The sequence below is a fragment of the Pezoporus occidentalis genome, unplaced genomic scaffold, assembly GCF_034315485.1.
Source record: "Pezoporus occidentalis ecotype Australia unplaced genomic scaffold, CSIRO_AGI_Poc_V1 ctg103, whole genome shotgun sequence".
NCBI lineage: Eukaryota > Metazoa > Chordata > Aves > Psittaciformes > Psittacidae > Pezoporus > Pezoporus occidentalis.
The window spans coordinates 417,399-489,487 of NW_026912812.1; the positions used below are offsets into that span (position 1 = coordinate 417,399).

The 72,089-nt window shown below is 37.0% G+C and overlaps 1 protein-coding gene across 3 annotated transcripts; it reads right to left on the reverse strand.

The window, feature by feature from the left end:
* Positions 1-4,638: 4,638 nt before the first annotated feature.
* On the reverse strand, positions 4,639-50,157 carry SNX13 (sorting nexin 13). 3 transcript variants are annotated; one of them, XM_062616518.1, is made up of 26 exons: positions 50,026-50,138; positions 45,140-45,242; positions 41,443-41,532; positions 40,939-41,060; positions 38,527-38,648; positions 38,278-38,373; positions 37,488-37,576; positions 37,010-37,107; positions 34,923-35,019; positions 34,482-34,620; positions 33,974-34,062; positions 32,679-32,778; positions 30,833-31,026; positions 29,222-29,326; positions 28,541-28,673; positions 27,793-27,830; positions 24,630-24,699; positions 21,496-21,668; positions 17,145-17,252; positions 16,190-16,300; positions 14,763-14,924; positions 13,492-13,563; positions 11,814-11,959; positions 10,023-10,091; positions 8,669-8,781; positions 4,639-8,187 (listed from the first exon to the last, which is right to left on the reverse strand). In XM_062616518.1, the coding sequence occupies exons 3-26, from the start codon at positions 41,518-41,520 to the stop codon at positions 7,940-7,942; spliced, it is 2,772 nt and encodes a 923-aa protein (XP_062472502.1). In that variant the 5' UTR covers positions 41,521-41,532; positions 45,140-45,242; positions 50,026-50,138; the 3' UTR covers positions 4,639-7,939. The 3 variants fall into 3 exon arrangements, with proteins under 3 accessions (XP_062472502.1, XP_062472523.1, XP_062472512.1); XM_062616539.1 differs by lacking the exon at positions 34,923-35,019 and having other exon boundaries at positions 37,024-37,107; positions 38,278-38,379; positions 50,026-50,157; XM_062616528.1 differs by lacking the exon at positions 34,923-35,019 and having other exon boundaries at positions 21,496-21,635; positions 37,024-37,107; positions 38,278-38,379.
* Between the last annotated feature and the right edge of the window lie 21,932 nt (positions 50,158-72,089).

Genomic DNA, 72,089 nt, shown 5'->3' on the forward strand with positions numbered 1-72,089 from the left:
ATTAGTTCCATTCAGGACTCCCTGAAAGAGAAGTGAGGGCACAGGAGATCACCCCAATACCACTACACCTAAACATTCCTCCGTCGGAGCTATATCTGGTACAACCACATGGTGGGAAATTTACCCTTCTTCCACTGCCTGGGCAGCCTCTCCTCTTGGAGCCACTCTTGGCTTGAGGGCTCACTGGAGGTTTCTCAAGGCTTCTTCCACTAGTGCCCGCTCTGCACAGCCAGGTCCTACTCCGAGCCTCTCCCCTAGCAGGGAAACTACTGTAGATTGCCAACAAATTGACCTCCAAACACATTGGTCATTTCTCTCAATCTGATTCAGATGCCAAGGAGGTCCCTGACTCAAAAGAATCTTCTGGTGTGGTAACATGAAGTAGAATATGTGCCAGGTCTACCTGCTAAATCCAGGACAACCTTCTCATACACCCCCAGCCCTGGCAATTTCAGAAGTGTCACCCCTGAAACAAAATGGTTGTTAGGTGTGTTATATAGTGTCTGTGGCCACAGAGCAACTTTCCAAGCAGCCATCTCCCTCTTTCCCAAATGCATCAGAATCATCAGAACAGAGGATTTTGGTGGTATTTACCCGTGGCTCCATATGGATATGCCCACCCTGCAGCATGCTTGGCTGCAGCTAATACTCAGCCCCATCCTGTGGGGCACCAAAACACACTTACTCCTGCCCCCTCAAACCTGTGAAGCATGAACTACCCCCAGACATGCTACAATGTGCAGATCCCAAGTGCTTTGGGAGAAAATACTCCAGCTACACCTTCTGCTCATTTTTAAGGTCACTGACTTCCATGTGCTGACATGAAGTTTTGGGACTGTTAAACACAGCAGCATTGAATTAACATTTTTTCCTCAAAACTCTCCACAACCGAACAGATGATGGCAAGCGCGTACCGTAAGACCACTTGATGAAAATATCAGGGGCCTTACAAATAGTTTGCATTCTCTGGCCTTCAGTTTCATGATCATTATCATAGTAAAATGTTTTTTGCTTATTCCTTGCACACCTGCTGTGTGTCAGTTTTCCCCCTTGCAGCTTCCTTACTGCATGCACTGTTCATACTGACATATACAATCACTTTTTTCATACCAAGCAGATCTTGTGCAATTGGCCCATCACATACTGATAAAAAACACAGCACATGAAACGCTTTGTAAAGGGAGAGGAATGCAGACTGGGAATGTGTTTCAGGGTTAGATTAAATGAGAGGTCTGGAACTTGCTGTCATGAAGTTTGGGATCAAAATGCATAAATATTTCCAAAGTATTTGTTTTCATCTCATACAACAAACTGTTCTTATGAAATGTCAGCAGCAAATCAAGCCAAGGGACCAGCTCCTTGAAGCCATGAAGCATAACCAAAACACTCTGCAGGGAGCAGGAAGGATGGATAGATGGGTGAAAATCCAAGTTCTGCTTCACCACCTCACCTGCTTTTTAACCTCTACAATTCAAGGGTGGCTATATTTGGAGTTTCAGCTCCTTTACCCCACTTCTTCCTCGCTGCTCCCAGTAACTTCATGCCAGTCCAAGATTACCCTCATTCAGCCCTCTACACGTGCACTATTCCTCCAAAATTAATTTGCTTTTAGAAGCATGTCATCCTGGCTGTGCAAACTGGTCTTAGGGATAAAAACTGGTTAAATATTGACATAAAATTGAAACAGAACACATTTTAAATAGTGTTTTATCTGGTTTAAATGCATTTGGAAGTATCTTTTTTTCTGTAAGTTGAGTTAGTTTAACAAAAGCCAGTCTCTCATACATACTCCAACCCTGAGCAAACAATAGCTGCTGCAGCCAAAGCTGCTAAGAACAAACAAGCCTAGAAACATCTGGTTTACTTCAAAGACACTAAAAAAGAAGGAAAACAACAAAAAAACAAACAAAAGCAGGTTTTTGTTGGTTTGTTTTTTTTAAACTTGACAAGTTACACTAAGCATATGTGGAAAATCGCAGGTAGTTATCCATGCAATATTTTCTTCCTGGGACTTGTGAACTGAAATGACCCAGAAGATGCAGCAGCTATTACTATTAAGCAATACAATTTGTCGTTGTTAATAGTAAAGAGAAGATGTATTTAAATAAAATTATTCCAAGCCCATAGAGACAGGCCCAGAAATAGAAGTCCTAATGGGGTGTTTTTCTCAGTTCCCTTAAGGAACTGCCACCATGTAAAAGGCAAAAGCATATATGGTTAAAAAAAAAAAAAAAAAAGAAGGATGTTTATACTGAATATGCGTATTTTAGACTTCCTTGTTTTAGGTTTCCTTGGAAGAAGGAAAATGGGATTTGCTGATTGGTAAAAAAAAAAAATCAAAAGCAAAAACAAAATCAGAGAACAAGCACATATTACCTCTGGCCGTTCCTAGTAGTGGCACTCCATCCTTTTTGCCTTTAAACAGCAAGATAAATATTTTCTAGCTAAGCTGACTAGGCAATGAAGATTTAACTGACTCCTGATGTGGTTAAAAAAAAGCAGTTTGCAAAGACTATGCAGTTTATTTGCAGTGATCCTACCCCTCTACTCCGCTCTCGTGAGACCTCACTTGGAGTATTATGTGCAGTTCTGGTGTCTTCAACATAAAAAGGACATGGAACTGTTGGAACAAGTCCAGAAGAGGGCCATGAGGATGATCAGGGGACTGGAGCACCTCCCAAATGAAGATAGGTTGAGAAAGTTGGGGCTGTTCAGCCTGGAGAAGAGAAGGCTGCGTGGAGACCTCATAGCAGCCTTCCAGTATCTGAAGGGGGCCTATGAGGATGCTGGGGAGGGACTCTTTGCTAGGGACTGTAGTGATAGGACAAGGGGTAATGGGTTCAAACTTAAGCAAGGGAAGTTTAGATCGGATATAAGGAAAAAGTTCTTTTCTCCCTGAAATACCTTTTGTGTTTTTACACTGGGTATAAGCAGACCTCATTTGTTTGCAAAAACGATGTTAGGGATTACTGGGAAACTAGGGATTTAAATCAACACAGGCAATATAAAATTGATCAGGTAAGACATGACACCATTTAAACAGACTACAAGGAATGTTAAGAAAAAGGCAAATATTGCCTTTGATGATCAAATTCTAACAACCTTCACACTGAAAAGTAAGAAACCTGTTGCTTGGTAACATGAAATGTCTTCTGCAAATGAAGTTTTGTATGTACCGTAGTGCAAGCCAGCTATTTTAAGAAAAAGAATAGACAAGTAGAAGTTTCTTTCAAGTTCTGGCTATTCTGTGTATTGAATAACCAGGTAACTCACAAAACCATCTTCCACATATTCTAAATTAAGAATGGTGTTCCCAATTCTAAAATTTTTATGAGAATCTCTTGCCTAAACCTCCAGTAAGTTGCTAACTGAAAATTCCATCAGTATCTCTCAATTCAGAATTACCATGTTTCTTTACCTCATGATGAGAAAATTCAGCACAAAGGCTGAAACAACTACTTTTAAAGCTGTTATAGTAAGAAAGAGCAAGTCTGTTTTTAAAAGCTACATTCCTTACACCAAAATAGTAGCTGTTGATTACCAGTAAATTCAATATGGCATTCTTTATTAAAGCCCAACCTCAGAATTCATTTATGTACTATTCAATTCTAAAATGTCAAATTGAGAGTTCTAGTTGGCCTTTGCTCAACCAGATACCAAGTAATTTAACTGACCCATGCAGATTATCCCAACCCCAATATGCCATAGTAATTCAGAGACATAGCATGGCAAACAGTTATTTCAGATATTTGAATATGAAAGTATTCAAACATATTTCTCTGTGTATGTGGGGGAAACTGCAGTGGCAGTGAAAACAAAGGTAATTTATTTCCAAATACATAAAAATTTATTATATGCTTTCAATATATAATTTCCTTCTAAAAGATGAATCATGAAATCTTTAGTTAAATAAGTCAATGCAGAGTGATGCTGATTACTGAACTTCACAAAAAAACTTCAGCAATCCTCACACATTCATTAGACAACAAAACCAAAATAAACTGGATGTGATAAATAGATTGGAGATTTAAGCAATACATGAAAACATATTACCCCCACTAAGCAAATGGCAGATAAAGACTTTTAGAAGAAGTTCATATGGTGTGGATTTCTTGCCATGAAGTTATCCTAGCTTCACCAAGACCTTGCAATCAGCGAGTGAAATTTCTGAGATGGGTCAATATCCTGTAGCAAGAGTAAGTTAGTGGAAGTGGTACACACTTTACCCCAGGGTCAAAGAACTAACATCTCCATAGCTCAGGACGTCTTTTTGATGAATGTGAAACAGCTGAAATAAATATATCAAGGGTAACAATTGCGCTCCCATGGTAGATCCAGCTGCTGCAAAAATAAACCTGGGGGAAAAAAGCCATAGAGTAAAAAAATGCAATATATAAAAAAACCCCTCCTACACCAAACAATCCCACCACTTCCAGATAAATCCTTTTAAAATACAGGACTCTTTGAAAAAGCTGGTTGAAGATGAATGTAGAGATTAACTGGTTAAAAGCAAAACCTTCCAAACACAGAAGGATTGCTTTAAAAGCAGTATTTTTATCTTCTTCAGTGATTTTTTTCCAGACTTGAGGAACATTCGTACCTGTTAGTAAGTTATTTTAAAAACAAACAGACTGGTCATAATCCTGTTAATACTTTATTAGTGTAATTTTTTAGCTTTCTATTGGACAGAACATAAATGCAAACTCAAAAAAAAAAAAAAAATTCAGAGTCTTTTGCTACTCAGTAGAAATGACCATGGCAGCCTGGTTCATGTTCATTCTTTGTTACAGAAACAAGAGGAAGGGAAAGGGAGGGAAAAAGCATCAATAGAACAATTAGGCACACAGCTGACACTTACTGTACAATGATATGCACAAGTAATTCATAACAGCTATATTCATGAGATGTGCTCTTCAGATTTTTCCCTTGTAATATATGAGCTTTGCTCAGATGAGCAAAGATCACTGAGAACAAGGGTAAAATTAACAAAGGAGTAACAAATAAGACTTTTAAAACAAGTCCTTAAATAAACTAACGCGACAACAGAATGCAAAATTGTTCAGCTGAGAAGATATTTTTAACCTAGACTTCAAAACATTAAAAATTCATTTATTTTACAGTTATTCAAATACACATGCAGTAAATGAAAATATTGCACAAAATTAAAATTTAGATTGTAGAATTCATATATTTTTATTTTGGTACGCATTCTGGTAGCACTTAAAATTTACTGTATAGTTCTAACAAACACCAGCAGCACAAGCTTGAGGATGAACCAAATGGAAAATTCAATTGCTTGTTTTCTCTTAAAAATAATTAAGGCTAAAACAAGTGCATTTGTTGACAATGGCACAATTTTCAGCAGCCAGTCACAGCACCCAAAGGCCAGAAGATACACCCAGACAATTAGGTGCTGTATATTAACATTCAGTTTTGGAAACTTTCTGGGATAAGAGGCTGCTTGGGTTGACAGGGTAGGTATTTCAAGCTGTCAACAGGAAAAACATTTAACTAGAGATACACACAAACTCTTTTTAACAAAAAGGTTCATTTCTGATTATTCTTGTCAGCCAACAGGCACCACTGAATTAGAAGCCACATTCTGTAATTAAGTACAGAAGACAAAACTTCAATACATATATACATATGCACACATAGGTATACAAGTGTGTGTATAGGTATATATAGGTAATAAATTCATTAAGTAAAACTAATAAACATGGTGTATTATGTTCACTTCACATTCCTAGAGATATTATTTTATTTTTGTACAGAAATGTACCAGATAATAATAAAAAAAAAAAATCCCAAATTCGCACATTATCACTATTCTCTTGAATTTTTTCATGGTACCTACAGATACATAAAAAGTTCCACAGATCTGACAAAACAGTATTTGAATTTCCCGCTTTCATACTGCATAACAAATTCAGTGATTTAAAAGTCATAAATTAGATTTGGTAGGCTCAAGGATGTATTTGCTATATCGCCAAGAACAATTGCTGAATGATGTTTCATCAGTCAGATATCAGGAATGCTTGAGCATCCTGACATTAGAGGAAGATACAGGCTTGTAAACAACAGGAGCTGGCTACACTGATTACTTAACACAGAACTCAATAAACTTGTTAAATTCAACACACTTCTACAGAACCTGCAGAGAGGAAGGGGGACGGGTTCTTACATATTTAAGCAACTCGTCTTCCTAGGGACTATAAAAGAAAAGGATTTAATTTACAGTATTTAGTTCTGCAATAAAGAAAAAAAAACAACGAAGTGCACTTGAGTCCATGCATACTGTATGAGAATGTTAACAGTACAATATGATCATCGTTAAGTAGTATGATAAAAGGCTACATTGCATTAGAGTCCATGAGAAAAAATTATCTATATAGAGGCTTCAGTCAATTTAACTAGGTCCTTTGAGAGCCTTCTTGTCTACTCTTAGAACGCTTTCATAAAAGGTCTATGCTCCTCCCTCATGTAAAAGGATCGTTTGTTCCCATTACGACACAAATTGCTATAAGGATCCTTGATCAATTGCTGTATCTTACCCTGCGCTTAGCGTTCAGAAAAGTACTGGACTCTGTAGGATTACTTCCTATTTATATCCAGATAGCCATGCTCAAACAGTAGGGGACTAAGGAAAACACAAACTGAGATACGCTGTGGCCAAACAGGATTATTTGGTTGTTACTTTATTTTTAATTGGACAGAAATTCTTCACTGAAACTAAACAGATGGATGTGGGGCCTTGATGTCAAATTTTTATTAAAATTTTACATCAAAAAAATAAAAAAAATATTTAAAAAAATATTCCAGTTTTATCTCATTTTTATTTTCATATATACACTGAGATGCATTCAGGATTTTCCAAGTGTTTGCATATGACTAATGAAATCTTTTACCTGTGAGGAACCAACTAATTTAACATTTTCCATTCGAGGCTTACACACTAAAAGGTAAGGAATCTTTCACTTATGTAGGACAGTCTTTCACATCCAAAAAAAGTTTCAGAATTTAGTGGGGAGTTGTGTGTAAACTGTGTCTTAGTGCAATTTCCTCATCTTCTAACATGTCTATCCTCTTTTTAACATGTACCCCCTTCCTTCTACAAATATTAACTTGACATATGTTCAAATATGTCAACCAAACATAAATATGATGCCACTTCTCCACTGAAGTTACACGCAATATCTATGCCAGGTGCTGTAAGAGCAGAATATGGCCCTTAAGCTACAGAATAATCAAAACAAAAGGTTTGTTTCTACTGCACCTCTGCCTTTACTAAACCCCCCATTAGATCTGATGTTATTCTTTAAAACATGAAAGGTGTTGTAAATGAGGCATAAAAGCCACATTGCCTCTATTTTTCTTTAATAAATGTACTTTTATGATGGGGCTATAACTATTTCTCCCCTCTCCTACGAACCTGCTATTCCGGAGACTGTTTTTCCTGTTAGCTCAGCCTTTACAGGAATGTTAAAAGAGAGCCCTACAGAGCCTCAACAGTCATAATAATGTTGAACAATTCCACCCGATTCTCACACATTGCACTATCTCCCAGTGCCAAAACATCCTTTCCTTCTATTGTGTCACCATAGTTGTGCTTTACTTGAGCAGTCTGGCACTTTTCATTGCTGGCAAAACATCGACTCAGGAAAGGAAGGAATTAGCATTCTTATATATTGGGCCAGTATTCCTCTCAATGTTGCATGAAGACGCACCAAATCATTTAAAACACACAAACCCTTCTGGTAGTGGTTGAATTACAAGTGAAGATGAGAAGATCCACAGGTCTTACAGATGCATTAATAATCTAATATGTGACACTAGAAGACTGGTGCAGAAATAACAGCATGTGAGTTTGAAGCCCCAGAGAATCTGCCCAAGTAATTAATCCTGGACAAACATACACCAGCTTTGCAGGTTTGAAGTGTCACCTTTTCTGTAAGGAAGGCGCTTGAGTAGAAAGTAGTCTCTGCTTATACCTCTGCATCTGCTTTGACCGTGAATGCAGTTTACTGAAGAGCTCAGGGAACTTATTTTGTGGAAATAAGGTTTCTAGGAATCTCTCCAGAAACACGTACACCATTCTCTTGTTCAGCTGAGAGTGCTGGAACATTTCAAAGACCCGAAGAATGCCTTTCCGTGTAGTCTCGGCACCGATGATATGCTTCAATTCGTCTACAAAAACAAAGGTTACACACAAGTTTAATCTCAATTCTGCTTCTGTGTTAACAAACTGAATACTAAGTCTTTCAACTTATGTAGCCTGGAATCTGTAGTAACAGTGCCTCTATTATACACAACAGAACTAAACTGAAAGTTCTCTTACAGCAGAAAGGATTTCTGAAAATTACTTCACTTTTACACTATATGTGTAACCATGTTATTTTACATGTAATCATGGTGCATTGGAACACAGGTATTTCATCTGCTAGACTAAGTGAAGCTGAATACTAGGTGGTTCTAAGAGAATTACAGTTGCAAAGTCATCATACACATGAAAATATGCAGTGCTTTAATAATAAAAAACCTTTTTATTTAAATACAGGTCATATGTCAAAATTTCTTGTCAACATTTTAACTATCAGTAAGAATACTGACTAATTCCAGCAACAATATATGGTAAAGATTATTAGCCTTCAATTCCAGACTCACTTACCTGGCATTACCTCCAGTAATTTGGTCTTCCCTGCCACTCTTGTTCTCATTCTAATAGCTTTGTCCCTCCGCGGAACTGTCTCTGCTAAAATGCCATTGGGCCAGAAAGCATCTCTGTAACAAAAGCAAATCTGTCAAAATACATAAAAGTTTTATCAAGTGAAAGGCTCTTTTTAATCCCTCAAAGCTATCTCATGAAATAAATACAAGAAAGTAATTTGCACACCACCTAACACAGACTTCAAATATTAGAAAAGGAAAAAGGCAAAAAAGAAATCAAAGGCAAGAAGTGCAATACACTCAGTGTATTAGTAACTACCCTGTACTTTTTTAGCACAATAATCTGATGCAGAAAATTGTAAGAAAACATTACACACCAAAAAGCATTCAAATACCACATAGTTGTTACACAAAACGTACTTCAGATTTGCTTCTACCAACCAGTGTCTATCACCACTAACAGACTCTAGGCGTAGGCCTATTAAATGCTTCATTAGATCTCTGACAGTATTTAGCCTATGAACAAGCTAAAGCTGAGATGTTTCAGGATAGCTTAAAGACCAGTGCAAAAGACATGACTGCCTAAAAAGCTATTTGCCTCAGTGAATAACATCCTCTTTCTTAATAAGAAGCAGAGATTCTTAGTCGGTTTTATTGAAGAATAACAGAATACCTATAAAGCATGTATTCTAATGGCTAATGTTACCCTACTTTATTTGTATTTTACCTAATATGTTATCCTGTGTTATTTCCTTTACTCCATCAAAATAAAACTAACAACAAAAAAAACAAACAGAAAACAACAAACAAACAAAACCAACAAAAAACACCCACCCCCCAAAAAAAAAAAAAAAAAAAAAAACAAAAAACAAGAGGCAAGCTCAACAGTGCTGCAGAAGCCATTAAGACTTCCAGGAAAAGGAACAACAAAGCCTTTGATACAAGGGAACTGAAGCCTGAATTTGAAAGTATGTGCCCACATATGAAACATATTGGCCTAGAGCTAGGGGACTTTTTTTAGGAATAATTGTTTGCCTTTTTAAGGTAGGTCATGCAACTGCCTTCACCAAGGCAAACAAGACACTTGATCAGTAATGTGATGAAATTTGTAAGTATACAGCTCTTTTCGACTGGTTAACAAAGAACTTCTGAAGAAAGAGGACAGAACTCAAAAACATTCTTCTTCATGTGAAATTTACTTTCCCCAACTTAACCTATGTAAAAAGCAGTGTATGCTCCAGCTGGAATTCTGTACACAAACAATTTCCTCACATAAAAAGAACAGGAGGGATACAGAGATACCAGACACCAACTGGCAAGTAGTTCATATGCAACAGCTATGACAAAAGACATACCTGAAGCGTTTCACCGCATCTGCTACTTGCTCAGGAGATGTCATCCAATCAACATGATCAACTATTTTTCTAAAATCAAAGCAAACAAGTCTCTCATTAATTTTTAGAACAGGGACAGAAGTACAGCATTTTAAAGAGCACTCTAGGGCAAAGTACAACTTCAGCTTTCTCCAACTCCTTAAGTAGGTTTCATAAACTACACACTAGGAAGGCAAGTGCCGATTCTAAAGATAAAAATCTGAGGTCACTGATCACTCCTAAAGCTAACACATTTTTCTTTTTAAGTAAATATATGATGACTAAGCAGGCTGCAAATTCAATCCTGCATCTCCCATCAGCATTATACAATTGTTCTGCCTGTAAAGGGCTCCTCTTCATGGAGGACTCTTCAAGTTCCGCTTTTGCAAGCAAAAAGACAACTTCATCTCAAATTACATACTTATCTATGCGCTTACTTCAGAATCTTTAACAGGAAATACAGACTGATCATAAACTTTGACCTTCATTCATCAACACACACAGAGATCAATATCCAAATCTAGGATATTTACAAAAATTATATACACGTCTATCACCACTATCCTAGGATTATTTCCTGGGAAATAATTAAACATAATTTAAATTTAGTTTTCTAAGAAATATGACAATAATACAAAAAAGTAAGAAAAACAAACAAACAAAAAAGAGCACAATTTGTTTTTAAACCCCAAAAACCTGACAGGACAAGCTACAACTGATGAACCAGAAGAAGTCATGAGTATCTGGAACAGCTCTAAAGGTAGAAGCAGAATATTTCTGCAGTGAGTAAGCAGCAGCCTGTTATATATTATGGTCTGAAAACAGCAACAACTATTGTTCAAAAGGCCAGCATACTTTTTGAAGCACAGGTCTCAAAATAATTACCTGAAAAAGACCCAGTGCTGCTATTACTATATGGTTGCATCACTACAGGTACCAGAAGAACTGTCTGTATGTTTAAGAGTGATAAAAACATTACAAATATACTTGTGAGGGGTAATAAGTATGGTGAGGAATGTCCTGAAAAAGCAGTAAGAAACTACTTCCCACCTGCCAGAAATTAATCTTTTGATCCATGGCACTAATCCAAAATGGCAATTTAGTGACAATTCTGTTTCTACAAATTTGGGTTTTATTTATATTTTTATTTACATTTCATAAGCAACCTATTAGAAGGAAAAGCATGAAAACAGATTTCTAAGCTGAGGGTAAGAAACATTACTTATTTAGCACCACAAATTTGCTTTGCATTTGCATGAATAAGCACACATGAATTACAGAGAACACAGGGGGAGAGAAGAAGGAAGGAGAACAGACCCCATAATAGTCTTTTCCCTTCCTCCCCTCAATCTTTTAAACTGTGAGAGAAAAAAACACAGCAACTCAGTACAATTCACATAATTTGACAGTGCCAGTGTATCATTTGTGTCATTGAAGAGATGTAAACAGAAATAGCACAGAAATTAATAAATAGTATGAAAGTATAGTGTAAAACACAAGGCAAGAAGCACAGGCACCATCAATATTAAGTTACATTCACGCTGATACATTAAAACTCTTTGGAAGTTCTCTGGCATGTAACAGTTACTGCACTCTGTCTTTCAGTAATACCTTATCTCCATTTTACACTACATTTGTACTTGGTTTATTGATCCTCTTCAAAGGCAAATGAAAGCAGATCTAAACCACAGTAATTCAGTAATATCAAAAACGATTTATAGACACAGACCACAGTCTCACGCACATAATCACTCTATATAAGAAAAGCAGTACCTATTAATTGTGTCACCATATGTTGCTCTAATAAGTTGCTGAAGCAGATTTTTTATATTTCTTCTTAACCACTGATTTCTTTCCTTTAAATCAAAGACTTCATCCATAAGGAGGAGCATCACTCTCAGTGGAATATTGTCATCCACCTAACCACCAAGTAAAAGTATAATTACTAAACATTTATTTCAGTTCAAGACAGCTACAGTATTAGTAGTTACTTCACAGGTCAAACATTTCAGTATAAGTAGAACAATGACAGAAACACTTTGCTCTATATTTTACTGTAATAGGAAATCTTCCCTAAATCTCCTGTAACATCACTAACAGCAAAGAAAGCTTGAAAATTAAAGATGAACTAGGCTTAAAGCCATTGACTTTTTAAAGTAAGACAGAAATAGTTATTTCACCAAAGCTGAACAGAGTTAGGAGTGAACATGTCCTAAAGGGAGAGTTTGTCCCTGAACTCTCCCTTTGTTAGCTATTCTAATTGCCTAATATGAAAAGTCTAGAAGGAGCGTTCTTTGGCATGTTTTTCTTATGGATGCACTGTGCCAAATTCAGAACAATTCCAAAGAACAATGACACTTCATTGCAATGAACTGCCTTTTATTTAGACATCATTCAATTCTGCATGGATATAAGTGATTTTACGCTTTAGATGAAAAGCATCATCATTTTACTATTTAATAGATGATGTGACACAGATCAGCTTACAAAAAACAGCTACGGAAATACTAAAACAGAGGATTCAGTAGCTATGTAGAAGTTTTAAATGATGGATGGCATATATTTGTAGAAACTGTCAATATTTTTTCTTTTTCAAATATTAAAATTTCAGGGAGAATTTACTAAATTCTGTAGTATGAAAGTATTAGATTTTCATCTTAGTTGTTATTAATGCTTTTATTATAGAAGCCACCATAGCAGTTATGCACAGGAAGACAAACTGGAATGCTTTGATGTGACCAAAAACCCAAAAAGTGAAGGGCAGAACAGGTGCAGATTTATGACCATAGCAAATTGCATATAATCACTGGTAATCTCAGGGCCTTTCTGTCCTCCTTAGAGATAAAAGGTTTTTACCAATTGTTTTCACATATAAGATCAATGTTTCAATCAAAACAATAGCAAAATACCATAGCTTATGATAGCATCAAAAGCTTAAACTTCACTTTCAAGTTTCTAATATTACTACTTTATACAATTTAGGTATCCACATACTAAGTTTATTATTTAGGAAAACGTTCTGAAGATGTTTTCCACAACATATCAAACACTACTCCTGATCAATTAAATAAATGCTTTGTAATAGGTCACATCAGAAATCAGAATCTGTAAAATGCCAACTGAAATGATGCTAAGTCTGGTACCATACTAACTTTGAACATACAGATACTGGAGAGAGGAGTGGAAAAAAGAAAAATTCAAAAACCAAAACCCCACCCACAAAACACAGAAGTTGTAGCATGAGCAATCTAAGTTCTCACTGCTGTGCAAACCATTTTAGTACTAAGAAAGACGATAATTTTAGAAGGAAGCATTTTTTTAAACAGTTTGGAACTGTTTGTAAGTGCCTAGTATATTATCAGAAAACAATAAATATGTAGCTTAATACAGAATAAGAACACAATTTTTTGGTTTTAAAGGAGTCAACTGAAAGGAAGAATGTCAGACTCACATTGTCATCAATTGGTGCTGCAACACGGCAATGGTCAGGATCTGAATAGGTTTTCTGGATCAAAGGAGGCACCTACAATGAAAAAATGTAATGCTTATAAAGGAAATAATATTTCATAATACCAATAAATCAGACCAATTTTTTGCAACCTGCCAAAAGTCAGTTGCATACTACTGCAGATAACCACACAGTAGTCCTTTCATCCTCTGCAAATCAAGCCTGTAGGTATTCTCCTACAGTTATCCAAGTTACCAACACCTTTAAGACTATCCCCATGCATTCTCTCAAATGCCTAACGCTTCAACTGGAAAATATCTAGACATTCGTATATGTGTCTGATATTTCTTCTCATATTTCCCCTTTATCTGAAGTCCTGCCTAGCCAGATACTTCCCAGTGAGTATAATTGCAGATATATTGTTAGTCACACACCAGAAACGTTACCAGGAAAGAGAAAGTCCAGAGCCACTCATTTTTTATTGTACAAGCAATTAAGAAAAACCCTAACTCCTCTCCCCCTGCCCCAACCAAACAAAAACAATCAAAAAACTCCAAATCCAGAAACCCTCCCCAACACCACCATGGATTAACTATTCCCTTTCATGGTTTAAGGGTTCTCATTTTGGTTGCTGTCCTACATCTGCCACATGTAACTGCTTTGGAAACACAAAATAGAACAATCCCTGACCACCGACCTTACAGCTACACATAGAAAGTGAAGGAAAGGAAGGTAAGATGGACATGTTAGGATTATTATTACTTTCATAGGACTTATAAATAGGATGCCATTCTACCATTCCCCACCTGTAAGCTATTATATTTTTAGGAAGATGAGAGAAAAATGGCAGGAAAGACAGAAAGAAAATTTAATTAAAAAACAGAATTCAGCAAGGAACAAGCAGAAAAGAGGCTATCTTATTATAAGTTTCAAAATATACTTGTTGGGTTTTTTTTTCTAAAGAAAGCAGCAGATGCAGCAAGCTAGCTTTATGAGAATGGTTGCTAAAAAAAAAAATTTCATCAAGAGGCTGCACTGAATTAAGTAAAAAAGTATTGCTCTAACAGTCTGCAGATGCTATCTTAATATATGTTACTTAATAGCAATGAGAACTCCGTGTTTGTAGTATAACTGCTGAACCTTATTGAAAGGGTATAAGTATAAACCAAACTTCTAATGACTTGACTCATTATGGTATATGTAAGTTTCAGTGAGTCAGTAGCTAATCTCCTATTAATTTACTACTATGTATTAACTACCAAATATTTTCTTACCTTGAAAAATGATTGCTTTATGTCTTGTCCCAGTCTCTCTGACATTTTACCCATGTTGTCTGACATTTTAGTCATTCCCTCTGCCAGGCTGTCAGGGAGAGACTTGACTGCATTTGATACATTTCTCATAGAGTTACGCAGTGGGTTTACAAATGTGTCCATCTGAAGAGGAAGATGTTTAACCAGAATTGTATAATCTATGAGGACACCAGTGTATTAATACACTATGAGAAGTATCACACTGTTCCAGAGAACGATAATATAAAGAACAACTCAAACTGCATAACTTCATTACAGAAGGTAGAATAAACCTTTTGCTTCACTTTCATTTATATTTCTCACTCCTTATAACCTACTGTAGCTATTTACATCTTTCAACACTACTATTCTCTGAGTCCCATTTCCAATCCCTCAGCTTTTCTTAGCTTGAATTTATTTTCCTTTTCTTCTCCATTCAATGCCATTTCTCCCTTCCAAGCTTCCTACTTCCAGATGTTTCACTTCCGCTTTCAACTCTTCATCTCTGACACATGCCTCTTTCAAACAGCACTGGAGTAATATTCTTTAATATCATGGCAAGTATAATTAAAAACAAAGTAGTTTCATAGGAGCTGTTACAATTTTTTTTTTCAGTATATACTCTAAATTCAGTTCAAACAGAGGCACAAATACTAGTGTGATGCCTTTAAAAAGTTATGAAGAACCTGATACACTGGAAATCAAATCTTAATCAGTCATTACATAAACCTTAATAACTGTTTCACGCTTAAGCAGTTAAGGCATATAGGTAGAACAACTTCAAGTGACAACGGAATTGCAGATGCTTTTTGTATCAAAACCACTAGAAGTTTAGAAATAGCTATATTTGCAAAGCAGATGCCCACACAAACTGGTCAACTGAACAAGGAATCACTTGTCTGCTGAGAGTTCTAGTGGCTTAACAAAAAAGATGCACAGCTCAGAGCTCCAAATTCAATCAATGACTTTGAATGGTTACAACAACTAAATACATAACGTGCTTTTGAAGGGAAATGCATTTCATCTTTTGTGCTGAAGAGTGGAGAGCATGGTAACAGCAGCAAATACAGAGTAAAGAACTGGAAAAAAGAAATCAGAGAGAACGAGACTATGGAAAATAAAACAGAACACAGATGTCTGACAAAGTAACTTTTAAAGTAGTTTTGGTGCAATACACTGTCCAATTTGAAAATTTTATTTCCTTGTCATACAAATAAATTTACATGCTATAAAACTGGCAAATATTTGGTTCCACAGGTCCTCAGATACTTTGCCACTCAAGGTATTAAAGCAACTCACTTGCAAGTTGTTTTGAAAAACACTATACAGTTGTTCAATCCCAGTTCTCATCTCTGTTTAAATCAATCATTGCACACTAATGAATGTTCTGAAGTTCTGTTTAGTCTTACCTTCCTTGCAAAATCCCCCTTTCCTTTGCTGTAGGCTTTATTCTCCAGGAAGTCATACACATAGTGGGCTAAAGCTGGAGAAGCTTTCATCATTTCTGGATTTAACAAGAGCTGAGTAAAATATTAAAATGCTTTTTAATAAATAATGAAAAAGGCCAGACAATTCAGCTTGGTAAAAGTACCATGCACAAACACACTACATCTTGCTATGCATTTTCTCTTTCATTCTCTAAATTTTATTACAACATTACACTGTTATCAAGATGGAAACAGCGCTTCTTGCTAATTCCCATAATTTTGATAGTATGCTAATTATAGTATCTCACAAAAAAAAAATGCACATATTTATGACCACTCAAACTGCTTCTAAAACAAGCAAACAAAAAGTTTGAAAAAGCCTGCTATTAAAAATAGGGCGCATCTCAAAAGAAAAAATATCTGCACTCTAAACAGAACAACCAGATTTCACAATGCTTTCTTCTTCATTATTTACTGTTAACATGTGCATTGAGTTGGCCAACATATTCTAGTTCTAAATGACCTGACTTCATAAGGACTTTCTGGTAACTGGATTGCTTTTGTTCTGCTAATACAGGCCTTATCTGAATGGAGAAGCTGGGTGGTTTGCTACGCTGCTGGATTGGGTGCCACACCAATCCTTATGCAACAGCACAAGCAAAGTAACCACAAACACAAGTGTAATGGAAGAAAGTTAATTGTATAGGCCTCAAAACCAGCACAGGTGGATCTCACCAGCTCAGGAGTTGTGACAGAACTGGCTGAGAATAACAAAGAGGAAAAAAAACCCTGAAACAAAAAAAAAAAAAGAAACCACAAAAAAAAACCAAAACACCACCACCAAAACCACATCACACAAACAAAACACACTACCATATTTTCTACCTCAGAAAAAAAGAATTCCAACCAAGAAAACCAAAGACCCCTAATAGCTTACCTGCAAATATGCATTTAAATCTTTTTTCCTCTTTTCCAAGAATTCTCTGTCCATATTGTTAAATGTTTTTTTTCCGGGAAGTTTCAGTATATTTGCAAGGTTTTCAAACTAGAAAAAGAAGATTTTTTTTTTTTTTCTGTTTTCAAAAGTTTCATATCACCACATAGGCTCAGAAATTACAGGGTCACTACATTGACCTTTTCTCATCTGACAAATAATTTCTGCACCAAGCCCGGAATTCGGACTCCTTGAAAAAGCCAAAACGAGCAGCAAGCCATCAAGAACAAAGGCACAAAACTTCTCAGGAGACTGTCAAGGGCAAAATTTAATTTCTAGACACAGATGTGATACTCATTTTTTAAATACAGGCCAGCATAATGTGCAAAAAGTTTAGTATCAAGATTCATTGTTAAAGTTAATAGGGTTATGAGACTACATCAAGAGAACTTGTAAATCCTTCTAAAACATATTTCTCTTCCTCTCTTGATCATACCTACTAAGGAAATGACTACGCTTTTATTCCTAGAACTCATGACAGCACCCAGTTTATGCATACATTCTCATACCATGCTTGTTACCTGGGGAAAAGGCACGGGTGATAGTGTAACAAGTGACTGGCACTGGTTGAAATGTATTCCAGTTTTACAGATAGAATTTGTGTTCCAGAGAAGCAGCTAGGAAACAAGAGGCCCTAGCACTTAAGAAGGTTGAATGTATTTGCTACAGGGCACAAAAATAAAAAAGTGACAATAATAAAATTTTAAGAATCAGGATTATTCACATATAGAGTCACAGAACAGAATCATAGAAAGGTTAGGGTTGGAAAGGATCAACCCTTCCTGCCATGGGCAGGGACACCTCACACTAAACCATATCACTCAAGGCCTCATCCAACCTGGTCTTGAACACTGGCAGGGATGGAGCATTCACAACCTCCCTGGGCAACCCATTCCAGTGCCTCACCACCCTCACAGGAAAGAATTTCCTCCTCATATCCAATCTAAACTTCCCCTGTTAAAGTTTGAACCCCTTACCCCTTGTCCTATCACTACAGTCCCTAATGAAGAGTCCCTCCCCAGCATCCCTATAGGCCCCCTTCAGATACTGGAAGGCTGCTATGAGGTCTCCACACAGCCTTCTCTTCTCCAGGCTGAACAGCCCCAACTTTCTCAGCCTATCTTCATATGGGAGGTGCTCCAGTCCCCTGATCATCCTCGTGGCCCTTCTCTGGACTTGTTCCAACAGCTCCATATCTTTTTTATGTTGAGGACACCAGAACTGCAGACAATACTCTAAGTGAGGTCTCACAAGAGCAGAGTAGAGGGGCAGGATCACCTCCTTCAACCTGCTGGTCACGCTCCTGTTAATGTAGCCCAAGATACAGTTGGCTTTCTGGGCTGCAATCACACACTGAAGCCGGCTCATGTTCATTTTCTCATCGACCAACACCCCCAAGTCCTTCTCCACAGGGCTGCTCTGAATCTCTTCTCTGCCCAACCTGTAGCTGTGCCTGGGATTGCTCCGACCCAGGTGTAGGACCTTGCACTTGGCATGGTTAAACTTCATAAGGTTGGCATCAGCCCACCTCACAAGCATGTCGAGGTCCCTCTAGATGGCATTCCTTCCCTCCAGGGTATCAACCGAACCACACAGCTTGGTGTCATCGACAAACTTGCTGAGTGTGCACTCAATCCCACTGTCCATGTCACTGACAAAGATGTTGAAGAAGATCAGTCCCAACACTGATCCCTGAGGGACACCACTCGTTACTGGTCTCCAGCCGGACACTGAGCCATTGACCACAACTCTTTGTGTGCGGCCATCCAGCCAGTTCTTTATCCACAGAGTGGTCCATCCATCAAATTGATGTCTCTCCAATTTAGAGACAAGGATGTCGTGTGGGACAGTGTCGAATGCTTTGCACAAGTCCAGGTAGATGACATCAACTGCTCTACCCCTGTCCATCAGTTCTGTAACCCCATCATAGAAGGCCACCAAATTGGTCAGGTAGGATTTCCCCTTAGTGAAGCCGTGCTGGCTGCCACCAAGCACCTTGTTGTTTTTCATGTGCCTTAGCATGCCTTCCAGGAGAATCTGCTCCAAGATTTTGCCAGGCACAGAGGTGAGACTGACTGGTCTGTAATTCCCCAAGTCATCCATTTTCCCCTTCTTGAAAATGGTGGTTATATTTCCCTTTTTCCAGGTGTTGGGAACTTCACCTGCCATGATTTCTCAAATATGATGGCCAGTGGCTTAGCAGCTTCATTCGCCAGCTCCTTCAGGACCCACGGATGGATTTCATCAGGTCCCATGGACATCTGTAAGTTCAGGTTTTTAAGATGGTCTCAAACCAGATCCTCTCCTACAGTGGGTCTAAGGTCTTCTTTCTCACAGTCCCTGTGTCTGCCCTCCAAGACTTGGGTGGTATGATTACAGCATTTGACAGTGAAGACTGAGGCAAAGAAGCCATTAAGAATCAAGTCTTTGTGTAAATAGTAAATAATAATTTGAAGGTGGTAAAGAGAGAGAGGTATAGTATCCAGGCCTTAAGAAAAAAAAAACGGAAAATGTTCTTATCCTTTTCTCCCTAGGGAAGCCCACAAAATTACAAATTTAAGGAGCGATTTAATTCAGTCCCTGCAAGCTGTGTTTGTGCAAAAACAGCATTAAACTTTGGAAGGTCACAAAGCTCTTGTAACATTTATGGCCTGTAGGAAGCACCAAGGAATAAATTTCTAACTTAAGAAACAAATACGTCGTGTGGGGAAATAACAGAACAGAAAACAGTCTCGTTTTTATTTGGATACTTGTAGCTTAACAGAAACAATGTAAGCAGAGAAAAGCATCTATTTTAAATAGAGATTGCTACTCCAAATGATTTTTATTACATTACTGACTTAAAAAAATTGATGTGAATGTCTTCAGTACTTTAAGGAACAAAAAGCTCATACAGACACTATACACAGCTAACTTCAATTCCATTTTGGATCAAGTACCTGTTTTCTCTGAAAAAAATATAGAACAATAACCTCTGCCCTACTTGTTAATTTTAAATAAAAAAATCCAAACCTTTACCCTTAATATGTCACCATAATGTCTCAGACACGCACACAAGAAAGGGTGTTCAGTGTATCAGTGACATTTCTATGCCTATAAACTCAGCAGAAATGTCTATTTTATTCTTACAACAAAGCAAAATTGTTAAGAGTTTCCAAGATGCCACAATGTAGCACAGGAATTTCTTTACTTTTTTCAATTTTTGTGTTCTAGGATAGCATCTCAATTTTCTGTAAATTCAAAGAAATCAGATTTAGCAACAAAAAAAATCTGAGCTTTTATATTTTGAAAAATTTTGCTTCTGACATTTTTTCTAGTCATTTCTTGCTAGACCATTTTTAAATAACTGCCCCACATCAGCAGAACATTCACTCACTATAAGATCTAGGAAGGCATAACTGGCCATTTGATGAAGAGTACAAAAACTGGTATTTCGAATTTAGTGATAGCACACTAACATAATCAGAAATGCAAAGCAGACTTCATTTATAATACAAATATTCAACACAATGTACGCTTTTTTCAATAAAGTCTTTTCTATTTTTACTTCTGTTGTGATTTCATAATGCTAGCTTACCTGCACAGAATTTGTTCTCTATGCCTCTCTATGAATAACACAGTAAAGGGACATAATCCAACAATTCTGACTAGTTCAAAGATTATGCAGTCAAATCTGACTTCTCCAAAGGCTGGGTATAAAAGCATTTCGCCCTCCTCTTCCAAAAGCACTGCTTTTTTTAACACTTTTTCATATCATCAGGTTTACTTTGTACCAGCTGGTGAATTTCAAGTCTCTATTTTTTTCCGTCTTTCATTTTAGGAGAGTTAAAGAGTCTAAGAATACAACTGCAGCAATAAAAGGCAGGTATGTCTAGCAGTACACTGAGCTGTCAACAGCTGTCCCTTTTGAGACCCCACCAATCCTTAGCATTTCACTTAAAACCTAAATACCTATTTCCCAAGCTCAGTTTTTATTTCTTAATCTCTGTGACAAACATATCAAATGAAATACCCAACTGCTGAGGGAAGGAAGATATTTTAAGTTCCATTTACTTTTGTTAAAGCAATTATATAGCCATCAGGTACTAAACTATATAAACATGCACCTGTAAAATGCTCAGTACAAATAACATATGATATAATCAGTAAAAAAGGTAATCTTTAATGGAAAAAAAATGTAATGCTTTCACTCCACATCTTAAATCACTTCGGGAAAGCCAATACTCATGCCATGCCATCCCACAGAAAAAGTACCTTTCAAAGAAACCTTGAAAGAATTTATGAGATTAACTACCTGCTCAGTGATCCTCATGTGAAAGTCATGGAAGTCACTGTAGCGTCGATATGTCTTCCATGTCTCTTCGCTGTTTGGATTTCTCCGATGGACTGTGATAGCATACAGTGCGTATGTTTTGCCATGGTCATTGCACACTCCTGCCACAGCATATGGGTCAGAGTCAGCATAGACTAGTAGTTTAAAAACAAAAACAAAAAAGGAACAAACAGAAAGAAGGAAGACGGAAGGACACAAACGTGAAGTGAAAGAATGTCTGGAATGACAGACTTGAAAGACAAAAATGGACATGCAAGCAGAAGAGCAAGCCATCCCTTTATGCAAAACACTGTATAAGAGATACCTTCCAGAAACTTATTATGTAAACTTAAATAGAGAGACTAAGTAGCTTTATACAAGTTTCACTCTCATGCAAAACAAAAGAATAGAAAGGACTGGAGCACCTCCAGTATGAAGATAGGCTGAGAAGGTTGGGGCTGTTCAGCCTGGAGAAGAGAAGCTGCGTGGAGACCTCAGAACAGCCTTCCAGTATCTGAAGGGGGGCTATAGGGATGCTGGGGAGGGACTCTTCATTAGGGACTGTAGTGACAGGACAAGAGGTAACGGGTTCAAACTTTAACAGGGGAAGTTTAGATTGGATATGAGGAGGAAATTCTTTCCTGTTAGGGTGGTGAGGCACTGGAATGGGTTGCCCAGGGAGGTCGTGAATGCTCCATCCCTGCCAGTGTTCAAGGCCAGGTTGGACAAAGCCTTGGATGAGATGGTTTAGTGTGAGGTGTCCCTGCCCATGGCAGGGGTTTGGAACTTGATGATCTTAAGGTCCTTTCCAACCCTAACTATTCTATGAGTCTATGATTTTAACTTTTAGGAATAGTGAATATATCATTTAAAAATAATTTTAACCTGAAGAATTCAAGATAGGGAAGAAAGACAGCTGTGAAATCAAAAGAAATTCCACCCTGCAAAGTACTCTAATCATATTGCAAATGTTTGCCCATCAAAAGAAAACCAAACTAAATCTACAAATACAAGACAGCTCTTACAAGCTGTAAGCATCTGACTTTATTAACAGCAGAAGTTTGTTATTAACTGTAAGCTAAAAAAAATCCTCTTCCCCCTGCATTTAAGTCAACAGAAACTACATATACACACATACGCATGCTTTCTCTGTGTGTGTACATACATAAAATGTATTCTCTGTGTGTACATGCACATGCATGCACAAATTTTTATTGAGAAGTCAGTTTATAAATGGAAAGAACACAGCTATCTTAAAGAGAAGCAAGCATCTTTTTTTCTCCATTGAATATTTAAACTCTCATTGGCATTCCTCCATCATGGAATTCTTCCAGCATAGAATTTGTTTCAAAAACTTTCATTTAATCTACAGAATAACCTAGAACCAATGTTGTTTACTCTGCACATCATTTAAATTGATAATATGTTGTACCTCTAAGTATTGAGCCAATGCCCAGCAACCATGACTTTCCAGTGGCTAGATGAAATATGTTTTAATCAAGTTCTGTGGATATTTCAAGGCCCCCCACACTCCATAAAATACACTTCCTGATAAATCATCAGCTCCAACGTCCAGCCTTGACTTTTCTCAAGTATAATGCCAAGGTCTAGGCAGCCAAGGAGCAGCTCCAGTTTAGAAGCAGCTGCTGACAAGGCAAGAATTACTCACTAGCAAGGTGCACAGTGGGCATGGAGCAGCTTTTCTTTGCCATCTACCCTCTAGAAGAACGTTGAGTGCTGAATCCCAAGAGAAAAGAGCAAGCAGTCAGGCTGCTGCCAAAAGACTGCCCAGGAAATGGAGCCAGAAAATCCCAGCCTCACATATGCTGAGCAAGCCCTATACTCTAAAACCCACACTGACTGCTCTCTTGTGCAGTCACCAGACCACATCTCAGGGGCATTGCTAAGTTGCACCTTCAGGACAAGAATGGCAGAGAAAGAAAGAAATTGTCCCCACCACCCCTTGTGTCACAACCTCTTAATCAGCATTTATTTTGCAACACAAGATGAATCCTCAAAGATTATGGTGAAGATTTTGTATACACGCCACAAGCACAGTAAAGGGTAGTAAGCGAAGAGGAAAGGCAGAAGAAAGGAGCCTGTACACAGGTGCAAGATACACCTACTGCCTGTAGCGATCAGAAAGCAGGTACTCATATTTCTTGTTCAAACATGAGGTGAAGAGGAAGAACATGTCCTGTACATACCCCTGGTTCAACCGGAATATTACAGATTCACAGGTTCAAGCTAACAGTTATCAATACACACACTGCCGTTAAGACTATAAATTTAACGTAATTTGTGTGGTTCCAAGTTTAACTTCTTTCTTAGATCAAAACAATGAAACATCTAAGTTTAATTCTGGAAAAAAATATTACACGCCATTTTAATAAAACCGCAAACTTCTAATTTTTAACTTTTGCCTTTTAAAAATTTTTTACTTTAAAATTATTACTTTAAAAAAAGTATCTGAAGATCAATTCACAATTTAATTACCTAGTGCAATCTCAAATAACAAGACTATCTGCAAATAATATTTGAGAAGTTTGTTATTTTTTTTCTCATGTAACTAAAAAAAAAAAAAAAAGAAAAAAGTTACTTTATTACTAGGAAATTTTTTTTCGGAAGACTACCAAAAAACGCCACCACTGTAATGAATGAAGTCACTACCATAAATTAAGCTAAGCCAACAAGGAAGCACAAAAAATAGGGAAAAATATTCTAGTAAGAGAAGTAAACAGTCAAGAAATATTATTGTGTAACTAGAAAAACAAAAATGGCTTTCAGAATTTATCCTTTAAATCATTGTTAAAATAAATACCACTTAATATTAGGTTTAATGAATGATTCTCCAGATACAGGAAAAATAATATTACCATAAACATAAAAAATTAAATCACATTTTAAGTACAGGTATATAGTCTATGACCTACAGCACCAATTCTATAAGGATTTTTATTACATGGACTTCATAGAAAATATTAATTCAAATGTTTTATGAGGCTAAAAAAATTAAAGGATTACGATTCCAAGGGCCTGTAATATTAAAAAATGTAAAACAAATGGCAGAAACCAAGTAAGGTTTCTTTATATAAGTGAATAACAGATTCACTTACCAGTATCTGAGATGTATGCATGAAGCTGAACCGTCTCATCAGAAGGGACATTTGAAAGGTCATCTAAGGACTGTGGGGTGGGGGACAGAGAGGAAAAGGAAGAAATAGGCAAGACAGAGTAAGATCACAGATACATCTCATTTGAGAGAGGCTTTTTGATAGGTCCATTTAATTTTCAAGTTTTCAGTTCACTACACTAATAGAATAGCTTAATGCACTGTAACAATGTGTTTGTATTGCCTGGTTACTAAAGCCTTTCTTCTACTTAAGAGTGTAGAGCCCTTCATTTCCCCTACCAGTTTCACAATTTTCTGACCATTCTAACATTTGCCACTTTCACTTGATACCTCAACTCTAATAGAAGTACAGCTTCAAATAGTCTTTTACAGTGTATGAAAAAAAACCTCAAAGCAAACAATGTAACCCAGACCACTGCAGCTACAGATGTTGTATAACAGATCTTTTGGGTTTATCTTTATACACTTTTGTTTTCTTTTAATTAAGTGACAGCACTACACAAAAGTTACAGTGCACTAAAACCATTCAGATTTCTCTGCTGCATGTAAAAAAAAATACAGCTTTTCTCAAATATTTTCCCTCATAAAAAATGAACAGGTACATCTTCAGCTGGCTAATGCCCTGACTCCCTGTTCAGTAACTGCTGGGACCAAAAGAAGCCCAATGGGTCTTTTAGAGTAGCTTTGCTATTATTTCAAACTAATACATCTGACTACTAAGATTTAACATGATAAAGCTCTGCAAGATTATTGGGTGAAAAACTTATGTCAAATTAAAACTTCAATAGGCATTAATCAAGTTTCTAAACTCCTGCTGCCTTAAATCTTACAGAATTGCAATCAAATGATAGGTTGGACTTGAAAGCAAATTATTTATAAAGACTCTGCTCTTGTTCATTCTTCATCCGAATCTTTATCATCCCCATGACATCCTAACATAATACTCCGCTCCTTCCTTTTCAAGCTGTCTGGAGGGAACAGCTCTTCTCTGCCTCAACCACTCAGTCTCTGCTAAACATCCACTATAGAAGGCAAAGAAAATATATTTCTGCTATAAAGTTCAGACACTAAATAAATGGTGTCATTAAAAAGGGCTGAAACCATTAACTATGCTTTAACATATTCTGCAGTAAGAAGTCTCCCAAGTATCTCATGATACAACTCACTACCATTACTCCTGTGGCAAGGCATTATACAGCAACAGTTAATATGGGTAAATGAAATGGTTGAAGCTTGAGCAGATAGCACAACAGACAGTTTCTATTTAATATGACCTAATATCTTCGACATTTGGTATACTCACAGGAACACAAGTTAATTAAAAAGCAAAACTGTCACACAACTCCATCTTATTTAACACACTGTCATTAGCTAAAAGTACAGAAATTCCCTGACCTTCGAAGTCACCTTTCCAAGGTCTATTTTTCTTCATATAACTAACTAACACAAGGGAGCTAAACTATGTGTATAGAAATTTGTTCTTGACATCGAATTCAGCCAGGAAAAACTAATCTACCCATATTCAAACACCTGTAAAAGCACTAAAAACCATAGACAATATGGCCTACAGAAAGCAAAAGTTCTTCAGCATAAATAAAGGATTATGCATTTCTGCTAGAATGCTCTTCATTCTTAATACAAATAATAAATGTACTATTCTGCAAACATACATTCATGACAAAGAAAACCCCAAACAAACAAAAAAAATCAAGGCCTTAAACTATAACATGCAATTATCTATTTGCATTGCAACAGTGCTTGATAAAGGTTTTAAGACTTTACAGCTTAGTTTGGAAAGGCCATATGAAACTAAGCAGCAGATAACCACCAGCTAAAGCAGCCACTGCAATGACCAAACCCCATCCATAAAACATGACTTCCATGTCAGAACATTCTTGAAAAAGTACTTGAGACATCTGAAAGATCTTTTTAAAAGCCAAGTCAATTAAAAGAATCTCTCGTGAAATACCAGAGTTGTATGCCAATTTACAAAAAATATGGCTAAATTATGTCTGCATTCTGTATTCAACAGGAGTTTATGTAAATTGTATCAGCTGAACACCTCCCCTTTTCTCTGTATTTCAAAATATAAACAGAGGAAAAGAACAGAAAAAAATCCCAGCTTCAAAAAACAAAAATTATAAACAAACCCCACAACCCACAGGGAAACACGTTTACATTTATGTTAAATGTGTTCCTTTACAAAATAAACTCTCTTCCTCTGCATGCAAGCATGACCTAACCAATGCACTGGAACTGCTAGAGAGCTACAGTATCTTCCAAAAATGAATTGGGAGTGCTTGTGAATCACATAAGCCAGGAAATTGTATGCAGATTGCAAATCTTCCTAAAACTGAAAGATTTGGAAAAATACTCTCATATGCCCAGCTGAGATTTTTGTACCTTATAGCTCAGCTACATGTAACCTGAAAAACCAAAGGGAGGAAATACATCAAAATTTTTACGATTTTTTCCTTTTTAAATAGCTGTCATTTGATTTCTGGTTTAAAACATTTTGAATCTAGTGAGATCTATGTGGAACAGGTTATTTGGAAAAAGGCTGGTAGAATTATACAGCTCTCTTTATACTTATCCAACCAGTGGCAAATGCAGAAGCATATTTCAAATTTTAAGTTCATTCAGGTAACAAAGATTCTGACAAACTGACTCAGCCAAGAACTGCTAAAAACCAAAAAAACACAAAGCAAAACAAAAAACAACCAAACCAAGAACTGAACATCAAAAAGGTCAGATTAGAAAATGCCTCATTTTACAGTTTATTTGAATTTTATCCATCAAGATCTCAATTTCAAAGGATTTGTTTTCACCTGACTTCAAATTTATGTCTATTAAAAAAAAGGCAGGAATAAGAAAATATGCTTTGTATAAATTAAATATAGATTACACATTGTTTCTGTGAGAAACAATACAAAAGTTCATTAAGAAAGGAAAGTACAAAAGGGACGGTTTTATCTTGCAGATTGATACCTTACATGTGTTTCAATTCAAGAACTTTTTCAGAAATTAAGCTGCAGTGAAGTAAAACCTCAAATATACATAATTTAAGCTATTTTAATAATAATTTTCCTACTATTGGGGGTGAAAAAAACTAATCATTAAAAAACCATAAAAATCCAAACACTTACCAGATTTATGCTGCCAGTAGGAGAGCCATTAAATGATTCTGTGAGCAGTGAGGAAGTAGAAAGAAAAAAAAGAGGTTAGAAGATTTTCTCCAATATTGGGCCACATACAAGAAATAAAAATGCAAAAAACATTATGGCAAATAGCGGACAACTGAATTTGCACAAAATGTCAAGATTTCAGTAAAGACGCATAAGGGAAATGCATGTAAGTTTATACAGCTACAGATATGAAATAAATACTAAGGAGAATATTCCTTTTAACTTTATAGCACCACATGAAATTGCTTCACTGAGGAATCAGTTGAATACTTAAAGAATTTCCATTACATTTGTACTTCAGGTAATGAGAAGAATTATTTTAATTGCTTTAAAAAGCCCCATCTCCTATGTACTTTCAATTTCTATTTCCAGATGAAGAATATGAATATAGTTATGTATCAGAACAACCCAATATGTTAAAAGAACCTCAAACATTTCTGAAAAAAAAAAAGTTGCACATTTACTTTAGCACCATACTTACTACCACAGATTAAAAAAAAATAATGTGATAATAATAAAGTTACTACAGAAAAAAAATATTTACAAAAGCAGCACGAGAAGGAAACATTAATTTAAACATTAATTTAAAAATCAGATGTGATACTACATGAACTTCTTCTCAAAAGCAGTGTGGATAACTTCCTGATTTTCATTTTAAAGCATTAAAAAAATGGTCCAATGAAATCCCTCTTAAAGATATACAGCTTACCTCCTTCACCGTCATCTGACCCTCTGAAACTAGGATCCTTCAGCATATCCAGCTCAGCTAACATGCGCACATACAACACATTCTGTTTGAACGAAGGGTAGAATCTTTCATCTCGCAGCATCAATTCATACACCTGATTAAACGTAAAAAGTATTTCTAAGGTCAGCTTTTTTATTTCTATCAGGCAAGCTTTCCTAAGTTCTGCTTGAACAACTTCTACGCATTCTGTGTGTCTGGGGTTTCCTTTAAAACCCTAATGCAAGTCTGTGAAATTTCAATTCAGGCTTACACTTAACCGAAAGGTTATGAAAACTAACTGTGCTAGAAGTATAAAACAGTCTCTGAAAATATTTAACTAGTGAGACATGCACAGATAGGAAGTGCAACAGTACATGAACTTTAAATGCTTCCTTCCTCTCTTCTTAACCTTTCCAATTGCACTGTAAACATATTTGGCCTTTATCCACTTCAGAATAGGTTCTCTCCGAGTCCTTCTTTGTTGATAAACTATAAATGTAGACCTGCAAACACTTAGAGGGACAAGGTGAGGAGAGGGAGAGGAAGAGAGGGAAGACACTGCATACTACTTTCCTGAAAATCTCCAGTTCAGCCAATACAGTATAATCCTACCCCACAAAAGGTTTAAGAGTTCCTATGAAATACAGGATAAATAAAGCATACCTTTCTCTGAATATCATCAAAGATTTCAGGTGTTGGATCTTCATGGTTCAGTGTTTCTGCCAGTTTTGCTACTAAGTTGTCATCAATATTAACTCTCGGAGATGCCTGCACAGAGATCTAAATCAACTTTTGCAGCATAAAAATAAGAAAGCCTCTATTTTCACAAATAAAACACCATACAATGCTGCAATTTTCTAAGTAAACTGAATTCCTTGATTAGTATCTCTAGGACACACAAGAGCACTGTAAACCCTCTTGTCCACCAAAAATTAAGTTCAGAGTTGGTATTAAAACTCAGAGGTTTCAGGATCAAATACTAAGAATCACTTCAAAACCAATTTATGCATATTACTTTGAAGCAATGTCTAAACCAGATTTTCTCGGGCCTAAAACCAGAATTTATTTACTTACTTATGAATAGAAAGAGCTAGATTCAGAAATCAAGAACAAGCCAGAAAGCAGATGTACGAATTCCTCAAACATCTGAGGAAAGGCTAACAGTTTGTCAACTCTGACACTTTCTGGAAAGTTTACCAGTAGCTGTAATCATGGTGGCTTTTTATGCAACTACAGCTATCAGCATGCTAACTGTTTCAGCCATCAGACTCCCAGTCATTTCTCGGTGACACATTTCAAATTACTGCTCATTAAGCACTCCTTTAGATGAGCCCCATTTCACACACTTTCCCCATCTTCTGTAATGGAGACAGGGAGCCAGCACTGAATCAGACCCAAAGCAGCTCACTTGACAGCACAGCTGAGAGGCTGACTTCACTGGCTTTGGAATAGATCTAGTGTTAGGTGGCTTCTGACTTCAAACTGGTGAGCATTCAGTTGGCTCAAAAACCCAACACAGCAACCTCTACACAGATGACCATGTCAGTAAGACTATTGAGGTGATAAACCAAAGTTAAAGAAATGATGCATTACAAGATATCTGGGGAGGTGTTGAGGGAAACTTTTGAGTGAGAGGTGATTTTTATGCACACACAAATTCAGAACGAAGATACTTTGTTAGCACAAGTTGACAAGTGTTTTATTTCATAGTAGACACTTACTACAAGACTACTGGAAGCATTCACGCTTAGCTTATTGAAAGATACCTAGTGGTGGTATTTGAGCAACTTACACAGACAATCGTAGAGAGGAACAGGAAGTTATTTTATTTGAAAAACCATTCTTAATCCATGTTTGTAAAAATACTGGGTTGGGTTGTTTCAAAAAACAATTCTTCTTAAAGGCAGGGGTGGAGGGCAGAGCAAAAGGAAGGGAAAGGACAGCATACACAGAGGGACAGAATTTCTTATTCTGTCTTTACATTTTGTCTAATTTTTCTCCATTCTAGAAAGTCAGCTTCTGAGGAACACGTTTAGTGCATTTGACAGGATAGTCAGTGCTAGTTTGAGCCTTTTTAAAATCAAAGGGGGCTGGGGGAGGAAAACAAGACATGTGCTTAACATAAGGAGGAAGAAGATACACAGGTAATAGCGTAAATGCCAACCTGTAAGCAACTTGTGCTACATCACATCCATTTCACATTAACATAGCTTAACTACCAAGGAAGCATCTGCATAAAGAATAAATTACAAACAATGCAGAAGTTATTCCTACCTTTTCTGATAAATATTGCTCATAAACTCCAAATGCAGCTGCTCTTAATAGACCCTTGGTTTGATTAGTCTGATGTTTTCCATCTTTCTGCCGGCTTTGAAGTACCTCCAGCTGTTGCTGGGCCGTAACCCTGTATCCTTCCACTGTCATCCAGAAAAACAGATGTGCTTGGCCACCAGTCTGCTGCATGTAATCTACAGAAAACAGCCACCACACAATCATAGGTATTCTTGTGCATCTTAAAATAAGAATTCTCTATGATGTTAACTACATACTGAACTTCAGGTTCTGGTTATGCATTCAGAACATCTGACTCTCATCTAGAGTCAAAAAATAAAATGTACTACATACATACTGGTGATAATCAGTAAACGAAGTTGGGAGCAAAGTCTAGGAATTAAGCACAGAGTCCTAAAACGCATGTGTAAAAAGCGAATCCAACGTTACTGTGTGGTTATAACAGACTTTTACAGTGTGACAGAAGATGAGAAGAAGTTCAAACTTAAATTCTAATAGGTCATGCGCACAGAATCATAGAATCACTTAGGCTGGAAGATACCTTTAAAATCAGAGTCCAACACCACTAATTGCACCACTAAAACTTGTCACTAGGTGCCACATTTACATGTTTTTTTAAATAACTCCAGGGATGGAGACTCAACCACTTCCCTGGGCTGTTCCAACAACTGACAATGCTTTCAGTGAAACGTTTTTCCTAATATCCAATCTAAACCTCCCTTGGCACAACTCGAGGCCATTTGCTCTTGTCCTATTACTTGTTACTTCAGAGAAGAGACCAACACCCACCACCTTGTCTGCTGGCACATGCGAACGGCCTATTCTGGTGCCTTCAAGACACCTTGAAGAGTGCCCAGCCTTCCTGGACTTCTTTGCCCTCCAGGACTGCCTCCCAATGGACGCTTGTCAACCAGCCCCTTAAACAGGCCAAAGTCTGCCCTTCAGAAGGCCAAGATGGTACCTTCTGCTAACCCCCCATCCTTACTGCGCCAAGAACTGAAAACTATCATTTCATGACAGCTATGGCCAAGACAGCTTCCAACCATCATATGACCTTCTCTGTTTGCAAACAACAGGTCCAGTGGGAAGCCCCTTCCCTAGTTGGCTCCCTCAACAGCTGTGTCAAGAAGTTATCTTCCACACATTCCAGGAACCTCCTGAACTTCTTCCTCTCTGCTGTATTTTCCTCTATTGCATTAAAAGGATTATCACCACCACGAAAACTGACAGATATTCTTGGTAATGACATTAGCAGCCCAATTAATGCACAGAAGATAAACATTAGAAAGTATTAAAAATTAGTTATACATCTTTAATCCATCTATCAATTTCTTGATTATAGGATAAACCTTAAGTAGTAAATAAATTAATGCTCTATTTTAGCTTCTCAAACAGACAACCTTCAGTAGCCTTACAATCTTCTAAGCTTCAATCTAGCGTCTATAACCATTAGTTCCAATAGCTTCAGTGAGACCAGCAAAAGGTTTATGACTGTGGTAAGTTTTGGTCATTTCAATTATAAACTTACAAGCAATTCTTGCAAAGATTCTGTCCTAAACAGAACAAAACTTGAAGTGACAGACCACGAAACACTGCAAGAATAGTCTTACAGGGAGATCAGTATTCAAACAAGCTTGATACAAGTTCTTGTGGTGTTCTGAACAGTTACTATAGATTGATTTGCAAAAAACGTTTCAGTTCCCTCTGGCAAGGGGCTTATACACATTCAGCTCTCAGACATCTGTATTTAGTGACTATGAGTGAACAGTCCTGTGAGTTAGCATATTCTTTACAAATATAATAATAAATCTGAGAAATTACCACTTACCCATAAAAAATTGTAGTGCAACATTGTCTACCAGAATATGGTCCAGAGGGACTGTGCAAAGTTTTCCAAAGTTTGCTGCCAGCTTCACAGTATCTATTTCCTGTAAGACACAGTTCAGTGGGTTCATAGGCTTTATTTTTTTTTTAATTAGCTTTTAAAACTTCTACTTGCCACAAGGCAGAGGTAATAAAAAATAATTTACAATATAGATAATAAAGCAGCCTCTCCATGGTTACTTTCACAATCACTAGTAAGTGAAGATCAAGACTGTAAGGTCATGTTATCATAATTATTTGCTGTCAACATGGATTATTTCTGCTAAATGGGAAACTGGTTTTAAACACTGCTGTTTATGTAATACTATCTAGATCAAATTAACTACAAATCCTTCATCAACAGTAACAGTAGTGCGAAAATTAATTAACAGGGTGAACTAATTTTGGTATTTAATGGAGTACAGGTCACCATAATTTAATCTCTGTCCAACTTTCTTCCATTAATGTAACATCATGGTACAGTAATGATTCTGGGTCCAGTTGTAGAAAACTTAATCATGTTAACAGTCAATATACACCAGATTAACATTATCTTGGAGCCACATGTAGGTCCAATTAATAGAGTCAAGAAACCAAGAAAAGTGAAACATACGGACTTTGCCAACCTTAAAATATGAAACGATATATAAAATAAGAAAGCAAAATAACATGAGGTTCACAAACTTAAACTCCAGTTTGCCTTAGGCTTTTCATTGAAAAAAAACAGGTAAATATGTCTAATTAAAGGCAATACATTGAGTCTACAGGTTGTTGTGAAATAATCAGTGAGAGGTACATTAATCAGCAGGAAGAGAGAGATTTGCCAAAAAGTAATGAGCTTGAAGCCCACAAGGTATGCACTGGAGCAGCAAAAAAAGAATTGAATCTAGGTGTATAAATACAAAGATGCTTTGCATTTACATAACATTTTGGTGTAACTCCTGCATTGAGAGGGTAAGAACAGTTTAAGATGTACTGACATATTTAAACTACCTAAGCCAGAATCAAAAAAACCTCTGAATTTTTTAACCTCTAGAAATTTTTTCAGTACTTAAACTGCAAATACCACACAAACTATAGTGTCTATATATATATATATATATATATATATATATATATATATATATAGTTTTATAATGCATTGGCTATAACTGCATGCTTCAAGTTGTGTTTCAAAACACAAGAATTGAAAACCAGACTGAAGTTGCAAGTCACTTGAAACTTTAGTCTTTCGGAACTAAAAAATTCATAAACACTTACTTTTCCTGACTGCAACCTCTGAATTCTTGAATCACATACTTTAATAACATATAATAAACTGTTTATTTGATTTTTTATAGTGTTGATATCTGAAAGCAAAAACAAAGAGGATTAAGCAATGCAGATGAGTAAATAAACTCTTTTTCTGAAATGCTGTAAAAATACCATACAAAAAGTGAAACACCACATATAAAACACACTGGCTTTGAAGAGAAGAGGATTTTTTTCAGTTTTAATACCTTACTGATAAAAGTGAACAAGAATAAATATTCTTTTTCCTTTTTTGGATTAACTGTTAACTGACTACCAATACTAAAGTATTACTGAAATCCAAAACCACCAGTCAGGCAACTTGCAATTCAATGGGAAGTATACATACCTAACCAGTCAGTCTATGTATTAAAAAGAAAAGAAAACAAACCAAAAAACAAACACCCAAAATCCCAACCCAATAAGCACAAAATCATGTTGGCATCTCCATTTCATATTTTGAAAATATAGCACTAACCATCTCCTGCTGTATCTAGAGATCGGAGATACTGAAGTTCTTCACTTGCTTTATCTTTCACTGCTTCCAACTCTCCTATATTATCACTTAATTTAATAATATTCATAAAGGCCTCATAATTACAGTTGGAATCACGAATCTGAAACAGAAAGTTTTATAGTATAAATAATGTAATACAACTAAAAGCAGGACATGATTTTTCATTAAGTGAATTATTCTGATACAGCACTGCAAAGCATCATTTTGAAAACACTTTGCTACTTCTAAACCTTCCTTTTGGTAATAAATTTTTATACGGACTGAGGAAGAAGCAGCATTTGCAGTCAAAACCTATTTCACGCCATAATTTTCTGTTTTCAAGAAGTACAAAGACATACGGAAATTCATCAGCCTACTTGATGATCTTGTCCAAAACCCCATCAAACTTCTGCTATTACCCACCTCCTTAGCTAAGCAGGCAGAAACTGGTGAGACCACTGAAAAGGTTCCAGCTTTGCCAAGGTCCCCTGCAAGTGTACATGTCCCAGTGTAATGGTTTCTTAAGATACAGAATTACAAAAAGAATGAAAACATTCTACAATGTAACCATAACCTACTGGGAAAAAAAAAAGGAAGATAAAAAAGGAAATTACTGAATTAATAAATACCCTCTCTGAAACCCTAATTCAGATAGCTTAATAGTATTGACAAAGGGTATCTCAATACGTACTGTTTTTCCACTGTTGGCATAGATGGAACCTGCTCAAGAGACTCAAAAGGAGTTTGTGCAAGTTGAGAAAGCCTGCTGTGCCACCAGGGTCACTGGAAACGGTGTTGTGAATGCAATGTAGAGATCAGGGAAAGGCTGGAAGCTTTATAGTATCTGCATGCAGGTGCAGAGGGTTGAGTTCTAGGGCTGTCTTTATCATCCAAAGCCACAAAAAGTCACATTACCCACATCTTTTATAAACACTTGTTTTGCTATGAAAATGCAGTTCTTGGCCTGTATTGCAGAAGTGCACTGACACAAGTTGCACAGAGCACAAAGAATGAAGACTAGATACCTTTGATCTAATCTAATGGAAAATCTTACTAGATTTTGAATAGTACAAGCAATACTTGAAATTCAAACATTTTGTAGAAACTTGAATTTCACACTGAAGGGAGACAAGTTGAGATTAACTTTTAATTTTACTGCAAGATAAATAGTATCAAACTGTAGGGTGCCTAGAAACATGAAATTAAACTTCTTACTTTCAGAAACTGAATATATTCATTCAAATCTGATTTTATGTCACAGGTTCCAAAAGAAGCTAGAATTTATTTCAGTCATCCCTACTTCTGACCTTAAATTCTGCTGCAATCTTTACTTCGTAAGACTTCTATTAAATTTTTGAAAGCATTAATTCTTCCTTATCTTTCCCCCAGCACATTTACTTCTGTGTCTCAGAAAGCAATTATGAAAATTAGTATTTGGGACATCACCAGCATAACAGAAAGCTTTATAAAAAAACCTCAGAATTCTATCTTTGGATGCAGCTGGGGGCAGTGCTCAGTAAATAAAGAATGAGGCTAAGTTACAAATAAAGAACATGCGTAGGAGGAAAGGGGAAACAAAAATTGAAAAGCTTAGTCCATATGAGCAGCGGTGTTTGCTCTTATTAAAGCTAGGTTGCTGCAGAAAAGCAGCATGCAAACTTTTACATGAAATTGAAGTGGCTGGAATGAAAGGAACATTATACACATACACCTCAGTTCATTCAATGCATAAGAACTTTTACACTGAAATCCAAATTTCAGCATAGTTTCATACGCTTTGGTTTTCAGCATAGTAATTGAACACACTCTACGAGACTAAAATATACAAATAAAAGTGTGTGTGTGGGGGGGAGATATAACTAAGTTTTAACTTGCTCTGCAAAAAATTCAGTAATATGAATTAAAAAGTGTGAATATTCTATTTATGTTAATTTTACAGTACTACTTTTAAATGTTGGAGTAGGGGGTTGCAGGTGCACTGGAGAGATATCAAAGTAAAGACTTAATTTCTTCCCACTCAGTTAATTTATTAACCATTTCCACAAATACCCCTAAACCAATTACCCTGAGATTCCTTAGCAGAAGCAAAAAAAAACCCATCTCACTCCTTGTCATCCTGGAGGCCTCTTAAGCTTTAAAAGGACACATTGTAAAAATAGTCAAGGAAAAAAACTTCCACAGTTACTGCCACACTTCCTGAACAGCTAAGTAAACCCAACAGGAGACTCAGCTTTGCACTGTCATTTATCTGTCCTCAGCCAGGCAACTTCTGCCTGACCACCGCAACCATATACAGATAATACACACATAGTGTGAATGTGTGTGTATACATACATATATATTTTTATAACAATATATAAATATATTTTAACATAGCAACTGTTAAGTTCACCATCCCAGCCGATATATCCACTGATAACTTTTCTACCAGATATCTATCTGCCATGATTACATGGAACACAAGTAAAGCTCTATATGAAAATAGTCTGGAAATATCTCTCATTTTAAACATTATAAATCTTACCATCCATATGACATACTGATTAATATAATCAGGATCACTGAGCTGGTTTATTAATGGAAGAAGAATTCCTCGGGAGAGGATTTCCTGAAAAACAAAATATAACAACTCATTTTATACATTTATTCATAAAGCTAATATAACTGCAACAGTGTAGCTTGTGTAGAGACTAAACAAAAAAATCATTAAAACATTCAGTAGGCACTAGCACTCCCTGTTCCAAGTAACAATAGGTAACATTAATACTTCAAGAAAAACAACATCCATCTTATTAAGCTTCTTTAATGTTGCTAAAGGTAAAAGGAACTTCAAAAACATTTCATAAACACTTCCCTGATATTCAATGTGTATCAAGATTGTACTGCATTTAAAATAACCTATTAGATCATTTTTACAAAATAAGAACCGCAGTTCATATAATTTATTTCTTTTCATGACACTAAACCAAAGAATTGGAACACACTTACCCTGACAAAGTATCGCATGATCTTGTTCTGGAAGTCTCCAGGAGGTAGCAATATATACAGTAAAACCTCACACAGATCCCTTAGGAATCCTAGGGAGGGAGAACAAGAAACACTCAGCACAATGTTATATTATTTTGTTTCACATCTTATCTGATATCATAAAAACCAACAGATAAATCCTTAAAATTAAATTCAAATATTCAGTCATATATATTCTTAAAGTCCAAGTATCACAGTAACAACTTTCAGACTGAATATAAATTGCACTGATGTTGATCTGAGACAGGTCTTGGTCTCAAAACCTAGGCAAAAGAAAACCAAACTCAAAAAAGCAAAAATTAACTCTAATGTTTTTTTCTTATTTAACATATGGAGATGATTCTCCCCCTCCTTCACACTTTATAAAGATAACTAATTTTTTTAAATGAAGATTACAGAGTAGCAATAAGGAAGGCAGATTTAACAAAAGACAGTGAGAATACACAAAGCTATCCACTGCCTCTCAGGCATATTTCTATCTATCATATTTATCTCTAACATATTTCTATATTAAAATTTTCTCAATGAAGAGTAGCTACATACATACATACCTCTTTATAATTTATAGCATTAATATGTACAAATTATAAAACAAATTAGGAAATATAAAATATACATGTAAAGTAGATAATCACACTTTGAAAGTCACATGTTAAGATTTCAGTATATTTCATATTGTGAACACAACTGTTAAGTGTTTTCGTTTAGTCTGCTATACTAAAAGCAAGTACAGAAGGTAATATTGAGAGACCTTCTTCATCTTTGGGAGAAGTGCAGACTAGATCACGACAGACTTCTTTTTCCATTTCCACTTCAACCTCAAAGAATGTATCTACAAGTTCCTCAGCTTGATCTATACAAAATAAAAAGAAACATACTTTTTTGTAAAGACTAGAAACTTGAGAGTAAACCTGAATTATAAAGCTAACTGTATTTCATACATGTAAGACACCTGCCTACTCAGACTTAAATAAAAAACATCTTTACGTCATTACGTTACCTTTCATCTGATCGCCTTTCTCTGCTATTCTTTGCTGAGCTTTTCTGAAAACTCGAAGATGAGTGCCAAAGTCATCAACAAGTCGTGTAGTGAAATAAGGCTGCCAGTCTGTTTCCTTTGACCTATTGGAAAAGGACATGCATGAAAATTAATTTCTTTATCCTGAACACAAAGAATAATAAATTTCTACTTGCCCTTCCTCCCTGCCAAGAGGCACACAGATAGTAAACATGGAAAAGCAAATAAATAAATCTGTTTCCCAATTGCCTATCCACTCAAGACAAATCAAATATTGTAAAATACCACTCTCGCACCATATTAATATTTATGCTTGAATTACTTTTAAGGTCAACTTTAGTATCTGGAACAAAAAATCTTGATGTAAACAGTCTACAACCTAAAACTACAATACTCCCCAGGTCTTTTTCAACTGTACTTCCTATTGTTTTGGAAGGCACTGAAACAAAATAGTTGTCTTCTGAATTTGCAGTACACATGAGTGAAAAAACACATGTTTCTCTTGAAACTACAAGTGACCTAGTATTATCAACAACTGGTTCCACAAGCTTGTGTAAGGGGTAATTTTTGTTAATCTCCAACAATGCACACAGGTTAGTTGTAAGAGAATAGTCACAGTTAGATCTTCATATAACTATTTCCTCAGTGGTATGAAGAAGATACAGAGAGATTCCGATGATGTTCATGCCTTACTAGACAAAATGAAAAGGCTAACAAAGCTTGACGTTACTGATGGCTTTACTCTGCATTAAGGATTCCACTGAATATTCCACCTGACTTCTACTTTGTTATAGCAGAATCCTTCTACAACACTTCCTTTTCTGTGTTCTCACCCTCACCTTAAAAACAGAGAATAGGATAAGGAGCTCTGGAAGAGAGGGAAGCCTACTGCAAAATCTAGATGGGGAAATAAGAAGCAGAGATGTCCCAAAGGGCAGTCAATCCAAACCATCCACACAGTCAATGAAACACACAACAGCACTAGGTGGCAGCATTACATCAATCTCCCAAAGGCATAACTAACAAGGGAAACAAACACCAAAAAACCCCCCCCCAATATCCCACTGCATTCATTCTCTCTGGAAGCTCACTGGGTATATGAAATATACCCAGATGATGGTACTAAGACTACTACAGCTCTATCCAACCACAGTCATTGCACTACATCATTTTTTCTTAATAACAGCAACTGCTGCAGCCCTGTGAAACCCATTGTACAGAACAATACAACTGCACAGAACAAGTAGCTATTTTTGAAGAGCTATAGTACTGTAGGGGAAAAAAAATAAAATCAAATTTGCTATAACTTGACCTGCTTTGACACAAACCCAGTGCTTGATCCTGTTCAATGAAGTAACTCTAACAAATAGACAAAAACACTAAAGCCTGGTCCATTTCATGCAAGCACTGGATTGCTTGCTGCAATGTACATTTTATTTAGCCTAGCTTTCGCTATTTCCAAGGTTTTCCATTATTTCTCAATCAGTAAGATTTTATTGTAATAATTTTTTTCAAGCTTAAACCTAGCTCTCTGTTTCAGACCTTGCCAGAAATGCACAGTGATTTATATTTTCAAGTAACAGAGGGAGGAACAGCAACTCGTCAAAATTGCTAAGTTTATTACATTTAGGTGACCCACAAACACTTCTGAAGAGAAAACAGACAACGATCAGCACAGTGGATGAATACCTGAAATCAAACCTAACAAACGTGTAGACAGATAAAAAGGCATGTGGTACTTGGGCTGAGAAATAAGTCACACTAAAGATGATAAATAATTTCCCAGATGAATTTTCTGACTTCCTACTACTTACTTAAATAGCAGAAAAAACATTGGACAATTAACAAACTATCCATTTCTTCTGAATCAACCCTGATTGAAAAAAATCGTTTACATACATGTCATATCATTTTGTTCCCCAGACTACCATTCCTTTAAAAATACTTATTGTTCTTATATATTGAGGAGTAATGCCACTGCCACTTTAAAAAAGTTATCAGAGCTGATAGAGATGTTTGAATTAAAGGCATATTTCACTTATTGACTTACCTTTGGAATAGCCCTGCTGTTTATGAAACAAACCTGCATACAAAAAGGTGAAGATTCCTGCAACTCCATGCTTAAGTTGCAGGAAAAAAAAAAAAAATATTCACTAATTTCAGACATCTAAATTTTGAAAAAGACCATGACTACAAGGATCATCTCCATTCATTCTTTAAGGGACGAGCAGAAGACTGTAGTTCTTAGATTATGATCTTAAAATTTTACATATTCTATAAAATGCTCTAAACTAGCTAATAGATAAACTCAACCATATCTTCTACCATACATCCCACAGAGGTATGTGTCCACTTGTTTAGGCAGTGTATTGACATAAATACAGATAATCTTACCTGGCAGAAAACTGAACAAGTGCATACTGAAGAGCCTGCCTGATTTCCAGAAGGAACGATTCATCATCACTTAGCGTGTAATACCAATACTGCACATAGTCTCTCAGAGAAAACTGGATTACCTGAAATCAGAAAAGAAAAAAATGAAGATGAACTAATGAACACAAGACAACAAAAAATAGCTTCTTGTGCCTGATAATACAACAGCAACCATATTAAAACATAGTGAACCATACAACCCCCTACCCTTATGAAACTGTGAGTGAAACAATGCAACTCGCATAATACTCTTAAATATAATAGAATTTCTCAACTTGTATTTGTATCTCAAGTACTTGGATACCACACAGTCACTACTGGGGGCGGGGGGGAAACACAACCAAAACCAAAAAAACAAACACCTCCCCTAAAAAAAAAAACCAACAAAAAAAACCAACCAAACAAAAGAACAACAAAAACCCCAACAAAACAAAACAAAAACAAACCAAACTAAACCAAACTTACCTGCTGCAAAGGCTCATCAATTATATTCGCACCTGTCAGTCTTCTGTCAATCTTAATTGGTCTGGCTTCGCGTTTCATTTCTTCTATGCACTTGAAAGAGATTAGGAAATGTAACTCTACAGGTTTTATCTATAATTAAGAATCAGCTCTACTGTTCATGATATATACATATGTACACACTTCCAGTAATGACTTTATGATAACATGAAATGTAGAGAGTAATAAAGATATAATCATAGCATTATAGAATGGCTTGAGTTGGAAGAGATAAAAATCATCTAGTCCAACCAAATGCAATGAGCAAGGACATCATCAATTAGATCAGGTCGCTGAGAGTCCTGTCCAATATCATCTTGAATGTTTCCAGGGATGGGACATCTACCACCTCTCTGAGCAACAATATCACTATATAGTAAATAATGGTGAGGAACTAACTTGAAAACCTACTTCTTACCTGTTTACTGTAAAGGAGCAAGCTTGCTAAAATACTAAATCAGAAGGAAATAATACAATTGTTCAGTTGTTTGGGGTTTTTGCCTCTCAATTTCTTCATCCATTTCAGTTTACTGAATATGCCAGAAGAAAAATCACTCTTTCGTACCATCACTACTTGGCAGATGAGTCTTTAAAATGTAACTGATGGTGGGGTAAAAAATTCTCTTATAGCAGGACATGCAACTCAGAGCAGTTAACTCCAATAACAACTTCATCAGAGCAGACTTTTTGCAAGTGACACACTGAAAAATACCCTTTATCAGTGCTTCTCTAAGTGGATTAATGCAGTGTCAATCTATAAACTTAAGAAGAAATCTGCAATAAATCCCTTTATTTTCACAGAAATAATGATTAAATAGGTCGCACTATTACTCAAAATAAATCAAGCTATTTTATTATTTGATATAGAGAGAAAGTTATGACTACACTGGAAACACAGAAGAACTGGCAAAAACCATAAATGAAAAAATTATAAACCATATAGCCGGTATTTCTATTCTACATGGCTTTCCCTAAGTAGGTCTCCTTCAAACCTGTTAAAAGTGAATGGTAGTGAAATACCTGAGGCCAGAAAACATTCCTCTTCCTCCTACTTAACCAGTTCTGTATCCCAATGCAAAAATAGTATTATGTTGGAAAAATCTGTATATTTTTAAACTTTCAAGATAAGGGGACAGTTCAACACTACTCTAAAATGCATAATGCTGAGTCATTCAAACAATACTCCCAGTTATATACTAATGAATTGGCAAAATATTTTGTCTTGACAGTGCTAAAATTACCAAAACAATACAGAATGGCATGTTTAAATATTTCTAAGCACAGTAAAGTTCAAATTGCCAAAACATTGTGAAAAGAGCCTAAATTGTAAAATTTTACAATTGTTAAATTGCAAATATTGTTTGCAGTTTGAGAACTGCATACATAAAGCCGCATTTGGAAACACACAAGAAAACCCAGCTGCAAAATAAAAAGCACTAGCAGATATGTTTAAAGTCCTTTCTTGAAACTATGCTTGGTAACTCTTAGATATGAAAAATGCCTCATTTGGACTCTGCCACTATTTCCCAAATTGCATATTTGCAGTCACAGATTTCGTGAATGCACAAGACACAGAGGACTTAAACATCTGTAACATAGTTCTCATCCCAAAATAACCAAAACCTCTACAATCAATAAAACTCTGACTTTGGGGAAAAGAGCTTCTTAAAAAGAAGCTACATTATCAAATTACTTCTCAAAAAACAGTATCACAAAATAATTTCATAGTAAGGAAAATTCAGTTCATACTTGGATCATGGAAGAAGCATAACATATACACTAGCCACTTGAAAGAATATTTGCAGCTCAAGACCCCTTAGGGCCACAAGGGTTTTAAAACATGGAAAAATAAAAAATAAATATTACTTTCCAAGAAAGGTAACTTAGCAGACATTTAATACAGAAATGGCAAAAAAGGGATTCCAAGCAAACTATATATTTGGTTTTTGGCTAGGACTGCTTTTTTCTTGCACTGCTACTGGAAAGCTCTGCTACACTACCTAATGTTCTTTTAATACAGTGGCAAAAAAGAAATACGAAACACTATTGCAGAAGACAGATTTCATTTTGAAAACAACTTCAAATACTATTTGGTGAGCCAACTAAAACTAAGTACCTTCATACTGCAGAACTTAAATGCAGAGATTAGCCAAAACAGGTCACTTGAGAAGAGTGATTTGTCAATAATCCACACTCAAATCAGAAGTCAAACTACTAAACTGGCAAGGATTAAAAAAAAAAAACAAAAAACAACAAAACAACAAAACCATAAAAAGCCCAAAACAAAAAAAAAAAAAAAAAAAAACAAAACACAATTAAAAAAAAACAACCAAACCACAACACATGATTCTTTTATTTAACCAGAGCATACATACATACTAAGCTCAAAAAGTAACAATATCATAATAAAAAGTTTCAGCGATGTAGAGGAAATTTAAAAGACGCAAAACCTAGTAAATCTGCTTTCAAAACATGAGACATAAACAATACTCCACAATCCATTTAAGCACTAATGTCTATATAACATCAAGAACCTTAGTCCCCTAAAATGAGGTTTCATTATCAGAATAGAATCGTTACCTGGTTGCCCTTTTTCAGCCTCAAACTATATATTTTTCATTTGGATCAGTGATATTACTTTATAGGTTATTTTATAGGTAAGTTCCAGGTTTATTTCAACAGATTGGAATCTTAAGTGAAAAGGCCACCTACCAACTGAGCTATGAACCGTTGACAAAAAAAGGTCTGTGATTAAAAAACATACTGCTGAATCACAAAATAGATTTCTATGTCCTACAGATAAACACACACACCCTTTACAGACAACATGAATTGTAATGATCTGACAGCTAAGAAAGGGCAGGACATTTCAGTAAAAACAGTTGTGAGAATAAATGTAACATACTAGAAAACTCTGGGTTAATTTTCTCTATTCTGATGACTGCAAATGGATTAGGCCAAGACATATCTAAACTGCCAAGTTGCCAAGATATACTGGCTCATAAACCAGGAATTCCTAGAGTTTCTACCTCTTGGCTATTACAAATTTGAAAGGCGGATGTCACTGCTGCTCTACATTTATCTATGAATTTGCAAGACTTCTGCTTGTCTTAAAAAGACAGCCAAAGATGGTAACTTCTACATCCCTGAAGTACTGTAAATCTAGACTTTATTACAGTTTAAACTTCATAGTTAGGCAAGCAACTTTCTGACACAAACAACTGAAAGAATCAAAACTGGAGCGACTACAGATCCAGTGACAGAAGAATCCTAAATAATCATGACAATCTTAGAAGAAAAGGCAAGGAGGAGCTATCACTCCCACCAAAAAAAACCTAACACACACAGGGAGTCTGTAAAGGAACGGTTTAATAATTCCCTCTTAGAAAATATTAGCAAATCACATCTTAATTCATTTCTCACAATGAAGCCCGAAACAATATTTGAAACAAATATCCCATAGTGCTTAGAAAGCCTGTATTTCCAAAAGGAAAAATCCTGCATTTTACTTGCACACTGCAGCTGACTCAAAACATAAAAGCAGATTCTTTTATCCTGGAAAATGGGTGCAGTCCTTAGATTAACACTGATTCTAACATCATTCTAATATTCAAAGTTATAAAATCTGATCTAGAATTGAAAAACAGTAAGCTCTCCTTACCTTAGGGATCCCAACTGATGTACAAGGAAGAAATGAATGTTCACACTGCTCAAGATATTTTTCCGAGTTGCTTTTTCCAAATAAAAGAGTAACCACAAACCCCCTAAAATGAAAAAGAAATACCAGGCAGAACAAGTAAACTTTTACCCCCTCTAGAAAATATTTCACAGCAAGTTATAAAATAACAATTCTCACTGTTTACTCTCCTAGTACAGTGCTCTTTCACAGTGTCACATGAAGCTCAAAACAACTGACAAAATACTAAGTATAAAAGTTTCCCAGCCTTGTATTATCACAACAGAAGAACATACTCAAGGTATAAACCTAGAAGAAAACTGAAGTCAAACCCAAGTTGCTGGTTTTTGGGGGACTGTGAATTTTTTGGTGTGCTAGAGTTTTCTGGTGCCTTTTTTGTTTTGGTTTTAATTCAGCATATAAAAATCTAAATAAATGCTCTCCTGGACCATTTATTTTAAAAGAATGTTAGATCAGAAATGCACTGACTTCTTCCCTCACAATTCTACACTGATATTTAAATTATGACTTATAGTTAAATAGGTTAATTTCATTATTAGTTAATTTTATTATTAGTTAATTTTATTATTGTTTTCTTTACGATACAATGAAAGCATAAAGGAAAAATCAACCATTACAAAAAGTTCAACCTTGTTACAACAGCAGTAATTTGTTTACGGGTTATGATACTAGGGTACTAAAACATAAACATAGAGCTGGTTTTACTAAGAAATAGATAAAAACCTAAAGGCTGTGCCAATTATAGTATAATCAAAACATGTAACCTTTAAAAAGCCAAACATTTAAAAAAAAAACAAAAAGGAATATGAAGTTACTGCTGCTCAGACTAGCCTTGGGAGACTAAATATGCATAGATTTTTACAAAATTTCAAAGCATTCAATTTAAAGGAGAGCTGACCAACATTTGTTACCACAGGGACTCGCAAAGTTATTTCAGGTTTGAAATGTGTGGAAGGAATACATTTTTTTAACATAGATTGCTGTTGATATACAATACTCTTATTTATATGATTAGAATAAAATTGTCAACCAAGCTAAAATACGCCATTTGAAGGTTTTGATTCCCAAGCGAGGAATCAGCCAATGTACTCCTGAGGTTCAGTAATTCAGAAGCAGGTAGGTAACAACTCCAAGACAACAACAAAAAAAAGCTACACAAAATTGTAACTTGGTAATACATAATAAAATTTCACTTGATACTCTGATTTCCTTACATCCACCTTTATCTGTTTTTCTACATATGAGAACAAAAAAATAAAAGCAGATCTAACTGCTCTTCTGCTCCAGATACTTATAGGTAACTTTAAAATCTTAACACCAATGATGTTAGTAGCACCATAATTGAGTTCAAGGGCAAAAACCTACTTAGAAAAATCTCAGTTTCACTATGCTTAAAGGATAACTAATGTTTTGGTTTGGGGTGAGTTGTTTTGTTGGGGGATTTTAACTATTAAAAAGCTAGGGTTTTCTTTTTGTTATCTATCTTCTATTAGAAACCTTAGTTTTCTTTTAAAGAAAACAGTATATCAAAATGCATTTTTTATATATGTATTTTTTAAGCCTAATTTTTTTAATTTTTTTTTTTTAAGCCTTTTAGTTCATAGTTTTAACTTCAAAAACATGCCAGTAACTTGGAGGTAATGGAGAAGGCAAGGACAGGAAAGGTGCTTATCTTCTTTCATTCAACAGGATTTAAGCCTTAGAAATAACTAGCTATAGATGACACATCTGTTGTCTCTTGAATATTTTGACCCTTTTAAAGCCAATGACATTTAAAAATACTAATATTCTAATATGCTATTGTTTAAATACATGCTCATCTTCTTCAATGCCTTTATGTATTTTTACTTTTAAACTAGAAATGCTAGGAGCTTCTGCCTCTATAGCAGAAATTAATATATTTTACTCTCTAGATTAAAACCTTGTGTGCATTAGAGAAGGATACATTGCCTGACCATTCAGTGTTTCTGTTAGCTAACCAGAAGCTTCTACTGTAAATGGCTAATTCATCAAGAGAATATTCAACACAGCAAATGAGAAATCATTTTAGTCTTTTCTCTAAATGAAAAGCAGAAAATGGAGAAATTTATATTTTACTTATATTTTTATTACTATCTTTTTCCCAGTACTAATCTATGACCAGCTTTGCACAAGGACAGATTAACATCACAAGATGAAAGACAGGAAAATGAATACTACAGATCTACCACTTTTCCCCCCACAAGTCTGAAAAGCAACAGCCTCAGCTGAATGCTTTCTGAAAGTCAAAAAGCACTCTCAGAACCACCGCCTATTTGGTCAGCAGTTAGAAACTTCAATATAGGCAGCCAATCACATATATACAGATGTGATTAAGTATCAATATGCTTTTTGATGATAGAGCCAATTCCTTTAAATGGAAAAGCAGCTGATGGTCCAAGAAATTTCATTTCTCACACCAGAAGCCTAAAGCTGTTGCCAGAGCTGCAATTCACATCATTGTTCTTTCACTTCCTTAGGACTGAAAGAGGGAAGAAGATAAAGTAAGAAATATCCACAGCACAAAGAAAAGGCAGATGGTAAACAACAGGCACAACACTCAGTATAAGGGGTTTGAACCAGTACTTGAAGTAGAGGTGAAAAAAATTTCATGAATATTAACACTTTATAATAGCCTTGGCAACACAGGTTAAACAACGTTTGTCTTTTGCCTCCTGCTTTTGGTGGCAAGAGCTCAGATCCCTCAGATCCTGAATAAAAGTGAGGTGTCCTAAAAATCAAAAGAACTAGCATTTTATAAATCAGTCTTGAAACAACACAAAATGAAACAAGAACTTCCAATTTTGAGCTTTTATCCATATACACAAAGGGTTTCAGTACCCTTCCACGCATGCAATCAATAGTACACTTTCTACAAGCTATCTGTGCAAGCACACAATTCAGAGTATATCAAGAAGAAATAACTGAATAGCACATAACAGAAGTGAAACGGTATAAACAGATTGAATATGTTGATACACCTATGGCATCACTACTGTTTTCCTCCACAATTCAGATAAGGGCATACTAAATATTAAGGACACTGCCATAATCATGAACCAAAATTAGATTTTTTATTTTCTAAAGTTATATTAATTATGTTATCTACTAACTATAAGAGAACAAGTTACTTCTTAACATGAATTTTGGTTTGTTTTTAAGAGACACTTGACCAACCATTTTGCATAACTTCGTGGGAATTAATTTAAAAAAAAAAGCAGGCAAGAATAATTTAGATATAAAACTATCTGACCTAGTTAGCACTCATGGATTTGTATGCTGAATGTTAAAACTTAAGTAGGCATGTCACTGAAAAAGATTAACAGTGTAAAAAAAGGCCAGATTGCAGCCCTTGCCAAATAGACATGTATGAAGTAATGAAGTAATGACATTCTATGGGAAGGGCTGAGACTTCATATCTCTGTATAGAGGTAAACACATACTAGGGAGATGAATACAAATCCTGCTTTAATGGATACATTACCACAAGAGGAACTCATCCCTAAGATCAATGCTCACTGGCTACAAAAATGTATCAAGGCAGCAAAAGAATTACCGCAAAGAGATATCAGAACTGACTTGAGAATGTGCATGCTCAAGAACTACAGGCAGCCTCATGGTGGCAAACTGTAGCTGACTTCAGACATATCCCATGAGGGACTGCTTTGACTGTTAGCTCTGAAGAGCTAAGCAACTGAAATTAAGCAAGAAGGAAGGCTAAGCTTTTAAGAAATTATGATACCCCACATGATTTTTCATACTCCAGATACTAAGGAGGTGGTAATACGAAACAAGTGTAAATGGACAAACTCTTGCCCTTTGGATGAACTTTTCACCTTTTGGTCTGGAAAAACAGTCAGCAAAATGCTTCAATCATACATGTATTAAGACTTAACAAGACAAAAGCATTTACTTAGAAGTCAGTTTTACTTTAACTCACTTTAATAGACTATTTTACTTTCTCAGAGGTGGAATTCCAAGTTTAATACAGCATAACAGCTCTAATTCTAGCCACTAAACTCTGTTAATTTTTTTTTTTTTGAGACATACAGGACTATGCTGTATCCAATAAGAAGGTTAAAAGAGCATTTCAAAGGAAGGTAAAAAATAAAGATATCCTGAACATCCCATGAAAAGTCAAGCAGGTCTTAAAGAGCATAAAGATGTTACTATCCTGCAGATATATCTTATGAATGAGAAGAATATCCCACTAACACATTTAGACTTGGCATTAAAAATAAAATTTTTAATGGTTACAAGGCTGAAATAGGATGTAATAATGGCGCTAAAGACTGTAATATCATCACCCCCTTGCTCCCTGTCAAATGACATGTCTACAGCTGCTGAACTGATGTTCCAAGACATAGCATCATTTCCACACAGCCAGGAAAATACCCACTCACCTTCCCCATGAACAAAGTATTTTAGGTAGGAAAATGAGATTGTTACAATGAAAGGGGACATAATTTCGTAGCTACTGGGAAAAGAACTGACAAGAGAAACTATGAACTGAAGTTAACATTGATTTTACATGAGCATTTGTCCTCTAACACTCAGTAGAAATAGATCCTCTTTTTGTTTATTTGTTCAATCAGATTTTTTTTCTCCTGGACAAAGGTAGTACAAGCATTATTCAATGGCAAAAAAAAAAAAAAATACTTTTGATAGAAAACTTTAATAAAAATAATTTTGCTCATAAAGAGCTACTCAATTGTGGGAATATTAATTACATAAAAATAAATTCAGATTTTCAGAGCAAAATATTTTCTAATATACACACTGAAATTTTATGTTCATAGTAAATCATACAAAACATTGAGTAGTATACTTACCCACCCACAAAGCAGAGGATATAAAATGCAAAGTAAAATATAGCGAAGGGTCCAAAAGTTACTAGAAAAAGCACAAGGCCAAGACTTCCCCATCCCCATATGGAAAGACTGGTCTGTAAACAAGAACACATGGAAAAGAAATAATTAATATGATATTCATGCAACTTTAAGTCTTCAGTATTTGCTGTGTCTAAAAAGCTTCAGACATTTTAACTACATACAAAAGAAATTTTGCTTGATGAATAAAAATTACCTTTATTTTTTAAAAGCACATTGCTATCCAATTATGCTGTAGGCTAGTAGTCTAGTTAAGCCAACATTAGAGCATTTTTCTATCAAATATTATTCCTCATCTCTCTTCAGATGCAACTATTGCCCTTTAACGTGCAATTTCTTTCTTCTCTATTCTTATTTTGTGCGCTTTGTTTCTTGAGATACCCTTTTTCTTCCTCCCTGAGAAATTCTCCGCTATTTCCAAGAAAAATGTAGGCTTTGTAACAAAACAGGAGGAGATGAATACAATCTCATTTTATACAACTAAACATGTCATTTTCCACAACCAAGGAACACTACACTTCTTCCCTAGATCAAAGCAGTTGCAAGACCAAAAAGCATCACTTTCTCCAGTCAAGTCTCAAAAGGGCTAACAGGTGGTGTTTACTGCTCAAGTTTTATTTTTTAAATACATTTTCTCCACACAGGTACCATCATGCTCCTAGAAGAGACCTGGCTTAGCCGGTAGGACTGATACTTTGGCAGCAGGGGAGACAAGGCTTGTTTGGGAAGCCCCTGGTACACGTAAAATCATCCACAAATGCATCTGGGGGGCTGGTGGGACTTTGGCTGGTGCCCTGTATAACACAGCAGACAAAACTTCCTGCACTGATGGATTCACCAGGAGTATGAAATAGCAGTGAGATTCAGGTTATTGTGCCACTGTAGGTTATAGTATGCGTGCATTCATAAACATATACACACATACACACTTGATCTATCTGGATAGACAAACATATGTCTGTATGTTCATATATACACATATATGCAGGGTAATCTAAAAAGCAAGGTAGGGAAAACAAAGCTACAATAGTTTTGGACCTTCACAATGCTGCAATGCAGACAACAAAGATTATATGAATTTAATTCAATCTAGTCTCTAGTGCAATATGGAAAGCGTGTTACAGTCAAGTCCAAAAGCATGAATCTGATAAGTATTTATAGGCCATCAAAACTCTTCTAGCTCTAAGGTTCTCAACTTTTCTTTTCTTGTTGCCTAATTTACGCCTTTCCTACCAGTGATCAAATGACACCCTGATGGGAACTCAGACAACTGCTATGTCAACAAGTAACACTAAGAATGTATTTAAATAAACTCGTCTTGCAGTTTGACATTTAGAAAACAAGCAGAGATCGAACACCATATTTTTTGGAGAGCCCTGTTTTAGCTTTTAAAACGGAGGACAAGAGAAGCTTGCCTAAAGTTCTCTCATTCATCTAAAGTGACTGTTTACATCAATCCATCTTAGGCATGGGATTCAGAAAAATTAACTTCCTCACAAAAAAGCTTCAAAAATCCTATAAACAATGAAAAATAATATAAAATAAGGCTCCTACATAAAGTATCTTCAATTCTTTCCTGAGAGCAAGACATCGGGTTGCCCAAAAGCAAAATTGTAGCTCTAAGGAGAAACGGTTTCATAGATGTAAATTGTAATTATCGGAGCAATTTAATTCTTCCTAGTTTATTATAAGTTTAACAATATTAAAAAAAAAAATCTGCTTTCTTTCTACATAAGGTTTCTTAGCAAGAGACAGAAGTTATACTTTTTTTTTCCTCTTAGTGTTTGAGACTGGAAAAAATGACTCTTTTCTACATACTTATATGCTCTTTCATTAAAAGTGTTGCGATTATAAAACTGGTCTGCAAGTTACTCAATTCTCTTTAAGGTGAAAAAGTCCATTATTACATGATATTCACAATACAATCCACACAGCTAAAAGGCTGAATATCTGTGCTACAGTAAATTAAAAACAATTTTTGGCCACAACTGAATAGAAGATTTATTTGGCTCATAATAAGCAAATGCAGTAAATAAACTGCACAGAGGGTGGGGAACAGAAAGACATTGATTTTAAAAAAATTGCAAATACAACAATTAACTAAATAAGACATGAGCTCTCATTATACAGCTACATTTCAATACACAAAGAAGATCCCTCATATTCATGCCCTCAGAAATACATTTAGAACTTCTGCAGAGAACTACAAGCAACAGTAAGATATGCACATAGAAGATAACATTTAATTGTGCTCTTTTTTGCCAAAAAAAGTCAGTATGCTTAATGGTATTATTCAAAAAAGTTCTGAATATGGGGTTAGTACTCTAAATGACTTAACAAAACTTAATTAAACTAGATAGCAGGACACATATTCAGAGTTGGATGAATGCATAATTAACAAAGAAAGTTCTGTAAGTCTAACAAATAAAACAGTGACCTTTTGTCCTATGCTCTAGCTTTGCAATTCAGCCTATGGCTACAGAGATTCAAATCTCATTTGATATTTTAATAGGATTTCTTAAAACTTGCACAACTTGGTAGACTGTAGTAAGTACAAAAGATACTGGCCCAATTCTCATATAATTTAGGTAAGTGGTTTATAGCCTAACAGACTGTGGGACATTAAAAAAAAAAAAGAAATCATTAGCATAGTTCCCATTAGGCTGACTATAAACAAAATTTCCCCTAGCTTCACAGTTCTTAAAAGGACTTCAGCAGTATAACTCCCAGTCAAATATTAAAACTTTGTTTAAAGTCCCTTCAAAATATCAAAATGAACTATCAGAAGAAAGTCCAAACATTACACAGATATGACTATGCAGCTGGTCAGTATGGAACTAGCTCAGGTATTTAAATTCAAACCCCACTACTTATAACTTAGCTCCAAATAAGTTTCATTTATAATGTCAATTCTTTAGAAGATTCACAGATTTACTGAAGCTCTGTCTAGCCTTACTGCAGTTATTTAAGTGCAGGGTGAACGTTTATTACTTGACAGAAAGAACAAGCCAGTCTTCTGAAGAGATGGTACAATGCTGGCAGACTCTTTAAGAGAAGCTGACATGGCCTATGCTGGGAGGGCTAACATCCAAACTGAACTATCATAGTACTATTTACTGAACTTCAAGAAACTAGGGATAGTTACCTAACTATTGAAGAATTTAGGCCTTAATCCCGTAGCAGGCATATATGGGTATATACTGTGTGCATCCACACATGTGCACACAGATAAAGGACCTTTATTCCACATCCACAACCATTCCATCATTTAGTCATTTTTGGTTACCATCACAACAGATGCCATACACCAGCCCCACCATCACCACTTCTTCTCTTCCATATGTGAGATAATACAAAGAATGACTTCTGCAGTGTATTTGTAAGGTCAAATATGCAAACAGCTAATACAGCATCAGTTACACACAGTAATTTTCTTCCCATAGTATGGAATTGCGTTAGCAAAATAAACTGCCATTTAAGAAAAGGGCTGCCTGTAAGTCCAAAGAGACACTGAAGAGCTCATCGGGTGAGAGAAGGCACACCAAGGTAATATTCACATGAGCTTAATCCAGATGTTTCAGATAACAAGACTGTCACCTCTCAACAACACCTGGTGTTTTTTTTGACTAGAATATTTTTTCCACAGTATACAGCCAACTACTAAAAGTGTTACACAAAAAAAAAACCTTTTCCTTATATACACGATTTTCTGTTCTTTGGCTTGTGCTTCCTAATTAATGCAGCCTTTTGATGGTCCCAGTTGCATGCTGGTAGTGCTGAACTAAGACTATGTGACTTATGATCATTCACACAGGAGCTTATGTAAATCTGTAAAACTCACTGCCTAGAAACCTAGGCCACACAGTCTTCAACCAACAGTTTAAGAAAAGAAAAATCCCACTGTATTTTAGTATGCAGTTATACATAATTTAGTAGTTTTGCACTGAGTATTTTGCAGAAAAACCAATGGGAGTATGACAAAGATTTAATGTATCAACCACAACGATTTACTCCAATAACAACTATGTCTTACTATACTTCACAGTAGCTTCAATAGGTTTCTTGTTTGCCTAATCCATCTGACATGCTTTCAGAGCTTTGCCTCTATCTTAAAGCAAACTCCTTGCTTGATACAGGCAAAAATCAAGGCCATACACTTGATATTGATACACTTTCACTAAAATGATTCACCAGTGTAACTATAGGTTTGTTGTCTGGATTTAAACTGGTCCTGTCAATTTCAGCTTGTAGCTGATAATATGATACATGTTTCTAGTTTAGTGCAAAACCACTGCTACTCCAGAAGTCCAGCCAGTAGGTATTCCACTTCTTTCTATCCTCCCCACTGCCCTCAAACAGCAATCACATCCATTTCCTCTCAAGAGGCTCTGGGTTCCAGGGTCCTCCCACTGCAGCCAGAAGCCCCTGTTCCAGGTACTCAGCTCTCTTGTCAATTCCCTATCATGTTCAAGGTAGTTATGATTTAAAGTTTGGACATAGGGAAAGAGCAGAAACAACATCCGTACAAGGCGACTGGGTTCTGGAATCATCAGTTTGTCAATCTTGAAGCTTTATCAGAATACTGCATAGGTCTTACACCAGTAGCATCCAGCAGGCTCATACCACTTCTGGAGATTGCCATTTGTGATTATTTTCAAATATAATAGCTGCAACAGAATAATATGAACATTGAAAGAATAGCAAAACCAAAAAATAAAACCACACTACTTTGCTCATTTGTCCATTCATATTAAAAAAACTACAGCAGCTGACATGTCCCTAACTAGACATTGATAAGCAAACCGTCATTTGCCATTTGGGTGGTTTAAACTGGATTTTTTCTTTTAATATGATGTCTTGCCAAATGTATTTAATGTCACCTCTGGGCTCACATTTTAAAAAAACTGTCAAGGATTACATACACAGTAGGTGTCAAGTTAAATTTCGTTAATTCTACACATCTTTTAATTTGATTTCCATTTTGAGTATAACTGGAACATGTTCATATATAAACATTTCTATAATTAAGGTGAGTGTCCTTTTTGTCAAATGATTAAAAACATTATTTTAGGATTCAAACTAGTGTCTCTTCACTAGCCTGACAAGTAAAATTGGAAAGTTGTAGCAACTGGAGTGCCAATTTCATTTGCATTGAAACTGCTATATTACACTGCTAGAGAAATATTTAACAATTGTGAAATAAGCCATTAACATCTTCGTAGTTACATTCTATCTGCAAAAGTTGCAGCAATCAAGTGAAAGACATGTCAAGTGGGGTTTTTGAAAAGTTCTGCATATCCTCATTTCCTAACATCACTAAAAGGTCTCTCTTTAACCTCCTCTTCCTTATCCTTTTCCCCTTTCCTTCCTAGCCCAAAGAGGCAAGGTAAAACAAAACCCTAAAGTCCATTCCTACTTCACAGTACACAAAAATAATTGTAGTGAATCTACACAACGATTTACTGCAGCACTCATATGAAAACTCTTGGCATTTTTTAACAGGAATTTTAGAGAGTCTATCTTGGTTTTACTGTTCCAAGTTTTGATTTTTTTCCCCCAAAGTAACCTTAAAGTATAAATATATGCAGTAATCATCTTCTAAATAAAGAAAAGCATTACACAATTTCAGAGTTAAGAATTTAGGCCAACTAAGTTTCTTCTGGCTGTAAATTCAGTATTCCTGCTGATCCCTCCTGGTTACAGAGGCCGGGAACAGCCCTTTGCTATGCTATGCGAGAGTACATCTGTCCCCTCTCTACCTCACCTCCTCCTCTTCCACTCAACATGCGCTTTCTATGTCAACTGCCTTAACTGGCTAGCAGTTGGATTAATTCAAGTGCAATCACGTCCAGCTATTTAGTCTGCATTTTCCTGCTGCTCCTCACATTGTATGAGGCAGAAAAGCCTTGAGGATCTATTTCCCCTATCCCTCCCTACAGTTTTTACAAGGTGGTGTAACAAAGCTCTTACGAACAGGGAACAACCTTCCATCTAAATTCTAGAACCACAATTACTGCACTGTTTCGACTATTCACCAAACTCATTTTTAGAAGTGCAAACCTTTAAATGAAAATGTCTGCTACATTTTCTTAAAATACATAAGACTAAAGTACAGCATGTAACTGAAAAGTTTCAAAGCTATTGTGCATATTAGTTCAATTTCAGCACTTACTGAGAAAGCAACAAATTCTAATACTAAAACCTGCCCACTTGCTATAGTCAGAATATTGCTATTAAAGTAAAAATGAACAACTTATGTTCTGTATTTTGATATAACTGGCTTGTGTAATAAAGCTCATGAAGAAAAAGAACAGTCTTTTGATTAACACTCCTAATTTTTCAGAAATGGTATTTTCAACAAGCTTTCTCTTCAAGTGAAGAGAAAAAGGAGAGGAAGGAAAAAAAAAGAGTAAAATTCAGCCTGGATTCCAGAGTCAAGATTTATTCTTTTTTCCTCCTCCTCTCTCACATCTGCTCTGACACCGTTGCTGATTTCACTACATGAAAAACAAGTCCACTTCCTAATTCCATTTTACTAACCTTTATTTTCAGTGCTAACAGCTATTTTATTATACAGAACTATCATCAAGGGACAAAAAGCCTCATTTCACACAATCTTATTTTGAAAGTAAAATTTATTTTATCATGTAAAACAAGAGGCCACCTTCACAGACACATACACATGCTTTCAGACAATGTGTTTGCATTAAAACCTACTCTGAATTATAATCTAGTTTAAAAGGATAGGAAGTCTTGGTCTAGTTTAAAAGAAACACTTGAGCATCTTAGATAACAGTGGGAAATAGGAGATGCAAGCCTATTTTCACCCACTTTCTTAAGTGCAGAAGCGAGATACTCAAATTCATTGTTAATACAATTCAAATAAAGTGATACTTTTTCCTTTGTAACAATCCATACTAACTTGTATTTAAGTTAGTTTAGCTATACGGATAGGTAACAGACAAAAAGGATGAAAGCACTTTGCATCACCTTAGTCAATCGAAATGGAGCCAGGCTTATTCCTTGACAGGATCAGCTAAGGTGATCTAAAATGAGAAAAAATAATCCCTCTAACTCTAGTTTGAATTCAAGCCAATGAAATCATCTAGACTGTTCTCTGCTCAGCCTCTACATGAACAGATTACATCTATTTCAAGTTTTGCTAGCGCAAAACATTGGCAAAGGGAGTAGGGGAAACCCCCAAAATCTTTATCAAGGGATAAAAAAAAAAGTCTGTTCTCCTCAATGGCTAAAAATAATGAAGTCACCTGATCCCATTAAATAAATTTAAGCAATCATCAACATCCTTTCTGGAACAATTTCTACTTCTTATGATTCCAAATATTTATCTAGACAGAAATAAATTAAATCAGCCGCTCTCCATAAGGGTCAAATCTAGCAGGCCATCTCATTATGTTCCACCTAATTAAAAACTTGTGGCCAGAGCTGAGAGCTGCTGCAGAAACAGTTGCAACTGTGGGACACATTTTTAAACGGGTTTCTTCATACTCTACCAGCCATGCTTTTTGAAAGTAAAAGAGAAATTTCAATTTTAAGATCATGTTCCATAGTAGTGGTTAACTTCACACGAGCATCCTTCCTGCCAATCAATAAGCAGCTGCCTATTCCTTGAACTCAAAATCTCCCCCATACTGCCCAATTCATGACATTACCTGTATCAGTTCATACTTCCTAAGAAAACATACATCAAAATTATCATCTACCTGGACTTGTGCAAAGCGTCCCACATGACATCCTTGTCTCTAAATTGGAGAGACATCAATTTGATAGGTGGACCACTTAGCGGATAAAGAACTGGCTGGATGGCCGCATGCAAAGAGTTGTGGTCAATGGCTCAATGTCCGGCTGGAGACCAGTAACGAGTGGTGTCCCTCAGGGATCAGTGTTGGAACCGGTCTCATTCAACATCTTTGTCAGTGACATGGACAGTGGGATTGAGTGCGCCCTCAGCAAGTTCACCGATGACACCAAGCTGTGTGGCTCAGTTGATACGCTGGAGGGAAGGAATGCCATCCAGAGGGACCCTGACACACATGTGAGGTGGGCTGATGCCAACCACATAAAGTTTAACCATGCCAAGTGCAAGGTCCTACACCTGGGTCGGAGCAATCCCAGACACAGCTACAGGTTGGGCAGAGAAGAGATTCAGAGCAGCCCTGAGGAGAAGGACTTCGGGGTGTTGGGTGATGAGAAAATGAACATGAGCTGGCTTCAGTGTGCGCTTGCAGCCCAGAAAGCCAACCGTATCCTGGGCTGCATCAAAAGGAGCATGACCAGCAGGTCAAAGGAGGTGATCCTGCCCCTCTACTCTGCTCTTGTGAAACCTTACCTGTAGTACTGTGTGCAGTTCTGGTGTCCTCAACATAAAAAGGACATGGAACTGTTGGAACAAGTCCAGAGAAGGATAATCAGGCAACTGGAGCACCTCCAGTATGAAGACAGGCTGAGAAAGTTGGGGCTGTTCAGCCTGGGGAAGAGAAGGCTGCATGGAGACCTCATAGCAGCCTTCCAGTATCTGAAGGGGGCCTATAAGGATGCTGGGGAGGGACTCTTCGTTAGGGACTATAGTGACAGGACAAGGGGTAAGGGGTTCAGACTTAAACAGGGGAGGTTTAGATTGGATATAAGGAGGAAATTCTTTCCTGTTAGGGTGGTGAGGCACTGGAACAGGTTGCCCAGGGAGGTTGTGAATGTTCCATCCCTACCAGTGTTCAAGGCCAGGTTGGACAAAGCCTTGGATGAGATGGTTTAGTGTGAGGTGTCCTTGCCCATAGCAGGGGGGTTAGAACTAGGTGATCTTAAGGTCCTTTCCAACCCTAAGTATTCTATGATTCTAAGACTATTTGCATAAATGGTTTGAGACATAGCCTCCTGTTCAAAGGCAACCTATTCTTCTCCATGATCTTAAGAACATGGAAAAAGATGGATTACAAGAGGTCTGATGAACAGTGATTACGTTTCTTACTACAAAACCATTATTCCTTCCTCATAGATACCACACAACTCTACAGCAGATGCTGTGCACAAAATAGTTTCCGTAATCTTAAAACTGATAGAATTAGATTAAGGAAAAGAAAAAAAAAGTATGTACACAATGATACAGTATCTACTTTAGGAAGTCTCAGAAACTTCAAACAATAATACAAAAAAGAAAGTGACATGAAGTGAAAGTGCTCTGCTTTTGCAAATACAGAACTGTCAAAGACATGAAAGTACCAAATAAGATAAATTCCATAATACTATGAACATTTTGGAACTAGACACTGCAGCAGTAAGTATGCTTTTTTTATTTTGCTTTTTCCCCAAAAAACTCACACATGAAGCAGCAGACAGTACCTTCAAAATTTTATACTGAAAAAGGATAAATTTTTTGTTTCTACCACTTGATGACTTGCTTGAAAGCATCTATAAACAAAATATTATTCTCTCATTCCTTAAAACCAGTAATTTCTTCCAAAAAGACTGATAAGGCATATGTTTCAACGGCATAGCTGCAGGATGTCCGATTTTTTAACTGAGAATTAAACTTATTATGTGCTTATATATATTTCATATTTATACACATATATATACACACACACACACAAAACAAAAAACCTAGCACTTCAGTCTACTGTAGAAAGATAGAGGCATCACCTTCTATACGACCATTTACTACCGTAGCTTCCATAGGCTCCAAAATTAGTCATCCAAGAGTTTTGTTTAAATCTTTAATCCATTAGTAGTATTGTTTCTGCTATTTGAAACACAATTTTCAAAGTCCTCTGAACTACAGTATTATCCTACCAACTTTAAGATGAAACCGCTCTGGATGCAGTATAATATTTTACTGTGGGTTTTTTATTCTTTTAGAAATACGTACCACAATCTGAAAGTTCCCAAATAAGCAACACTCCTCATCTAAATGAAAAAATTGTTTGAAAATATTAAGTCAGCAGCATAATTTTAGAATATTTTTGAGACTAGACTAAATACAGAAACTCTAACTGCCTTATTAAGCCAGGTTACAAATATGAGAGAACATAAGCGGAAGTCCTCCAGTAACAAACATGCTCAACACAACTGAAAATTAATTTCTACATTGTCCCCAGTGATCAAGGTTGTTGTCTCTAACTAGAGTCAGTCATGTCACATCCGTTTGTGGAAATAATGTTTTTAAAAGATCCCCATCCCTCTCCACCCCTGGAAAAAAAAAAAATATTAAAAGGGATTAAAAAAAACCCTAATAATGTAGAGCTCAGAAAGGAAAACCACACTGAGTTTTTCAGCTGTAATGTCACATGGCATCTTGACTACAAACAGTACTTCCACCAGTATTATAGAATCCAGAAAGCCAAAATTCAGCAGAAAGCCAACATAAATGACTTCCCAGATTATACTGGCAGCTGCAGAAAATCTGCAAGAAGAAAGGTCCAGGACAGACAGGAAGTAAAATACACACTAGTCAGCCTCGCCTCAGTCACTAAGAGTGTTGCGAGCAACCAAAATGGATTTACCAAGTGCAAATCCTGCCTGACCAACCTAATCGTTTTCTGTGATGAGGTGAGTGATGTTCAGGGCAAACTTCCCCAACACTCTTTAAAAAAACGTGGTGCTTTTTAATCAGCATCACAATTAAACTACAAAAGGAAACAGATGCAAAAAATAGAGGAACCTCAAAGATGATAGTATGCACCACAAAGAAGCAGTTTTCAATAGCCAAATAACAAGTAGATCCCAAGTTACAAATACAGTACATTTGCAAGAAAATTATACCCACTGACAGACTACTAGCACCTTCCTCTGAAGGTTAAGTTGGTCCACTGAATCCTTCTTAAGTTTAAACTTGCTGCAGTTCAAGTGCCATAAGTTTTCTCCAGTACAAAACACAGAACCTGGTATGACCACTGTTTCACTACAGATTCCCAGTAGTCTCAGAGTACATCTGAACTCCTGCAAAGCCAAGTTTCCTATGAAGCATGCTTACTGAATGAAGACAAAATAACTATGGAAACACATGTTATACAAAACAACGAAAACATTTACAAAGTTAGAGTAAGCCTCAAAGCTGCCAGTTCCTTGCAAGTGTTTTTCTGGATAGAATATCATCCAGTTGCATAAAATGGAGAAAGAGATTAGTTTAGTGTCTCCAAATGATTCCGTAGTCCACAACATGCAAAAACGAGTGCAACTTCTTTAATGAGCAGTTGATACTGAACTCTTGGCAGAATGGGCAGTAGAATGGGTAGAAAGGAGGACTTTGAGGGTACTTTGAGATACTTAAGGTAGGGGGAGGAAAGGGAACAATATTTAAACACTTTTTTCAAATGGGATAAATGTAACTAAAACAATTCCGATCTTTCCCTTCAAGCATTTAATACCCCCTTTCCCAATCCTTTCTTCAGTCCCTATTACCTGTCTCTGTCAACCACCCACTTCCAAGAGATGACTGAAAAGCATGACTGCTCTGTGCATCTCTTTCATGGTCCCCTGTGCACTTTTGCCTTTTCCCAAATACTGAGAAAACCATTCTGCCTGCTGCCTCCGCAGCCCCTAAGAAACTTCACAAATGGTTTGCTACGTAACACTGCTGACAGGCACTGCAGTGCCTAGCTCAGAAGCAATCCGATAAGCGTAAGTAGAGTGAAACCTCTTACAATTTCTTTCAAGACTCTGCTCCATAACCTCTATCTGGCCTCACTATGGAAGCCAAGAGCCTGTCGAGTACCCCAGATGCATCTTTCAGCCTCCAGTAGTCTTTCTCTCCTTCCTCACAAAAAATCTGAGCCCAAAGTCACTGTGCCAACTACTCCCCGGGTTATCTCCCAGGTATACACACTGGGAGCCACTGCAACACTGAAGAGGAAAAATCTGCCAATAATATTCTATGAACTCAGTGGAACACTTCATTACCAAACATCAGGGCATGGAATATTTCCAAGAAATTTAAATTGGGGGGGGGGGGGGGCGGCAAGCAACAGGTAGTCACAGAAATGGTGTATCAACTCTTGCTACTAATACTTCAAGATTACAGACTGAAACTAATTATAGATTAAGCTAATTAAGTAATTTGAGTATCTAGCTCTTTAGGTAAGTTTACAGCAGACATCTAAAACCCTCAATCATTGCCACCTAGTCAAGAACATCAAAAACAAAAAGTAAACCTAACCAAAGTGGAGTTAGCTAACCTTACTCCTAACTTTTCCTGGAGGCAGAAATGCATTCAGAACGCACAGAAGGAATGATGACATTCCCCATTTTCAAAAGGACAGGAATTATTTTAGATATCGATTCACTTTAGATCTAAACAGAAGGAAATGCAGGAAAGCACTATGCACTTCCCTCACACCAGACCACGCAGCTGTTGATTTGGCAGCTTCTCCAGAGTTCCCACCCTCATGCCTCCCCAGAAGACTGGTTCACTGAGACAAAACAATTCCTCGTGCAGTTGATAGGCCTGATAACAAGCAGCAGCACCACACCAGCTTGTATCTGGTGGAAGGAAGAAAATCTCTTCAGTGACAGCCCAAGCTAGGTCCAAATAAGGCAAACAGGAAAGGGCACTCTTACTGACTTAAATTCCTTTATGCATTCAGGTTATCAAAAGAAAAATATATGGCCACCCCAGTGACAGCAGCAGTAAAAGATAAATATATATGGAAGAAAAATAAAGTAAAAGGGCACACACAAGAGCAAGCAATAAACAAATAGCCAAACAGACAGCAAGGTGGAAGTGTTCATACACTAACCAAGGTATACTATTCCACACAGCAGCAATGTAGTTACTTTGATAATTGGAAAACAGAAAAATGTTTTGCATAATGCATAAAAAATAGAGAATAAGAGAAATAACAGTTATGGGCAAATCTCTAGAAATCCAGAGAGAAAAATTAAGAGTGCAAGGATTATTAAAACTAATTTCAAAGAGAAAACAAAAGAAAAGAGGGTATTGGTAAAATAAAGCACAATTAAAAGAAACAGTAATGGGCAACAGCAGACCATCATTAGTTGGAGCATTTAGTAAATACCCAATTAAGTAATGGAAGAGCTTAAAAACATTCACAGAAACATTGCTTGCCTTTGGTCTTACTATTGCTAACTTGTAAGCTTCTTAAGAATTCTTTAAGAAGCTATAGGAGGGTAACTGCCAAATGAAAGATGCAAGACCAATACTACTTAAAGTCCACAGCTTAAACCAAACATGAAGAAATAAAACCTATTTCTAAGTTTTAGTCACACTTGTGAGTCAAATTAATGCAAGCATGAAGCACAAAAAGGAGAATGCGGTATATAGTTGTAAGACTAGAAACCAAGGTGCTAAGTACTAAATGCTTGTGCACACAAAGGAAGAATAGATTATGTTTAGCACAACTACCACAAAGGACTCAATTTACAAAAAAAAAAAAGTTGACTGTAAGAAGGAAAACTGTGGTAAGATTGAGAATTTAAAATACAACTTTATTCTCCTAGCCTAGCATTGTAATTAAATATCTTCTTCTCAAAACAATGAAAATTATTTTTATATTTAAACAGTGGAAGTTGAGGTTAGATATAAGGAAGAAGTTCTTTATTGTGAGGGTGGTGAGGCACTGGAACAGGCTGCCCAAGGAAGTGGTAAATGCTCCATCCCTGCCAGTGTTCAAGGCCAGGTTGGACAGAACCTTGGGCAATATGGCCTGTGTGAGGTGTCCCTGCCCACGGCAAGGGGGTTAGAACTAGGTGATCTTAAAGTCCTTTCCAACCCTAACTATTCTATGATTCTGTATTCACGTAAAAGAATTTGTTTTCCACAAGAATTTTAAAATTATATATAAACAGTAAATGAACTATAATAAGTAATTCCCCATTTCATTGTATACATAGATTATACCTGTAATTACAACATCACAAGACTTAAGATTTCCACAGTAGGAGATTTTACTTTACTAAATAAATGAAAATTCAAGGTTTTAGCATTGTGCTCAGAAATACTAAGTTGGTATATAAAACATAAAAAAAAATTATCTTCTAAGTATGCTATGAGAGGGTAGATACCTTACTCAAACATAATTTCATTTAAAATTATTATATCTATTAGTAACAAATAGGCCATGATATACTGGGGGAAAAAAAAAAACAAAACAAACAAACATTCAGCACAACAAAACACCACATACCAAAACACAAGATGCAATTTCAAGCACAAATAGTTCCTTCAGTGGATAAGGAATACCTATTATTACTGATGCTTTTATTTTCAAGATGTCACAGAAATCATTTCATATGCTTCGGAAAAGTGAAACTATACAATGTTATATCAAATAGTACAATACCTGGTAAAACAGAAAATAAACAAAGTTTGTTTATTTTTTTATAATAACCTAAAGGATATGGAATGCACAGGTTTAAGCGAAGAAGTGCCAGGCGTCAAAGAAAGCCTCATCAGAGACATCTCTCCTCAGCCTGTAGCAGCAGTTGTTAGAACAGCAGCATGGCAACCAACAAGACTTCATTATGCCTCCAAGTCAAACAGTCCAAGATCATTTTGATAGTCAGCAAAAATTTAAAGCAATCGTTCTTTCTACAGTTATACCGGCTGGACACTTATTTCCTAAAGCATGTACAACACCAGATTTTTCACTCATTCCTGCAGTTCAGAATGCCAAATGCTGGATACAGGATGATTGGGAACACCAGGCACAATCTGTCCCAGTGCTTTCAGGCCAATTAAGAGCTACAGGAGAAATGATCCTAAGTCCAAGGCAGTGTTTCATAATCAGCTGGTTAACTGTGGAAAGGATTTTGCTATGAACTTAAGAGTATTTTCTACTTGACCTTGTCTGACAGCACTGACTAGAAGAATGGAAATGCAGAGCATCCTACACGATATGTAGCAATTCAAACTTCCTGCTCAAGTTTGTTCCCTTACATGACAAGATGTAGCCTCAAGGGTACCAGCAGAAGCATTGAGCACAGTTATTTCTTAGAATTGCAAAAATATATTGAAGACCAGGAATACATGATCTTAAAATAGTAATAATTACGAAATAATAGCATTCTGACACAAACATATTAAAATAGAACTGGGATCACTCTGTTCCTCTCCCAGAAGCATGGGATTAAGGGGAAAAAAGGCAGAGGAACAGACATAAAAAATAAAACCCACCCTGTAACAGAAGCACAGCTCCATTTAAGCAGCCAATACTCCTCAAAGTAAGCCCTCAAATTTAGGACTATCCTTGGAAAGAAAGTATGTAAAAAGCTCATCTTCCTACCTGAAACTCCAACTGCAGTGGGATACCAAATCAAGAATTTTGGACATTAATGGACATTTTGGACAACAGGTTTTAATTAGGCCATATTATCCCTCACTTCAATAAATACAGTGCTATTTCTACCTGTGAAATAAATAAATACATACAGTACTTGGTATTTAATATTTCTGATTATCAAAAATTGCTTCCGAGCAAGTCAAGGCACAGAAAGGACATCATACAGGCCATCTGATGCAGGAAGGGACATACAAGCAAGCATAGATGAGTTTATCCCCTTCTCCTGCTACCAGCTGGTGGACTGACCAACTGCTGAGGTTCAAATCAACCTGGTCTTATGCTTACTGTCCAAGAAAATATGCAAAGCAGCAGGACTGAATGAGTTTAAGGGCCACTGGTGAAATAACTTCAAAATAAACTACTGAACTAACCACTATGGCCAAACTGTATGCTGTATGGGAAATCCCTGGATTTTCAGATAATTTCACTTAAACAAAACGAGTTAAATTTTGCTGGGCTTTTTAAATGTAAAACACCCACAGTAAACTATAAGAATAAATTTGACTCATGGTGTTTTAACTGCAGTACAGAGATCACATTCCCTTCCATGCAGAAAACAGAAAAACAGTTAACACCATTTGATTTCTTCAAAAATTCACCTTCCCCCTCTGAGGATTTTACAGCTACTTCTGCTCCAGAGAAAGAATAAAGTCTTTAACGGGTATTCCCAAATTCTGACAGCGTAGAAATTTACTTACTTTCCAAAATAAACAGTAGTTATAAAAGGAGTCCCCTAGCTGAACATACATATCATATATGCTTACTCACATTAAGAGTAAATGCCTGTTTCACCTCATACCTATAATCACAATCGCACAGTCATCATTTTAAGGTGTAACACCATAGAAATTACATAAGCAGGGTTAGGGTGCTCTTGCAAAAAAATGCCTTGGTTTTTTCCATCAGAAGTCAGACATTACTTATGGGTATGAGGGAGAAAACAAGCATCTCTGCCCAAGAGCACAATGCCTTGTACTTCTTGAAGTTTCACTCTCATGTAACTGCAAGTGCCAATCACAATTGATTTTTCTGCTGTTCCAGCCTTGCTGCTCTCAGCCAAGTTACAGTGAAAAGTGCTAATGGGACTTCAAATTATTAATTCTTCAAGTGTTGCCAATGACTTACAACACCAGTGTTTTCTTGTTCCTAATAATAGCAACTCTCCTAATGCTAGCTCAAAGGGAAACATGCTTTGTCATCTTTGCAAGGGTGGGGAGAAAGGGACAAACATATTTAAAACAGAGATAATTCCCTCGAGTGTAACCAGACAGAGGAAATCAACATTTGGAGCTCCTTCAGCTATCTACCCAGACAAGCTATTACTAATTTTACTGAACTATGGAACTTCACACTTTTTTTTGATGCTGTTTTGGGGAATGGTCCACACTGACGTTTTAGAGTTTGAATGCAGAGTTCTGCAACCTCTCAGCAGTTTAGGCCCAACTGTAAACTCTAAGAATAGTCCTGAGAGTTCAGACACTATCTTTCACTAATATCCAGCAAAATATAAAAACAAATACTATTAACAAATGACATCCGTTCTTTGTAAAAGGTTAATTTTTCTAATTCGACCATTCCTCATGTAATTTTAACTGAAACTCCACAGAATATGGAGTTATTAAAAGAGCTGTCACAGCAACAATTAGGAACGCAAAGCAGACCAGCAAAAAGGCAGACTTCATTTACAAAATACACTGAAGAAGAGATAGAGGCTTTTTCCCTCTGAGGGCTCGCAACTGAAGTTCCAGCTAAATCTTACCTGGCAAAGCACTAGCACCCAGGCAAAGCTCTCTCATAAAAGTTCCACAAAAGGACAGAAAACTAATTTCTTTCCATGCCCTGCTAATTCTCTACACATTTGCAGCTGTCTCTACCGGCAAAACACAGTTCAGTCACATGAAGCATCAGAGCAACTTTCCCAAGCCATGTATCAAGGAACAGAAAAAATGAACAATGCTGTAGTTTATCAAGCAGTTAACTGCATTCTGCATCTTTCAGAGCTGGACTTGGCATTCCAGTAAGGCTAATTCATTATTATTCTAAAGCAAGTTAAAACTAGCTTCTGAGTCAACCTTTACTCTTAAAAATCAGGCTAATTTGCTTGCATTTGCTCAAAAACTATTTCTAACAGCTAGAGGCTATCAAAGTTTATCCAAAAAGTTTGTTAAGAATCTTTTAAAAACAAAAGTAGATTGTTTAACAGAAAGGAAATACTACATGTTAAGGAATTATCTTGACTTGTTGCAACAAGAAACACCAACACAGAGCTCATTTTGTATGAGCTTATTTTTATTTGTGAACAAGGGGAAAAAATAAAATAAAAATCTTTCCTACTTTGTAAAATTTTAAAAATCTTCGCAACCATTACTAGTACTGCAACAAAGTACTCTTGCTAAACTTAGAATTAAGTTGTTGAAAACGTAGCCGTAGCTGTTAAATTCAGAGTGAAATCCTCACTAAGCATCTCAAAAGTTTAATGAGCAACTGGAGGAAAAGAAACTGGAAAAAGATCTAGTTCTCACTTTTTCTAAAGTGCCTTTTTTAAAGGCAACACAAGCTGCAGATGCAGGCAGCACAGGCCATCAATTTGAAAGACATTCCAAAATTTATTGTAAATGAAGTCCCATGAAAATCCTATTTAATGTTTGTTTCCATCAAAATTTAAGACATATTGACCAGCTGGAGCCAGAGTTGTAAAACATCCGCTGCCTCACTGTAGCCAGGACAGTACAGTTGCTCTTGCAGAAGAGGCAAAAAACGGTGAAGACAGTTGTCTGAAAACATAGAGCACTGCAACTGTCCATCATGGCCTCATGAGATGAGAAAGTGCTGAAACAGTAAGTCACATGGAAACAGGCCACATTGGGTCTTGAAAAGCAAAGGAGACAGCTGATGAACAAGAAAAGAGGAACAAGTGAAAAGGCACAGAAAGGCTAACCCAACAGCCCAGGGAAATGATCACTGCAGCAGGACTCAGAATGCATATGTCCAACATGACTGCAGAAATAAGTTCCAACAGCCAAGGTGATAAAAACTGCAGAATGGTGTTGCTGCTTCAGTAAATAAGTATATGTGTTTGGCATCCAACAACATGATTTCTGATGCAACCAAAATCGGAAGACCTGCAGGGAAAGCCAAATAAAAAACACCTTTTTTTTTTTTCCTGACAGGAAGTGCAATCTTCCCCTGAAATTACTGATAACAAGGTCCTAATCCTAACTGCATCCACACAAAACTGGACTGAAGCTGCTGGGGTCTGCATATATGGACACAGTCAAAGGATGCAGGAAACCGATCAGGAGAAAGTTATGTTTTAACTGCATGGTAACAATACATGTCAAACCAGATTCTGCCTTTCATGTTTACATAGATTTAAGAACAATATTGTCTACATTTATAATATAAAAATTACAATTTTTAATGGCTCACTAAATGACAGTGATTTTGGCCATTCTAAACAGTGGCAGACTACACAAGTCTGCAAATATCCAGTAATTTTCACCCCATTTCACTGTATGTCCTTAAATAAAATAGTTACTTTGAAAGAGAAGAAAAAAAACAAACCCACCATGAGGACTTGCTGGCTGTCCAGTGTTCCCCTCCTTGAAGTTATTAAGATAAATTTAGGCAACCTACAGATACGTACAGTTATTACTACTGCCCTACTCTAATGTCTGCCACACACTCCATCTCAATTTTCACATATAAATAAAAATAAAAAAGGGGGGGTAGACATTAAGTGTTTATAGAATACATGTATCAGTAGGCTTGAAGCAATCTGCATCTTCCTATAAAGTGTGGAAACAGTTCATGGGTGTGACCGCACAGTTTTCACAAGGTGTTTCAGATACCAAGTCACCACTGGAACACCCAAAAAAGCAAGCTGGAAAGGACTTCCAGTTCATGTCAGGTGCGTCCTCTGACAGCCAAGAGTTGTCTGGCTGTTTGAAGAACTCCCCACAACTGCTCTTCAGGCAGGCAAGCAAAGCCTCTGCCAAAAAAAGAAATTTAAAGTCACCTCCTTGACACCAAGCCTGCAATATTTTACCCTGAAGCATCCTGTCTACAAATATTTTATATACAGGTACTACAAGTAAAGGACATCAGAACCCAAGGCTAAGTATCGTAAGTGGTCATCACAAGCATAAGGCCTAAGTTTTCCTCAAAAACCCAATGGCGCAAATGTCATCCATGCTGCTACACCAGTGCTACACCAGAAACTAAAATAATTCAATCCCAAAACAATGAAGTGTCTCAGATAGGCACATACAGCCACCATCAAACAGAACAAACAGTCTGGTATGAGGCACTGACCCAGAACATTCTATGCCACCTTCAAAATAATCTAAACTACTCTGGTTAATACTTATGCATCACACTCACCAACACCATATAATGAAAGTTGGGTGGCATGGTTTAGTAGGAGGTGTCCCTGCCCGTGGCAGGGGGTTTGGAACTAGATGATCTTAAGGTCCTTTCCAACCCTAACTATTCTATGATTCTAAGTTTATTAATCCTGACCACTCACCAAATACCCTTCATGCAAAAATAGGTCATGTACTTTTACAGGTTTAACTCACTCAGCAAATCTTACCCTCCCAAGGAAATCAGAGCTCATAATGCCATGAAACTCGGAACTGATGTAAACTGAAAGATTCAGGATACTCTTTCAGCTACCACTTAGGAAAGCAAAGCTAAATTTTTCAGGTGCCAGAAATTAAGCCCTCACCCTTCACCGTTTAAGACAATCCAGTTTTGGACAAATAACATTTACTGCAGGATAAAGCAACAAAGTATAAACCACAGGTAATGCAGTCGTCATGTTAGAGAGGTATCCGTGTGCCAGACATCTTACTGACATATTAAAAACAGAAAATCAATCAGTCTTTATAGAGAAAACTGAGTATGGAGGAAAGCCTCATTTCCAGCAACCAGACGTTGATAAGGTTGGGAGCACCTTTAGACATAGCAGCCATTTCTAGCCCATGCTGATCCTCAAATACCTGCTTGCCTCAGCTTAGTTGCCCATCTACTTTGGGACAGAAATCCCCTGCCAGAGAGGCGAACCGAGGCAGTTAACTTCCACCAATTACCTACAACCACAAACTCCCGCAACAACAAAAATGTTCGTTTTAAGAAGAAAACAAATACAGGGCCTTTTAGAACACACCGCAGAGGAGGAGGCCAAAGGGTCTGAAGCGGGAGCCGGCGCTCGGGGCCCGGGCAAGGACATCCCTCCGGTGAGGCCTGCGGCTCAGACAGGCTCCCTCCTCCCAGGTGCGCTCCTCCAAAAACTGGGCCCACCGCGGCGGATCGGCCCCTCACCGGCCGGTAAAGCCCAACCGCCGGCAGACCCGCCAGCCCGCCCCGGCCGGCTGCCGCACGCTGCAGCGTCCCGCCCGGCCCTGCCGGCCCCTCACTGGGAAACGGCGCCTGTCCGGGGAGGAGGGAGAAGTGATAAGAGGGCCCCGGCGCTGCCGCCCTCCCTAGCCAAAGGGGAGGCTGCCTGTACCTATGCAGGTCAGAGGCCTCGGAGCAAGGCAGAGCCTCTTCCCCATCACGGGCCGCGGCCCACAGCTGCCCGATGGGGCTGACAGAGCCGCTCCCCCGCCGTCCCGCACCCCGCCGGCCGCGGCAGGACACTTACCTCTGCTAACATTATTACCACGCTGCGCTGCGGCGCCTCGGTGGCTCTAGCCCCGCAGCATGGTGAAGCCTGCGGCAGCGCGGAAAGCTCCCCGTCACCCCGCGGGGAACCGAGGCGAGCGCCGCCAGCCCCCAACCGCCGCCCTCAGAGGCCGCCTGCCACCCCCAGCCCCACAGCCTCTCTCGCAGCTCGGTCCGGAGAAGCCGCCATCTTGGGAAAGCTACGTGCACCACCACCGGCACTCCCCACTCGTCGCGACCGCCCATTGGGGCTGCGGGACGCGGAGCCGCCCCTACCGGGACCGCCTCACGCCCCGCCTCGCCGCGACTCAGGCTGCCGTTCTCTCTGCCGGGAGCTTTCCGTGCCCGTGTTACCTTTCTGTCTGGGCCGGAGGAGCCATGACCAGCACAGGCGGCCCTCTCACAGGGTCCGGCCGTGTGGGGGCCGGGAAGGCGCCGAGGACCCTCTTTCTGGTGAATCCGAGGCTCGGGTACGGCTCGGGGTGTCGGTGCCGGAGCCTGTTCCGCGGTGCAGCGGCCCTGAAGTCTGCGCAGCCCGCGAGGGAGAAGTTGAGGGCAGCAGAACTTGAAACGCTGCTGTCAAAGCCGCTCTGCTGTTTGTTGGGTTTTTTAGCCCCGGCTCCCGTGAAATGGTGGTGTGCCGTGTCTGAGCTCTCCGGTGCCAGGCAGCTGCTTGGAGGACGCTAGTTGAAATACTTTGTCAAATTTTTGAGCAAGCCTCTCGCCCACCAGTAGTGTGTGCGGGTCTGCATGTCTTTCCCTGCTCTAGATACACATCTCAGAAGCGGAGTTGTGCCTGCAACAACTCCCTGCTCATGGGGTGACACACTCCACAGCTCTGCATTTGAATACACAGAAAGCTTCCTGGTTGAAACTTGTTTTTCCTTTAAAACACTCTTCTGTGGGGTTTTGATTGCTTGCTTGCTTCTTCTCTAGACTTCAAAGCTACGAAGTTAATCTTGGGTGCATTAGGAGAGTAGAAGCAAGGTGGGATTTTTTTCACACAAGATGCACACCAGTCATTATAAT

Coding starts and splice junctions, on each gene's coding strand:
- SNX13 (XM_062616539.1), bottom strand. CDS start 50,156: ATGTGTTCTTGTTTACAGACCAGTCTTTCCATATGGGGATGGGGAAGT. Junction 21,669..24,629: donor TGCATACATCTCAGATACTG/GTAAGTGAATCT, acceptor TTAAACTACTAG/TCTATGCTGACTCTGACCCA. Junction 8,188..8,668: donor ATTACTGGAGGTAATGCCAG/GTAAGTGAGTCT, acceptor TTGTTTTTGTAG/ACGAATTGAAGCATATCATC.